The following is a 72,089-nucleotide window of genomic DNA, read 5'->3' as shown; positions in this document are numbered from 1 at the left end:
GTCCAGGTACATTTATTGGTGCGAATCATACAAGTTGATGGTTTTCTTATTATATATATTGTGGTGACCCACTCCTCTACGCAGTCCAGATACATTTATTGGTGCGAATCATAAAAGTTCAGGGTTTTTAATATATATTGTGGTGACCCACTCCTCTACGCAGTCCAGGTACATTTATTGGTGCGAATCATAAAAGTTCAGGGTTTTTAATATATATTGTGGTGACCCACTCCTCTACGCAGTCCAGAAAGATACCTCGTTGCAACGTTTTGGACTAATAACTATATTGTGAGGTGTTCAGAATACACTGTAAATTAGTGGAAATGCTTGTTATTGAATGTTATTGAGGTTACTAATAGCATAGGAGTGAAAATAAGCCCAAAAACTTGATTTTTAAACTTTTTATGTTTTTTCCAAAAAAAATCCGAATCCAAAACCTTAAATCCGAACCGAGACCTTTCGTCAAGTGTTTTGCGAGACAAATCCGAACCCCAAAAATAATGAAAATCCGGATCCAAAACACAAAACACGAGACCTCAAAAGTCGCCGGTGCACATCCCTAGTAAATAGCCCCAGTGATGTCCCCTATGGAATGACTCTTGTCCTTTTACAAATGTGGCTAGTTTTAATAAAGAACATAATTTGCTGTATTAAATGCCCCCCTTGCACTGCCACTAACACAGCCCGCTCCTGCTAGTCCTAGCGGGGGCCTGAGAGTGGGGATCCCAGCTCATGTGTCCACTCCCCACTTAATCCAGCCCTGACTACATCACAATATTTTGCCTGAGACACATGCTCTCATACCTTTTAAGACAGTTAATTGACTATTGAATTAATCTGGTCTGAGTTAAGTAAATGAGAGTAAAAAATCAATACAATTTAATAAATGTGTTTATTCACCAATGAAATTAATGTGAAAATCATTTTTACAGAGCAATTTATGTCTCAGGTGAAATATATGGTGGGGTTTGTACAGAATGATAGATAACTCTAACATATATACTATAACTATGATAACTCTATCATATATACTGTAAACCTAATGTTGGAGCCCAGGGGCCCACTCTGATTTACTGAACTATGTACATACTGTATACATACTGTACAGTGTATTGCTGGGCGACCAATCATAACAGGCCTTTGACATTCTAAATTCTATGATGTCATAGAGCAGGATTATTCCCTCACAGATACGTAATAATACAGCTGGCTATAAATAGCAGTGACCCCCAGGTCTGACAGTTATTGTGCTGATAGAAGCAGCTAATAAGAGGTCATTAATGGCTGGTAAAGAAGAAGAAAGTTCCATGGACAAGAGTGCATCATGCAGAGCCGGGCTCCTGTGTCCAGTAGAACATGTTCACCATGTGCCCAGGGAGGGCTGTTACACCAAGTGAATCACAGCAGACGCTTCGGTATATTTGGCAGCTGTCATGGAATATCTGACTGCAGAGATTTTGGAGAAAGCAGGTACCGCAGCGCGGAACAACAACGAAGCGCGGATCACCCCCAGGCACCTGCAGCTGGCGCTCCACAGTGACGAAAAGTTTAACCAGCTGCTCAGAGGTGGCCGTCGCCGGCCAGAGAGGTCTCCTGCTGCCCAAAATCCTGCTGCAGCTGAAAGACAAGCCCCAGTGGTAGGTAAATTATATTGTAATCTACACAGGGACTGATATGCATGAATAAAATGCTGGTGTTCCATACATATGTACAACATGTTCATAATATTTGAACCATATATTGTAATCTTGCAAGCAGGGCCTTCCATATATTGTAAGCTTGTGAGCAGGGCCTTCCATATATTGTAAACTTGCAAGCAGGGTCTTCTCACCTCTTTGTCTGTTTTACCCAGTTTGTTTTTTTACTGTCTTTGCCCCCAATTGTAAAGCGCTATGGAATATGTTGGCGCGATATAAATAAATAAATGATGATGATAAAGAGTTAAAATAATAAGTAAATGCTCTTCAGAAAGGAACTGTGAGTTTCCAAATTTGTAGGATAATCCATTCAATATCTAATGAATTTACTTACAGTATCTGCTTAAAATTGACCAGGTAGAGAAATAAAAGAAAGATTCCAGTGCTGGAATATTGCAAGGACAGCAGCACTGTCAGATGTGAGAGTACCACTGTTCTGCAGTAGAATCAGATCATAAACGTGTAACACATACTTGCCAACTTTCTTCAGCTCCCTTCCGGGAGCCAGCCAGTGGAGGGGGGCGAGAGGGGGGCGGGACGGCCAGTATTGCCACACTCGCCCGGGAGTCCGGGCGACTCTCGCAAAATGCGGGAGTCTCCCAGACATTCCGGTTGAGTTGGCAAGTATGGTGTAACATGGTCTCATAACAAGAATAAAATCCTTAAATACTACCAAATAATGAGGATGAAATACAATTTTGGATGTTATAAGACATAGAAAGATGACGCAGTAGGCTGGCAAACAGATTTACTCCACAAGGAAATTCTGTTGCCAATGATGATCTGATATTAGCTCAGTACTCTCTCAGAGTGTTCAGTTCAGGTAACTTACCTATAGGAGTGCGCAGAACACTTCATTAGGGTGTGCACCCCGGGACACCGAGCGAGGGATACTCTGTGCCGCAGCTCGCTGCCGGAAGGGCGTGTACAGCAACGTCTAGGAGGAGGGTGCCTAATAGTGCCCAGAGTTCACATAACGCCAAACAATAGTGCCTTCAGTTCATATAACACCAAACACCAAACAATACTGCCCCCAAATCAATCACATCACACCAAACAATTGCCCCCGGAACATATTATGCCAAACAATACTGCCCCCAGATGATAATATGCCACACAGTAATGTCCCCAGATAATATTATGCCAAGTAGTGCACCCCAGATAATAATATGCCACACAGTAGTGCCCCAGAGACTAATATGCCACACAGTAGTGCCCCAGATAATAATATGCCACACAGTAGTGTCCGCAGATAATATAATGCCAAGTAGTGCACCCCAGATGATAATATGCCACACAGTAGTGCCCACAGATAATATAATGGCAAGTAGTGCACCCCAGATGATAATATGCCACACAGTAGTGCCCACAGATAATATAATGGCAAGTAGTGCACCCCAGATGATAATATGCCACACAGTAGTGCCCACAGATAATATGCCACACAGTAGTGTCCCCAGATAATATTATGCCAAATAGTGCACCCCAGATGATAATATGCCACATAGTAGTGTCCCAGATAATAATATGCCACACAGTAGTGTCCCCAGATAATATTATGCCACCCAGTAGTGTCCACAGATAATATGCCACATAGTAGTGTCCCCAGATAATATTATGCCAAGTAGTGCACCCCAGATGATAATATGCCACATAGTAGTGCCCACAGATAATATTATGCCACACAGTAGTGCCCACAGATAATATGCCACACATTAGTATCCCCAGATAATATTATGCCAAGTAGTGCACCCCAGATGATAATATGCCACATAGTAGTTTCCCAGATAATAATATGCCACACAGTAGTGTCCCCAGATAATATTATGCCACACAGTAGTGCCCACAGATAATATGCCACATAGTAGTGTCCCCAGATAATATGCCAAGTAGTGCACCCCAGATGATAATATGCCACATAGTAGTGCCCACAGATAATATTATGCCACACAGTAGTGTCCCCAGATAATATTATACCAAACAGTAGTGTCCCCAGATAATATTATGCCACACAGTAGTGTCCCCAGATAATATTATGCCACACAGTAGTGTCCCCAGATAATATTATGCCACACAGTACTGCCCCAGATGATAATATGCCACACAGTACTGCCCCAATTCAAATTGTGACACACACTACAAATACTAAAAACTGCTCTGTAGTCCTATATGTGAGTCAACTCACCTCTCACACTGATGTTGTCCGTTCCTCATTGGTAATAGAAGAGCGGTGAGCAGCCTATCTGACGTCCAGGATGTTGAGCTACATGGGATCTCTCTCCCTCCTGCTTGTGCTGCAGCCAACCCTCAGTGAAAAGCAGCCTGGTGATTTACTTCCAGGACTGCTTCATTGTCGGCCATCGGGGCGCCCCCTTGTGGTCGGAGGAAAAACAACATGCATAAAAAAAAACAAAACAAATGAATGAAAATGAAAGTATAAGAGAGCCGCCGGTACCCCTGGTGACCCCGGGCCCGGTACAAGAGTATCCCCCGTATCCCCCTGATGGCGGCCCTGCACTCACCTGCCCTACAACGGAGGGTAACGCACCAAAGCTGGTTGTATACTCACACATGAGTATCTACCATTTATTAAAATTTTGTTGTGTGCTTTCCACTAGTCTCAGTTTACATCATCATCATCTATTTATATAGCGGCACTAAATTCCATTGCGCTGTACAGAGAACTGACTCACATCAGTCCCTGCCCCATTGGAGCTTACAATCTAAATCCCCTAACATACAAACCCAAGGTCAATTTTGTCAGAGCCAATTAACCTACCAGTATGTTTTTGGAGTGTGGGAGGAAACCGGAGCACCAGGAGGAAACCCACGCAAACACAGAAAGAACATACAAACTCCACACAGATAAGGCTATGGTCATGAGCTCATGACTCCAGTGCTGTGAAGCAGAAGTGCTAACTACTGAACCACCGTGCTGCCTATATGTTATGGCAGTAATACTGGCACATCACCTCCTTCTAATTGAGATGGGACAGATCAGGAAGCCATCTGGGCACCAGAGGCTTCCTGGTTCTTTTGTGCAGGATGCCCCCTTGACACCTCTGATTTGTTTGGTCGGAGTACCAGAGTCAGCACTGCTCCTGCCACACTTTAGAGGAGGGTGAGCGTCTTACCTGCCCAGCATCGCACTAGATGTAAGCACCCATCTGCATGTGGTGAACCTTGCACTTTGTATAGACATGGCATTGTTACTCCCCTACAGTCACCATCACCAACATCACAGAGGATACAGTCCAGAGAGGGGTGAGCAGCTACTGTACGAGTAAGAGGGAGGCAATTTTGCTTGCCCTGGACCAATGTGTGATGCCATGTACACACTCACACTGCTTATATCTAGAAAAAAATACCACCCACTCAACATCACACAGCCCTGTTATGTCCCAATGTTGGCTATTGTATCACTAGCAATTGGCTTTATCTGGGACCCCTGTAAAGGATTGATGGACTCTGCTGTGGAATCATGGACTTTTGCAGCTCCCAAGATAATCTAGTTAGATGGCTGCTGACAGACTGAAGAATGGTGGATACAGGCTTAGGTTAGAGAGGGCAGCTCAAGTGCAAAATTGGAATCTAATATAAGGTCAGCAGAAGGCAACACAAATACAAAAGAGAATAGAAAGGAATTATAAGCAAACAGACACAGCCAAACAAGGCAAGTCGCTTCACAGTCCCTGTTGCTCAGGCGCGGATCAAAGGGCAGAATGGCTTAAATACAGGACTTTATGGCACCATCAGCATGCGCTAGAACATGCGCATACACAATCCACTATGGGAGGGCACAGATGCCAGGTGAGTGAGGGCAGAACATGTCAAGTTCATGGACAGTTAAGTGGCACTACCAACCCTCCCTTTTATAACTGGCCACTGGAGGCTCATTGTTGTAATTTATCTGCTTTCACTGTGGTATTTAAATAGGACAGGTATACCTTTTTGAGCAAAAAATACTATGGGGTATATTCAATTGTGCTCAGAGTGCCTCCGAACAGGCGCGAAGGTACTCCGCGTCACCGCAGCATCCCTGTGAGGGATGCAGGGGGAAATCTGCGATGTTGCAGTACCGTATTACCGTAAAAAATGCACAGCCGCTAATTGAATATGCCTCTATATGTTGTCAGATTTTCTGGTGCTAAATTGGTTATTGTTCTTTATTCCACTTATGATCCACTTGCCTCAACCTCAGCCTTTTGCACTTTTGCTGCTTGTCCCTGACCTTTGCCTACCCCACCAATTTGGTCAGCTGCCTCTTAGAAAATCTACTCTGAGGTCTGTGGAAACCAGAGAGCCCATAGACATCCATGAGCGGAGCCTCTGTTAACCGCTAAAACCTATAGAATCCACTTTCCTTGGCCTGATACCAAGAAACGACGATAAAGAAAAAGCAGCTTGTGTACAAGTAAAGTTCAGTTTGAAGTGCTTTATTTAGTTATATGAGGATTGGATTGAATAAAAGGAATTGGGAAAAAAGTTCTGTCGGATTATTCTGTATGATTTATGCATGAAATAAAACAGACAGAGCTTCAAAAAAATTAAATGTTTGAAAAGTCATTTATGTATATTTTAATGAAATAGTAAGTAATTGTGGTATCAAATAGTTTTATTTTGCATAAATATACAGCAGGGAAAACAAATGGTATTTTGGTTTGACAATAACATTCACATTTTCCTTTCTGAAACTTGTAGTAACTATTCATTTTACTTACAGCATTTCTGAGCCTTGCTGGTTCTGTCAAAGAGCTGAGAGGGAGGTAGAGAGAGAGAGAGAGAACCCTCAAACAGTCAACAAAAGCATAAAAAACAAAGCCTTTCCCAAATTTAACAATGGATATGAGGGGTAAAGCTGAGGGCTGAGTCAAGGGTGACTCCAAAGCAGCAGGCTTGGGTGACAGGAGAAAGATTGATGTTGTCAACCAAGAGGGAGATATTGGGAGGAATAGCAACATTGGCAGGAGGAAAAATGAAAAGATGATTTGGTAATATTGAGTTTCAGGAAGCGCTGTGACATCCAGGTAGTTACAGCAGAGAGCAGCTAGATACCTGGGTTTGAACGGCAGGAGAGAGGTCAGGGCAGGAAAGACAGATTTGCGTGTGATCAGCATAGAGGTGGTTTTGGAGGCCAAATGATTGACTGAGTTCACCAAGAGAGGTGGTGTAGAGAGAGAAGAGCAGAGGTTCAAGGATAGAGCCTTGTGTTATTATGGCTTCTGATTGGCCTTCCCGCTCACAAACACCCCCACATTTTATACTGGGTAACAAATTGAATTGATTCTACCGTCTAGGGCGAGGGGGCACTTTAGGAAAATATTTTACTAGGTGGTAGTGCAGCTATAAAGTGGTCTTCTCACCTACACACAGTTGAGACCGCTATTTTGTGAGAATAAACCTTATGCATCGCATGCATTTCCTAGCAACAAGTGACACTAAGACACCCACTGGTATTGCAACAGCATTTTTGCAACTCGTGTTTGACGTGTTTATTATTAGCATTTGGAGCTCCCTCTAGACTTTTACAATGCTTTAGCCCTTTTTTTTTTGCTGTTTTGTTGTGTATTGTTTTTTTTAATTGGGAAAAAGGTGCACAAATCAATAAATTTCAAAAGGGTGTGGCAACTTCAGGCCCTCTATCCCTGACTCATGAGACAAAAAGGTCACTTAGGGAGTAAGGAACACCACCCTCCCCCCCTTCAGGGACACCATGCCTATAAATGTCAACCGCTCCCCTAGATCTTATGGGAAAAAAATTCACATAAAAGTGAAGGTGACAGTGACCAGTGATAGTACCACAACGGACATGGAGATAAAAATATTTCAAAATGTGATTCACCCAAAAAAATATTATCTGAAAGTAGTGGGAAATAGCACCAAAAATTACACCAATCACACGCTGGCATCATGAAGGCAAATTGCTGAAAAATAATCGTCTCTGGCCTAATGATCATTAACAACGGCAACGCATTTTTTTTTTTTTACTGCGTGCTATTTCTCCGTAAGCTTAACATCTAAAAGTTTTGGCAATTGATCCATAACTTGAAAAAAACGTAATTTTTATATATGTGTGTGTGTGTGTGTATAATATATATATATATATATATATATATATATATATACACACACGTGTGTGTGTGTGTGTGTGTGTGTGTATGTGTGCGTTTCTATATTTACATATTACCATTTTCATATTTACTAAACGATGTTCAAGAATCAATTCAAGTAACTTTGTTTTAAGGTTTAGCTAAGTACTGACACGTACCCATGTCCCTTTCTCTCAGGGAACCCACATGTAACATTCACTATATCAGGCGTCAGCACATTAAATGTGTTTCTGTGGGAGCCTAACATCTCCTAGCCATCTAGAAAGAATTTAGGTTATAATAATGTTCTCCATCAGCCTTAACTAATTACCTTATAACAGCAAGCCAGCGTGGTAGTGTATCTACCTCTTAACAGTTAAATATTTGGTTTACAATAAATTATATCACTTTTTAATATTTCGCTTTGATTATTTTAATATATACCAATAAAAATTGTTGATTTTATATTACAGATTTATACCAATATTTAATTATCTGGTTAAAAGAGTGCTCCGTTAGTACTATTTTCTCTTTCTCTCTTCTTTGACAATTACAATATTGATACATGAGTACAGGAGCACCTCCCCTTAAAGATCAAACTAAATATAAAAAAAATAAAAAATAAATTAATATATAAGGGGTTTATTAACTTGGTGCGGAGTAAAATTGAATTCTGTCTCCTTTCTAAATTCCTCAACCATTTGGAAATGTGAGGATGAGTAGTAATGATGGTGATTTAAACTTATAGGGGGGTATTCAATTGTTCAGATTGCCGACCGAAATACTAGCGCCCTAAAACTATTACCGTTAATACGGTAATTACTCGCTGAATTTCAGCTCGCAGCTCCCTGAGCTGGGATCTGAAATTCAGTGATGGTCATGATGGTCTTTACGTTTTCTTTGCCAAGCCCAGTGGTCTTCGGCTCTCATCACCTAATAAGAAACAAACCAAAGAAAACTGTGATTCATTTGGCCCACAGTCTGCTAGTCGGACATCCATGCTCTAGAATAGAGGTGCATATCTTATGGGGTTCAAAATCTGTTTCTGGAATACAATGCTTTTACTTCATATTGACAATAGAAAAATGTTGAAAAAAGCTTTCCATGCACAATGAGGAAAGTGTTCCTATTTTAATTTAATATGCCTGAAAAAATGTTTTACCTTTTTCCAAGTGACAATATGCACAGCCCTATGAGTCAATGCTTTACCCTTTAGATATTCAGAATATGATACTAGGAAATACTAATAGACACCCCAACCTAAAGAGGGACAATATCAGTTTAGTTGTAGTTTACTGTTTTCACTTGCAGAGAATCCCCTAGAAAGATGAGTATTCCACTTCTCTTCATGCTCATATGTAGCTGTTTTTACCTCAAATATTCATAATTTATTTTTTACCACACAAAGGCACATCAGTAATTATTTACCACTCAATGCCCATCGGTAGCTATTTAACTGTCAACTGTCGATGTTCATCAGTAAATATACAGTACAGTATCATCACATTACTGCTACCTCCTTCTTCGCTACTACAGCCGCCTCAATCTCTGCTGTGTCCCAGTCTTTTCTTAGAAACACTTCCTGCACAGCTTTCTGTGTCACATAATGTGTGCTCTTCATGGCATTCTAATTGAGCAAGGTCAATAACAATTTAGAAAGTAAGAGAACTCACACTCATGTTGGCTTTATATTAAGCACTACTAGGTAGGTATTACAATTAATCCCCCACTGTGCCAGCTTATCCTATATAATACAACTGTGTCAAGAGAACCCAAATACATTACACAGTACAGTGCATACAAGAGGTGTTTTTCCGCTGAATCCCATAGTGGTCCATGAATTTTTTCTACTTCTACTCATTCTACTATTTTACACACCTCTTCACATTGCTCCAGAGTTACAAGTGTTCGGAGCTGCAATCTGTTCCACAAGGCATCAGTATTCTTCAGGAACATCTTCAATGGTATAAATCGAGCAACATAGGAATAGATTGTGCGGTACCATATCTGTTCCTCCTCCATTTTATTTGCAAGCAACCTACAGAAACAGAAGACCATAAGGAGTAGATATATTTGTATCATAGAGTCACCAGGTTTACAAAACATGTTTTAATTGCCAAGCTTATATAAGAAAAGCCATATATTTCACAGCTCCTTTTCTATTAAGTGCAGGCTATGAATAGACTGTGGTGTGGAAGAGACAGAGGGTGTATTTATCATAGAGGTAGAGCCCTTTTCTGGTGAAAATGCTCTAAAGAGATCTTTTTACTCTGCTTAATTAGTTAATGAGATTTCCACCAACAATAACCACTCTAGCGATAGTCTAATTTATGATGTATCCAAGTATCCAACATGATCCCTGTTCTGTTAGAGCAACTCAGGATGGCATTAACAGAAAGAATAAATTGAAAAATATCATTACAAATAGATTTTTACTGAGAATTGTTATGGGCTATTGTTCTGGTGCCAAAAATATATAATACTTTATGGCGAGGGGGAGTATATATAATATAGCATATTTCATATATACAGTGTATATTTCTTCATCTCTTTATTTATAATGTTATTGTTATTTCTCTTTCATCCAGTCTGGGGGACACTGCTTTACCATGGGTTGTGGAGGGGAGCTGGGAGTTGGCACCTAACTAGTTAACTTTAGTGCTGCTGATAGACCCCTCCCCTCTACAATCCCCCTGCCTCTTCCTGTACAATCCAGTTTTTTTTAGGTGCCCTGGAGTTGGGCAGCCTTTTTGTTTAGTGCTTAGTTTAATGTTAAGAAATTTTATTTTTTTCTTTTACTTTTTACTTTTTTCTTTCAGCTGGCAGCGCTGGAGTGTGTTCTACTATAGAGAACACACTCACAGCTTGGCAGCGCAGGCATTCCCCTGTCAGCTGAGAGCCAGCGGTTCTCACTGACAGGGACCAAAGTACAAAGTGCCTGATTGAAGGGAGTGACAAGAGGTCTCATGGACCGCTGCACTCCTACAGCCTCCCCGATAACCGGTGCTGCCATTACAGGCATAGAGCGCCGGTTATCGGATAATGAAAATGGCGGCGGCCATCTTGGATTTCAGCAGCAGCGCCGAAAAGAGGAGAAGGGGGCTAAACCAAGATTCCCCCCTCAGACATAGGAGGGGGGCATCGGAAAGGTACCACTGCGGAGACCTCTGTCCTGGGAAGAGGAACTAATAGAGGTCTCCACAAATCTGCCACCAAAAGCCGTTTTTTCCTATGGATTTTCAAGCAGGAACATCGGCATCAGGGAAGAGGGGGGAGCTAAAACATAGAGTTCCCCCCCTTCCTACAGAGAAAGAGAGAGATGGACTGTCCCAGGGTTCTGGCGCCAAAGCAGAAGCCCGGGAACAGGAACAGAGCTGAGGGAGAGCACAGACTGCTGTTGAACTTCTCCCTGTCTTGGTGGCCCTTGGGCTAAGTACAAGCTTATTTAAACACATATTTGTTGTTTTATTACTGACTTAGCAGGTTTACATTATAGTCTCCTGCTAGCCTAAAATATTTATGGTGTTTAAAAATATTCAAGTACAACTTTTTCAAAGACATTAGTTGATTACTTGTAATTTACTCTGTTCTTTTAATATATTTTACTCTCTCTCTCTTTCTTTATCTCTATCTGTATATTCAGCTAGATTGATTTGTGTGATTGGTGTGCCTTCCTTTATATAAAATGACAGATAAGGGAAAGGGCCCTATGGCAAAATATTTCACATGTTCTAAATGTCATGTTAAATCCAGTATCTTGAATGTGGCGCTTTCCACTGCTTTATTCCTGACATTACAGCGGTTTCTAAAACTAAAAATCTGACCCACGTGCATTTACAACGATCAGTCACTACATTAAAACCACTGATTGAAGTGAATAACATTGTTTATCTCGTTACAAAGGCACCTATCAAGGGGTGGCCTATATTAGACAGCAAGTGAAAAGTCAATTTTTGAAGTTAAGGGTGTTGGAAGCAGGAAAAATGGGCTTGCTGTGCATGGGGCTGCGTAGCTGCAGACTGGTCAGAGTGCCCATGCTCTGAACCCTGTCAACCACCTATAATGGGCACGTGAGCGCCAGAACTGGACCACGCAGCAATGGAAGGATGAATCACGTTTTCTTTTAAATCATGTGCATGTGCGTCAGTTACCTGGGGAAGAGATGGCACCAGGATGCTCTACAGGAAGAAAGAAAGAAAGCCGGCAGAGACAGTGTGATACTATGGGAAATGTTCTGCTGGAAAACCTTGGATCCTGGCATTCATATGGAAGCTACATTGACACGTACCACCTACGTAAACATTTTTGCAGACCAAGTACACTCCATCATGGCAACAGTATCTCCTGATGGCAGTGGCCTCTGAATAGAATAATTTGCCCTGTCATGCAGAGAAAAATGTTCAAGAATGGTTTGAGGAACATGACAAAAAGCATTCAAGGTGTTGACTTGACTTCCTGTCACAAACTTACCATCCTTCGCTCCATCGCAGTCTCAGTTCACTGTTTCCCTTACGGCTCTTCAGGGAATTGAAGGTCACACGACCGCATTTCAGAGCGGGGGAATTTGAATCCTCGGGTATCTAAACACCACTCTGACACTCGTTCAGTGTCAGAGCAATTTGTAGGTGTCCTGCCTCCTGTTCCTGTGCGGTACCCTATGTGCTTCACTGGATCCTTGACTGATTACTGTGTACCAGATTCTGCTTGGCTGACCACTCCTGCTCTTCTGTGCCTGTGTACCGATTCTGGTTTGTTGACTTCCCGCTGCCTCAGTATTTGCCTGCCAACTTGTGTTACCAGATCCAGCCTGTCCTGACCCTGATTTCGCCTGCTGAATCTGTACCTCAACGCCAGCTTGTGTACCCGGACCTGGTTTGTCTGATTTCACTCATTACTTACCAGCATACATATGTCTACTCCATCTGCAGTGCTACATCTTGAGGCAGGCCAGAGGACGGAGACCTGCAAGTTCTCGGCAGCAAAGCCCATCCCGCCTTGCAGTAGTTCTTGGTGAATACTGGGGAGCTCGTTAGACTCCGGCACCTCCTGTTGGCCAAAGTCAATCTTAATTAGCACTAGGATCCTATTCAATTTGTTACACCTCCAAATTCCCCAGATCTGAATCCAATTGAATATCTGTAGGATGCAGTGGCCTGTTTCACACTGCAAAAATTGTTCAGGAATGGTTTGAGGAACATGACAAAGAGTTTAATGGTGTATTCCGTTGTCATGGGTTGGACACTTGCATTGAGGTTCTCTTATCAAATGAGGCTCTCTCTATCATATTATGAAGTAAATTTACATTATTATGGTAGCTTATATACAGTGTGTGTGGCATTATAAGATGTGTATGGTAACTTTATTTGCATCATTAGGTATGGCGTTATTGAATTTCAAACTTGTGTCACGGGTGGGACAGAAAGTAGACATACCTTCTCACATAGTGGACAATTTTATACAATCTCTGTGAATGTTTAGGTGGGATAAAATTTATAATTTTCCCATTATGAAGTAAGAACTTGGTGTAGATGTTACAAAAAAAACAAGGAGAAAGTTTTGGTTTTATGCAAATAATGTTTTTTTTATTTTGTCACGTGTAGGACAGAGTGCAAACTAATTCTCAGTAACACCCATTTTATGTATGTAAAACAACAACTGTACACTTCTATTGCTAAACAATCTTTTTTTTTTAATTTAAAATGTTAATCTTATTACAAATGTTATTGTTTTGGAGTACAGATTTTTTGTTTTTACATTCGACTTTCAAACCCATCTACCAGAAAACTCAAACAAAAATGCTGCCTCTCACTTTTTTAAGAACTGGTTTAGGTAACGCTGCAAGAATCTGATCAAAATTTACAAACTGAACATCATTTTCATTTATTTTGAACAGTTATCCATTTTCCCCCAACATCTTTCAAAAACATTATTTTCACTGAACCGCCCTCTTCACAGGAGCACTGTGTAATGCCACCATATCAGTAGTGAGCAAGATTGGGCGATTCAGTTTGAAAACTTTGAACATTGTGTGCTTAAACTGAAAAGTGCGCCCAACAATCAAAGTCTGTTTTTCATGGCCCTGCAGATAGTGTAGTGACTGTTACCAATCAATACCAATTACAGCTTTCCATCTTTGATCTAGCAATTCTTTGTTTTCTACAATTTCTTCAGAAGGGATACATATGATTTGAACATTTTTCACTGCCAAGTGTGCTGCTGAAACAAAGTCTTTAAAACAGCCCAAATTTCAGGTTGAAAATTTTAATCTGCTCCCCACAGCACAGGTTTTTTTTTTTTTTTACTACAGCTCCTATCCCATCAACCATCCCCTTTCCCCACTCTGAAGTATTCTTTCATAAAACAAAGGTTGACATTGTAAATCTATTCTTAAATTAGGCTCCAGCCCCAGCTGAAAATATTTTCATGTTTAGTAAATTAAATTCACTTTTCAATGAAGTTACAATTCTATTCAGGTAGGCAAATGCAGCATACTTGCTGTGTGTCACTGTTCCACAGGAGAAGTCAAGCTGAAGAAGCGAATCCTAGGGTTCATACAGTTTTGCACTACTTCTGGCAGGGCGCGGAGTCTAACGAGGAGACGGTGTTCACCAGGAACCGCCGCAAAGCAGTATGGTCTTAGCTGCGTCTTACTCGCAGGTCGCGGCCCCCACCAGGAGTACTGAACGGAAGCCCTTGGGAAGGCTTAAGGAGACAGAACCGAAGGCGAGTAGTCAGCGGCCCTAAAGATAGCTAGCCTCTCGGGAACAGGAGGTGGAGCGTCAGCTCTGCAGCCTAGCCGGTTACCACACCGACAAGGAATGGAGAGGATCAGCCTAGAACAACTGTAGAGGGTCAGCTCTTCAGACAACGGAGTAGTAGTAGTAGCTGCGGGTAGAGTGTTAGCTCTGCAGGCACAGGAGAAAAAGATGCAGTGGATGGAGCGTCAGCTCTTTAGGCAATAGATACCACGGATGAAGCGTCAGCTCTTTAGGCAATAGATACCACGGATGAAGCATCAGCTCTTTAGGCAAACAAATATCACGGATGAAGCATCAGCTCTTTAGGCAATAGAGTAACAGATACCACAGGACACACAGGGAAGCCACTTCTAATCATCAGGGAATGACTCAAAGAACAGGCACCTTAGGTAAGGAGGAAGTGCCTTTTAAACTGAGCGCCATTAGGATCCACCAATGACAGAGGAACAGGGGTTTTAAAGAAGCCGGTGGATCTGCGCATGCGCAGACCCGATTTCAAGATGGCGGCGCACAGGACGGAGCGGAGCGCCGGAGACAGGTAAGTCTGCCGGGTGTCCTACCCGATCACCCGGCGCGTGACACTGTGGGCAAGAAAATCACTTACCATTGCAAAGGATCGTTTTTCTTCCCGTGAAAGGCCTTCGATTTGGGGTCATTTTTAAAGATCTAACTTTAATCATTTACATTTATAATTATCTCTTATTTTAACATTAATAACATTTTGGTATAATATGTTATTATTTTAATCAATAAAATTCTTAAGAATGTTAAAAATAGTGCCCAACCAATTGGGACTTAGCAGGTTCTTTATAAGACCTTCTCCATCTACCCCACAACATCCTTGAAAAAGTGCCGTGCTGTATCCTCTGTCTGCTTCTCTGCATGGAGTACATAGTTCTGGAGAATGACAGGCTTTTGTCATACCCAGAAAAAGTGGATGGCACACCCCTGATTGAAGAATGGCTGGAGCTATCCACCAATCCAAATGCAGGAAGCTGTAAGTCTGCTGAGAGACGGCAGGAACTGCAGGACAGTTAAGTCTGCTCAGATATATGAACACTTGAAGAAAGAATAGTTACATAGCAAGCCTTATACATTCTCCTTTGGCCATTTGAGGTATTAGAAGGTATGAAAATGACCAACAGCTGATAATCAGGTTCTCACACATTAACTGCACAGTTTGTTTGTATCAATAAAAATCATATTCTGCTCTCTGTATTGTGTGGCAGTGACAAGGGTGCTATGTATTGTGTGGTGGTCACAAGGGTTCTATATATTTTGTGGCGGTCACAAGGGTGCTGTGTGGTCTTCTGCTTCTGTAGCACATCCACTTCAAGTGCTGTGTATTCACAGATACTCTTCTGCATACTACCCATGGTTAATTGAGTTATTATCGCCTTCCTGACGACTTGAACTAGGCTTACTATTCTCTTCTGACGTCTGTCATTAACAAGGCATTTCCACTCACAGAACTGCCACTCTGGTTTTGAGCACCGTCCCCTGTAAACTCCACAGACTTTTGAGTGTAAAAATCCAAAGAGATCAGCAGTTTCTGAAGTACTGAAGTAACTAGGGATGTGCACCGGCGACTTTTGAGGTCTCGTGTTTTGTGTTTTGGATCCGGATTTTCGTTATTTTTGGGGTTCGGATTTGTCTCGCAAAACACTTGACGAAAGGTCTCGGTTCGGATTTAAGGTTTTGGATTCGGATTTTTTTTGAAAAAAACATAAAAAGTTTAAAAATCAAGTTTTTGGGCTTATTTTCACTCCTAGGCTATTATTAACCTCAATAACATTCAATAACAAGCATTTCCACTAAGTTACAGTGTATTCTGAACACCTCACAATATAGTTATTAGTCCAAAACGTTGCAACGAGGTATCTTTCTGGACTGCGTAGAGGAGTGGGTCACCACAATATATATAATAAGAAAACCATCAACTTGTATGATTCGCACCAATAAATGTACCAGGACTGCGTAGAGGAGTGGGTCACCACAATATATATTAAAAACCCTGAACTTGTATGATTCGCACCAATAAATGTACCTGGACTGCGTAGAGGAGTGGGTCACCACAATATATATTAAAAACCCTGAACTTTTATGATTCGCACCAATAAATGTACCTGGACTGCGTAGAGGAGTGGGTCACCACAATATCTTAAAAACCCTGAACTTTTATGATTCGCACCAATAAATGTACCTGGACTGCGTAGAGGAGTGGGTCACCACAATATCTTAAAAACCCTGAACTTTTATGAATCGCACCAATAAATGTACCTGGACTGCGTAGAGGAGTGGGTCACCACAATATATATTAAAAACCCTGAACTTGTATGATTCGCAGCAATAAATGTACCTGGACTGCGTAGAGGAGTGGGTCACCACAATATATATTAAAAACCCTGAACTTGTATGATTCACAGCAATAAATGTACCTGGACTGCGTAGAGGAGTGGGTCACCACAATATATATTAAAAACCCTGAACTTTTATGATTCGCACCAATAAATGTACCTGGACTGCGTAGAGGAGTGGGTCACCACAATATCTTAAAAACCCTGAACTTTTATGATTCGCACCAATAAATGTACCTGGACTGCGTAGAGGAGTGGGTCACCACAATATCTTAAAAACCCTGAACTTTTATGAATCGCACCAATAAATGTACCTGGACTGCGTAGAGGAGTGGGTCACCACAATATATATTAAAAACCCTGAACTTGTATGATTCGCAGCAATAAATGTACCTGGACTGCGTAGAGGAGTGGGTCACCACAATATATATTAAAAACCCTGAACTTTTATGATTCGCACCAATAAATGTACCTGGACTGCGTAGAGGAGTGGGTCACCACAATATCTTAAAAACCCTGAACTTTTATGATTCGCACCAATAAATGTACCTGGACTGCGTAGAGGAGTGGGTCACCACAATATCTTAAAAACCCTGAACTTTTATGAATCGCACCAATAAATGTACCTGGACTGCGTAGAGGAGTGGGTCACCACAATATATATTAAAAACCCTGAACTTTTATGAATCGCACCAATAAATGTACCTGGACTGCGTAGAGGAGTGGCCCCGGTACCCAATTTGGTACCGGGGCCACAATACCTCCTCCAAACATGGTACAGACAATTCGTCATTGAGATCCCATAAAGTATCTTAAAGACAGACAGGGTCGAAGTGTTATTGTTTGACTTTGTAAACCCAAAAACAGTCCCTGTTGCACATAGTCGTGCAATGAAGACTGACTTTTTCATTTAAAGGCACCATCTTTCAAGAGTAGTGTTTGTAAGTCTAAGTCATATTATACTTTTGGTAAAATTGGTTTATTTTGTTCCTCTTTATGGTAACTACTAATAGAATTTAAGTATTAAATAGAAGCGGCAGTTCCTCTTTATGGTAATTAGTAATAGAATTAAAGTATGAAATAGAATTAAAGTATGAAATAGAATTAAAGTATGAAATAGAATTAAAGTATGAAATAGAGTGGTATAAAGTTGTAGTGTGGTATAGAATAGAGTGGTCCCCACAATATAATTAAAAAACCCTCCACGGGTCAGAATTCCACCAAACAAGTATCTGAACTGCGTAGTGGGGTGTTCTCTAGCCTCTTCTTGATTTGAACTCAGTTCTCCAGGATCTGCAGGTATGATACAATAATAAATACTAAGCAGCCAAATACAACGATCCAAGCAATAATAAAGAAATAGACTTTCAACATAGAATTGTCTATGCAGGAATTATTCAGTAATGGAATCCACAATATAATTTAAAAACCCTGAACTTGTATGATTCGCACCAATAAATGTATCTGGACTGCCTAGAGGAGTGGGTCACCACAATATAATAAGAAAACCATCAACTGGTCTTAATCGCACCAAAAAATGTACCTGGACTGCGTAGAGGAGTGGGTCACCACAATATAATTTAAAAACCCTGAACTTGTATGATTCGCACAAATAAATGTATCTGGACTGCGTAGAGGGCCATAATTGTTACTGATGCACAGTATTCTACAAAACAATACACACTGAGGTGTCAAACCAATCAGTTTATGATTGTTGGTCTCAGACCTGAGGTCTCCCATCACCTGTACTTCTGGAAGGTGATTGGTGCCTCATTGGTGAGGCCTGGGGACAGGTTACAGAATCATTTTATAACAAGACCACTGCAATGTATTAGGAATATAATGCCAATTGACTGCTATAAATGGAAATGGAGATCTGCTATTTTAGATACAGTTGCGTTGCCTATATAGGGCTGTAACAATCTCTAAGAGGAACAAGGGGGACCAATGGCTACTAGTGATATTTGGTACATGGAGTCTAATGTCCATAATAGATTTAATGGATGCTCGGACTTTTCATGGCCTCCATGGTATTGTCACTATATATCAGCCTGATATCAGACATAGTCAGGGCAATAAGAGTCCAAGAATGGTCAGATCATAGCTTAAATCCAAAATGATAGAACAGAAGGCAGCAATACCCCGTTCCTGGGGCAATGGGTACATGAAGGATGGTGATCACTGGGCGTACTTCCCGACAATCCCGATTTCAGCTGGGCAGTCCCTAATCGACAACCTTGAAAGGAGCGGGGCTTATACTGAAATGGCCGGAGCTTTGACAAACACTAGAGCATTTCAAGCTGACTGAGGGTCAGTGTTTAAGCAGATTAGGGACGGGTTATTTAAAATGTTCGCTCATATGGATGGGAACCTAGCATCCCAAATACTATGCCATATTGGGTTATAAAGGGCTCCTGCGTCTGGCTTTTGGGCTTGTGGAGGCAGCCGTTATGTAGGTTAAACCAGTCCTGAAAATGCAGCTTATCCGATCTCTAGGAAAAAGTCACCTGACTGTGTGCAGTGGAGGCAGCCATGTTGTGTAGGCTGAACCAGCCGTTTACTAGGAACTAGTGACATCACTGATGATGAACCATAACTGACGGTAGACTCAGAATATGGATTTTTTTCAACAAAACGGCAGCCCTCTCTACATATATTGGGAAGAGAGGTTTTTACTTCACTTAATTGGTGGATTGTTTCGCATTATCCAAATACTTCAATTACAATTTTGAATAACTAGTCTCATCTGTGCAGCACTCACAGTCTTATGGTCGGCCTCATATCATTTCAGGTCAAAATATATTCAGATTAATAATAAATTGTTGTGTTCATCACTAACGTTAACATTTCATAATGCTCCACAACACATCCATTGAGATATACAAAATGTCTGCCTCCTGTCTGCAGGGAGCCATGTTGTTCCTGTCAGGTATATTATTCTTACCATTATTTACTGATAAACTGCCAACATACCGTATATCACAGGGTGTTATATTGCTCGCGGTCAGGGAAAGTTTAGAAAATGGATTGAACACAATAAAATCTGTTATTTCACTTTCTTGTCATGTTCTGTAAACATTAAAACAAAAAGAATTGAGTGATCCGTGGTAAACACGTAGCGTAGATTCTCGTCATCCAGACGATAATCCTCCGTCATCTCCCCCGCGAGTCTCCGCCAGTCTTCCTACCATAACATGAGACAATCATTTATTATAAATAAATAAATATATATATATATATATATATATATATATATATATATATATATAAAGAACGCACACATACATAACATTATGAATCTTTCTATACATATTATGAACAGTATACCAGTAGTATTATATAATTTATAGTGTACTGGACATTATCTGTATCTTGCTATACATATAGCACAGCTTGACATGGGAGAGTAATGTAATAGACAAATACACACCCTGGGGATGCACACAGACAGACACAGGGAATGTGGTGCCCAGGGAGTTTCATAATCCGACAGATAAACAGCTGCTAGCTGTCTGCATCTTCAAGAGCCAATGTGAGACACTGCAAACAGTCTGTACATGGTATCAGAAGTTAGAGTACAACCAGATATTTGCAGCATCTCTGAAAAGGACTCTGTGACTTTAAGGAGAATATGCTATTTTTATGTAGGATATTTGCACAGATAGAAATTGTGTATCTGATAAATATGGAGCATTTTAAAGTTACAATCGTGTTCTCTAAGATGGGAAGGAGCTAGCATTGATCTCAATGTTTTCGGTTTCCTAAAAATGATCTAAGGCTTAGCGGGTAGTGTACTCGACAATAACGAATCAAGTTTCAAGATGGACCAATGTTTTTCTAAAATCTTCATAATCTGATGATTAGCTGTATTAAAGGTAGTAACAAACAAGCAATTAAATGCTAAACCAGACCGAGTGTTGGGTGTGCTCTCACGTGCCGCAAGGGCAGCATAATATAGAACTAGTGCCATTCCCTCTAAACATATCCGAAGTACTCGAATTGAGGGGTGGGAGGCCCATAGACGGGAGGTACAATAACACTAGGTCCCCTAGTCTGACGCTTCGACAATACTCAATAGGCAGATCTTTGCTGTGCCTAAATATCTCATTCAAAGCGTCTGGAGAATTGGGAGGCTGACCTATCAGATCAGACAATGGCTCGCCACACTCATTTTAGAGGGAGACTCACAAGGTCACTACTAGGCAGGAATGTTGATGGAAGTCACAAATTAGGGCGTATAAGCAAACATAAGAAGGTATCCATTGGAAAAGTCTCTACAGATAAATGTAAAAATGTCATTAATGCCGATACGTGTCTAGAGCAAATGGAGACACTAGGCATGGGTAGTTTTATCAAAACTCTGTGTGATATAATTCATGGGCATACTGTTCCTTATGTTCTCCCTGATGATGTGTATTTTGTTTGTGGAAGGAAAGCTTATTCCTGGGTGACTCCGAGTTCCAAGGGCTTGTGTTTCTTAGCTAAACTGGTTCCTGAAATCATGACTATTACTAATGAAGAAATGGTTGATATTCACAAGACTACATCACCACCATACATACACACACAGTATGAACACTGTGGCAAGAGAAATATGATTCCGGGTGAGGAACCCATAGCTACAAAATTGATTATTGAAACTGCTGGTTTCCAAGTTATGGTTGCTCTAGATCTCACCAGGACCGCTCGAGGAACATTAAACTTTAAATATATCCAATGCCTAGCTAAATTAATAGATAATATCACCGAGATGTATGATGACACTTTCAGGTATACTGGAAGGGAGCTACAAGCGTACAAGAAGGAGTTGGTGCAACACAGACTGGTCCTAAATTATCTCACCTCTATTACTGGTGGGTACTGTGTGACACTGGCCACCCAGTTCGGTGTCAAATGTTGCACGTACATCACTAATAATATGGATGACCCTAAAGAGGTTATAGACCGGAAGATGGATGAAATTTTACAGCTGAAATGGGAATTTCGAAAGAGCCATAATTCTTCGTTATATGAGGTCGGGGAAAAGGTGGCGGGTTGGTTCTCGTGGTTGAACCCTGTGAAATGGTTCTCAGGTCTGGGGAAGTAGGTACAGGAAATGGTTGCTAGTGTAGGTAAGCTCCTTCTCCTTATACTGGGTGTCATCTTAGCAATTGGTTTAGTTGTCAAATGTGTTCCTACTGTGTTGAAGTGTGGAAAAAGGTCTCATAGGAGTAACACTGAGAAAGAGACTGAAAGGGTGGTACCAGATACCGAGATCATGGTCTGTGAAGAAGTATTGTATAATCCTGAACTTGAAACGGTGATTGGGTGATAGTTTGTTACACTATCAAAGGGTGGGGCTGTCGAAGTCAGCAAATTGGATAAAGTCATTTCAATTAAAGTCGCGCAAACTTGGTTGTCTTTGTCTGAAAAGATGCGTACGGTACGCTACGGCATGAAAGGGCGTACGCATCCACTACACGTGGCAGCAACAGTAATTGGTCTTTTACCATACATTCGCACAAACACGCATACTTATGAAATAGTACACATTAATGGTAACAATGGCACTTCCGGGCAGGAGCTGATTGTCCCATCCGGGCCCCCGTTCTCTGGTCGCTGGGAGCTCTCGGTGCTGACAAGATGTCCCGTGGCTCTATAGAGATTCCCCTGCGGGACACGGACGAGGTGAGAGGGGGGAACCCCAATATATAACCTCACATGTGACTGCCCCCCGACATCCAGCTCCCCAGACTGTCTGTGAGATTCTTCCCCGCTGAGGCTGCCCCCTGTGCTGGGGACCCTGGTCCTAGGCAGCTCCCACAGGGGTTACACCAGGAATCACCATGTATTGGTTTATCGCCCCTTCCCCGCTGAGGCTGCCCCTGTTCTGGGGACCCTGGTCCTAGGCAGCTCCCTCAGGGGTTACAGCAGGGATCACCATGTATTGCTCTATAGCCCCTTCCCCGCTGAGGCTGCCCCCTGTGCTGGGGACCCTGGTCCTAGGCAGCTCCCACAGGGGTTACACCAGGGATCACCATGTATTGCTCTATAGCCCCTTCCCTGCTGAGGCTGCCCCCTGTGCTGGGGACCCTGGTCCTGGGCAGCTGCCTCAGGGGTTACACCAGGAATCACCATGTATTGGTTTATCGCCCCTTCCCCGCTGAGGCTGCCCCCTGTGCTGGGGACCCTGGTCCTAGGCAGCTGCCTCAGAGGTTACACCAGGAATCACCATGTATTGGTCTATAGCCCCTTCCCCGCTGAGGCTGCCCCCTGTGCTGGGGACCCTGGTCCTAGGCAGCTCCCACAGGGGTTACACCAGGAATCACCATGTATTGGTTTATCGCCCCTTCCCCGCTGAGGCTGCCCCTGTTCTGGGGACCCTGGTCCTAGGCAGCTCCCACAGGGGTTACACCAGGGATCACCATGTATTGCTCTATAGCCCCTTCCCCGCTGAGGCTGCCCCCTGTGCTGGGGACCCTGGTCCTAGGCAGCTCCCACAGGGGTTACACCAACAATCACCATGTATTGGTTTATCGCCCCTTCCCCGCTGAGGCTGCCCCTGTTCTGGGGACCCTGGTCCTAGGCAGCTCCCACAGGGGTTACACCAGGGATCACCATGTATTGCTCTATAGCCCCTTCCCCGCTGAGGCTGCCCCCTGTGCTGGGGACCCTGGTCCTAGGCAGCTCCCTCAGGGGTTACACCAGGAATCACCGTGTATTGGTCTATATCCCCTTCCCTGCTGAGGCTGCCCCCTGTGCTGGGGGACCCTGGTCCTAGGCAGCTCCCTCAGGGGTTACACCAGGAATCGCCATGTATTGGTTTATATTCCCTTCCCCGCTGAGGCTGCCCCCTGTGCTGGGGACCCTGGTCCTAGGCAGCTCCCTCAGGGGTTACACCAGGAATCACCATGTATTGGTTTATGGCCCCTTCCCCGCTGAGGCTGCCCCCTGTGCTGGGGACCTGGTTCTAGGCAACTCCCACAGGGGTTACACCAGGAATCGCCATGTATTGGTTTATATTCCCTTCCCCGCTGAGGCTGGCCCCTGTGCTGGGGACCCTGGTCCTAGGCAGCTCCCACAGGGGTTACACCAGGAATCGCCATGTATTGGTCTATAACCCCTTCCCCGCTGAGGCTGCCCCTGTGCTGGGGACCCTGGTCCTAGGCAGCTCCCACAGGGGTTACAGCAGGGATCACCGTGTATTGGTCTATAACCCCTGTCCCAGTAAAGACATTGTACCTAAAAATGGCCAAAAAACTGTATTGTTATTGAAATTTCAGTTGGCATCAATTCACCTATCCAAGACCTCAGAAATCTGCATTCTGTATATGGGGGTTTTATGAAGTCAGCACTGCAAAATGATAATTCAATTTGTTTTGTTTGTTGCTAGTTTGCGCTGTCTTTAATGAAATAAGTAAAATATTCAGGAATAATATGGGTAGTTGGACAAGGCATACCATTAATAAATAATGGAGCTATCGCATCAAATGAGATTTCCCCAACCTTCCAAGGGCAGGATTTAAATGGACAGTAGTTTCTGGAAAGAAAGGTACCATATTTGTAGGTATTTTTTTAGTGGAGGGGTTGCAAAAGAACAGATAAGCATATTGTGCTTTATTTACATAAATATAATGTGATGCGTGATCAATATAAATTAAATACAATGGAGGCTGCGTTGTTTGAAAGAGGGGAAACCCCTTTTTCAAATCTGGGTACAACCACTTATTACGCAAATGGGGGTTGAAAGGCAGAGATTTGATTTCTGTGACATCAACATACTAAATCCCCTACCTGTATCCGTCACCCCAATACTAACCCCCCACCTGTCTGTTACCGCAATACTGTAAACCACTTGTATCTGATACCCCGATACTATACACCACCTGTATCTGACAGCCCCAGTACTAACCCCCCCAACACACACCCTGATACTAATCCCCCAACTGTGCCTGACACCAGCACTGTACCCCAACAATATCTGACCCCTAAACCCAGTCATATTTAATTGGACGAGATCTGGGTGTTTTACGCCTCAGCCTGAGTGGTCTGATCATATTCCTCATTGGGGCTTGTTGGTTGGAAGATGTCTGAACACAGACTGATAGGGGTCTTCTGTAGTCCTCTGCCAGCGACATGTACAAACGTGTCCCATAGTCAGTGTCGGACTGGCCTGCCGGGGAGCCGGGGTATCCCCCGGGAGGCCCTGTTGCCTGATAACCCCGCCCTCTTTGTTGGTGAGGCAGAGCAGAGAATTACCGAGTTGCGGTCAGTCTACATATGAAACGGAGACTGTCAAACTAATCCCTGCCTACAGCCAGCACGTGAGAACACTTCCTGCTCCTGAGACAGAGAGAGGCAGAAATGCTTCACAGTGACACAGATCTCAGATTACTCCTTCTGCTGTAGTTGCAGGCGTCCTGTAGTCATAAAGTTGCCATCCTAACTGCAGTGTGAGTCCGTGTAATCAGTAAGTAATAAATCGTGCAAACTTCTCTAGAGCTCTCCACTGTGTGACCTCGGAGGGAGGGAGATAAATTAGAATGGCTTCATTGCAATATACGTCTTCAGTGCCTCTATAAAAGGATCCTATTGCAGCTGACCAATGAATGGATTCCTAATAAACTAGTAACCAAATTCACTGTTTATATCATGTTCCATGTTTATTTGTTTTCAATCAATTGTGGGACTCTATTCCCTATAGAAGCATATCTTAATCAGAATAAAACACATTCAGACAGTTAGGTCCTTATAGGATTGCATCTGCTATATGCTTTAATATTAATGTTTTGCTTTTGTCCTTTGTAGTGGCATTGGATTATTATTGAGTGTACATTTTGTGGGTAGATCATTTTTTAGAGTCCTGTTTTTATTTGCCAGTGTCTAGAGTGTAATTAGATTTATGTAATATTTTAAATGTGCATATATTTTTATGCTAATAATTTTGTGGTCTCCATAGTGCTTCATGGATATATTAATTTTTAGTCTATACCCTTATATTGTGGTTTTCATATGATGAATGGTTGATCTCTAGTACTGTAGTATAGCATTTGTTTTCTGTGTACACTATGAGGGGAGAGAACACTAACCACAAAGAATGGACAGCACACAAATAGCTGATGATGATTGATTGTATTCAATTCATCCCTCCCCTTTCCCTGTCTCCCCTGTTTCACACAGTGCCCTCCATGCTGCATTTGCTCCCCTTCACTTACTTTCCTATTGACTTCTTTCTTCTCTTCTGTCTTTTCCTTCGCGGCTCCTCACTGCAAATGTCCTCTTTTTCTTTATGGACCATACTAAGGTGCTATACGTTGTCCTCCATGGCCTGACCCCATCCCCTTTAATGACTGACCACAACCCCTCTTACAGTTGGCCACATCCCATTGTAGTGGGCCCCTACCGCTGCATTTCCCCCGGTGGGCCCTTCATGTCCCAGTCCGACACTGCCCATAGTGATCTTATTATAAATACAAGACATGTTTTTCATCTGCTGAGACTGTGCATCTTGTAGTGAGGTAACATGTTCTGTATTTACCTGATTGATAACGCTGGTTCCTATCTCTCCGGCAGGTCATCGAGCTTGACTTTGATCAGTTACCAGAGGGGGATGAAGTTATCAGTATCTTGAAGCAGGAACACACTCAGCTGCACATATGGATCGCCCTGGCTGTGAGTATCATTCCTTCATCCACCATGTACATGGTTATATGGTCAGCAATTGTGTAAGGCTAAGTGATACATAAGGGAACTGGATGTAAATAACTAGAACTAATTGTTGGAATCATTTGGGGACAGTTTTAAACAATGAATACAGTTAAAAAAACTGCAGCTGTTACCAATATTATCTAATGATACACAGTGATGATATTTGTATAAACAGTTCGTTTTGGGGGTATCGTTTCTAAACTGCGGGTTTGAAAAGTGGAGATGTTGCCTATAGCAGCCAATCAGATTCTAGCTGTCATTTTGTAGAATGTATTAAATAAATGCTAACTAGAATCTGGATGCTGTAGGTAAATATACCCCTTAGGGGAGTATTCAATTGACCGCAAGTTATTTTTTAACACTGTGTTAAATCATAATAATAATATTGTAATTATTTCCTGCATTAATATACAGTGCACAGAGCACTGTTAGCGGCATCACAGTATAAAATTATATAAGACATAATAAATACAACTGATGATTAATATAGCACAGACAACATATAATATGGGTGTTCTACAGATGCAGTGATCCATAGAAATTATGGGGCTTAAGGCATAACTGAGGAAAATGTAATGGAAAATAAGTAATTGCAACTCTGCATTCAAATGTCCAAAGCATGAATAATATATATATATATATACAGGTATAGCCGGGTTTATGATCGTGGTGGATCATATGCCTCTCTGCTCCGTCTCCTCCCCTCCACTTACTAGTGTCAGACACTCAAAACAATATCGGATGTATGCCCATACACAGGGCCATTATTACCAGTGACCATACATATGTAGGTACCATTAGGTACATGGCATCACGCATGGACGTGTATGACTATGTACCCCACAGTGGTATACATGTGTCAATTATAGCATGCCAAGGTAATATGCCTACAATTGAGTGTCATACACCCATATAATCCTATAAACCTGCACAGAGGAAAGGGTGCCTGGCAATATCGAATATGGCTTATGTCATGCTGCCCAGTCCCCCCCCCCCCCAGTGTTTTTTTTCTGGAGTAATTTAATTACCTTATACGCTTCTTTTCTTCTTTTCTATGTCTTATTCTTTCTTCTTGCCCACTTTTCTGCTTATTATTGCTTCTTGCCTGCTTATCTGCTTGTTATTGCCTTCTTTGTCTTCCTCCTGTCTCCTCATGGATCACATCCACTGATAGCATCATGACATAAGCCATATTCGATATTGCCAGGCACCCTTTCCTCTGTGCAGGTTCTGCTCTGCGGTGCTCCCCTATGGCATGCACTACATTCATATGTACCTGACATATATAGATTTTTCCTTCTCATCTTCACTACATAATTAGTATTTTTACTCTAGACAAATGTTTAGACCCAGGAAAGGACACACTCACACATTTTCTAATTTCACTGGTAGAAGAGCCTGAGCTACTTCTTGTGTTTCACCCCAGGCCAAAAGTTGTAAACCTTCCACTGCACCTATATGTAAAAGTCCTACGGGTACATTTACTAAAATGTTGTAAAGGAAAATTGGAGGTGTTGCGCATAGTAACCAATCAGATTGTATATCTTATTTTTCTAGTACATTCTAGAAAATGATAGCTAGAATGTGAAGGGTTGCTATGGGCATCACCTCCAATTTTCCTTTTTGAAAGTTTTAGTAAATCTACACCATAGTGTTTTACAGAGGAAAAGAGCCTCTTTATCACCCACAGCTTTATGAACAAAAACTAAATTTAAATATCTTGTTATCAATATAAAATTGTGTTTCTGCAATTGGAGGCAATAAACATACATGTCTACATCATGTTAGTACATGTTTTAAAAAACTTCCAGCCTGCCCAACTTCTGACATCAGAAGACACAACAATTTTCATCCCCAACATTCTCAGTTATGATGCAATAGCCCAAGATTTCATAAGCTGGTTCAATAGCACAATAAATAAACATAGTACACTAATTGGCATTTGCAATGTTGGGCAGCAGTTGTGTAGCATAATGTATGACTTTTATTGTGTTTTAAGTACATTTTTAGGGTCAAATGCTTGCAGAAATTATTACAAGATGCATTTGTTTTCATATTAAGCACATTTCTGTCTGGTTTGCTATGACATTAATAATATTACTACACTATAATTGGTTCAAAGGCTGGCAAGCTATTAAAAACGTTGTTATCATTTCCATATCAATCACAAGTTCTATCCCTCTAACATATAAATAATATATAGAATAATTGCTTGTTAACAAAACACCTTGGAATATTTTTATTTCTGCCTATTGAGGTGAAGGATTCCAAAGGTTCGGTCCGATGATGACTTTGAAACTGCAGGATGTGAGTCATGAAGCATTATGGCTCAGCAGTCACTGGCCATAGGGACCTTGGCCATCAAATGTAGAGTTTATAGGAAAACAAGGAATTATCCTTTAGTCCTGATTAATTAGCCTAGGAAGAAAATAGTATAACAGCATACAATGCAGCGCAGAGATTCAGTAGCTACAAATTCTCCACACAGCAATGACATTAGAAATGTGTTGTGTTTTACGCTCTGAGGTGAATGAGTAAAACAATAATGAATAAAGTAGAACTCACCTCCAAATTAAATTCTGGTTAGCTCTACATATTGAATAGAACACCTTGAAAATTCATTGCTTTCCTTTTAAATCTAACTGGGTCATTCTTTCACAGTAATATGTTTAAGAGCAGCTTGAAAATGCTTTAAAATAGTACAGCTGCCTGGCTGATGTGCCAAACATGTTAAATAGGTTATCTAAAATGACACAAGGTCAGATTGTGTCAGCATAACTCCCCTCCATATTTTGAGGCTCAGCCAGGAGCATTGTTAATGTTATTATCACTTAATAGAATGTTCTTTCATGTTTCATTTACATCACTTACTTTGTCTACAATAGTTTGTCACTTTCACCACTTTCTTTTCATTTTCATGATTTTGTACAAAACACCTGAGCACACTATGCATTTAATGCTCACTCGCCTGGCAGGCTTTAGCAGTATATTAAAAGGTAATATTGTTAGATATAAAAAGTCTCTTCATTTTAGGTCATAGAACATGAAATTACATCAGGGCATTTACGTTGATGCTCTAATAAGTAAAATAATACACAGAGTAAGTACGGATTCAAAGCTTGGAAATGGAAGCAATTATCCGACCGAATCCTACCTCTCTAGAGGTGTACGTTTTGCTTTAATAATGATGTTAATTTTTGTATCATACTTTGATCTTTCCTAGCTGAAACTGAGCAAATAGGATGTAAAAACAGATTGTTCCTCCATCATATAATAATCTAATAATGCATATAATATAATATCTGTCAGAATGGTAAAAAAAAACATGAAAACAGCTTGATGTTCGTGAAAAAAAGAAGGAAGTGGTATACATACAATTAGAAATGTATGAATTCTAATACAAAATTTTTTGTCCTTTAAATATTTTTTTACTTTGAACCAGTAAAGATTTGTGAATCAATTTTCTGAAATAGATTTATGTATAATGTCATATAGTCCTGCAAAGTCTGAAAATGAATAATAGATGTATCAAAACAAAGTTTTAGTTTAGATAAACCTGCACTACCACCTAAAAAAAATCGTGCAGGGCCTCTATCCTACACTAGCTGCAAATGAATGTGGTTATTTTGGGGGCAGTTATTGCGATCTCACCGAACACCAGCCTGACCTCATAACAATAAGCAGATATCTATTCCTCAGCAGCTGAGTAACAGCAAATTTCTCCTTTTTGTCCTCATAAATGCTGTTCTCCTTCCACTTACTAGTATTAGTGTTATTTTAATTGTTAAATACATGTGTTTCTGACCCACAGTACTTGTTTGAGAGCTCCTTCTTTGTTGACTGTATGGTGGATTAGGGTGTCGGTTACAACCTCAGGAAGGTCTATTTCCTGCATACCAGTCAGTTTGTACAGATTAACAACCACCTCCATAGAGTGCATGTGAAACATTGTGCCACCATTAATCATTACTGCCAGACCCATGGTTATTGTCCAGACCCATAATCTTTGTGGGACTGGTTCATTTAAGTAGTTGGGGAGACAACTATTATTACTCTTTGCCTACCTCCTAAAGGTAACAGACCCCAACACTGACACCCTGGAGTTGATGGTCAGTAGCACAATAAACTGAAAACCACATAAGTACTAAATTGTGTACAGGATTGTTTTGAGAAATGGAAAGTGTCAACTAGCATATACTTCTAATGAATAAATAAGCACATTAATTATCTAAAATGATAATTTAATAATTAGTCAAAACCACCATTAAGGTTGCTCATGATGGATTCCTATCCACAAGCCCTAAGAGGTGACATTCTCTCCTCCATTTAGAGCTGTATTATGTGTTTTATGATATACTGTACTGGCCAATAAGCACTATTATTTCAGTGCTGACCTGTCCATCCATTACTACCCTGAAATCCCTTACTGTTTCTTTCACGTAGCTGTTTCCATGTGTAGTTTATACAATTTTCTCAACAATACATAATACAGTTTATTAATTATGGTTATACAGATTTTCAACTTCTACAGCATTTACTGAACACCATATCTGCATAGATAAAGAACTACACTCAGATATATGTACTTTAAACTTTTATTTAATATCATAATGCATTCCTACCAACCATCCCGATTTAGGTGTTGCAATACTGATTTGAAGGCTCTGGGATAGTCTAGATTTAAGAGCATCTGCCATCCCGATAGCATTACTTCAAACTGTAAAGAGAATGCTATATGAAGAACTCTTTATAAAGTATACTCATCCTGGATAATGAATGTGGAACATTGGATTGATATACAGCATGCTCTAGCTGATATTTTTCAGAACCTTGCATCTCTGGGTTCTGATGCTGGAGTCACCCGAGCACATTAGATAAAAGTCACCCTTGCACATGTACAGATACTGCTTTGGCTGATGTCCCTTCCCCAGTGTTTTGTCCTTGACTGTCAGTAATGGAATGTTTACTTGGTTTAAGGAGCAAACCCTAATAGTCTGGCAAATGTATAGATGACCATTTAATAACGTTATTTATGACTATTACCGCCAGCCAACTCCTCGCAATGGTAATTCTGATTTAACTTAAGAAATATAATTCTTATTTTCCCTTAAATCCAAAGGACCAATATTCATATTATAACTTATGCTTATCTCTTCAAGAATAATCAGAGACTCCCGAGTTCGCAATAACCCAATAATAGTAAGGATCCAGACAGGTGTAAATGACTACAAAATCTCCATGTACGCAAACGATATTTTACCGACAATCACCAATCCTCTCACTTCTCTTCCCTCTTTACAGGAGGAATTAAACAAATACGGAGAAGTCTCTAACTTTAAAATTAATATGGATAAATCTGAAATCCTCCCCCTTAATATATCTCTTCATCTATTAGACTCCCTCAAACGTCAATCAACCTTTAGATGGCAATCGGATAAGATTAAATACCTGGGAATCTATTTAATGAGCCAATATAGTCAGCTATATGTGGCTAACTTCCCCCGGCTTTTGAATGCACTTAAAAGAGATCTCGAGAAATGGGACAGCTTGTACATCTCGTGGCTAGGCCATATAGCGGCGGTAAAAATGAATTTACTACCACAAATTCTTTCTTTTATTTCAGGCGCTGCCTATACGGGTTCCTTAACTTGCACTAAAGACCTTACAGAAGCAAGTTTCTCGATTTATTTGGGTGGGGAATATCCCACGTGCAAGCCCGTATGCTACATCGCCGAACCTCGGAGGGGGGAGTGGGCCTTCCAAATATCTCTAAATATTATATTGCTGCACACCTAACCCAACTAGTCCTGTTCCATTCTCCTCTTGGTACGAGGTTATGGGTTGACATAGAAGCTAAGCTTATGCACGTTCTTTCGACCCTCTTATGGATATTGATCAAACACAGACTCTCTCCTCACTTCCACCTACTATCCGTTTTTCCCTCCAGATATGGGACTACTGTACCTGAGCATTTCACCTGTTAGCACATCGCAAAATTATGCTCCCATTATGGAATAATCCAGCTTTCCCCCCTGAACAACAACAATCCTTTTATCAGCTCTGGTCCTCATGTGGATTCAGGTTCTTGACAGGCATAGCCACATAACCGCTTTTACCAATACCTACAGCTAAGACACTTATATCATTCAATTCCAGCACTTAAAACCATTTATCATCTTACACCTTTAGAATCCTTCTGCAGAAGCAAATTCCTCCCTACTGGTTTAATCTCGACATTTTACAGCCTCCTGGTGGCATTTCGTCAACCCGACAAATATCGGTATGAACTTAAATGGGAGAAAGACCTTGGAGAAGTATTAGAGATGGAGGAATGGGCTAGGATTAGAGCGCGTGTCGCCAAGAGCTCTCTATGTGTCAAGACTAAGGAGAATGCTTATAAATTACTTTATAGATGGTATTTGGTCCCCACTCGCCTAAAAGCCATTTATCCTGATTCCTCTAACTTATGTTGGAGGAACTGCAGGCAAGAGGGCTCTTTCCATCACATATGGTGGTCATGCCCTAAGATGGTGGGATTCTGGCAAAAAGTCCATAATCTAATACACAGAGCTCACATAGGCTAAATATATATATGATTGTGAATTGGCAAGTGGCTAAATGAAGGGATTTAATCTGCTAAATATGTTTTTTTCTATTCAGAGTTGAGATGATTGAAGAAGGTTCTAAGCTGCCACAAACTAGTAATTCTGCAAAAAAAAAAAGTTGATCACATTTTATAGTTGGAGACCATTTTTTCTATGAAAGCATTTCCTGTATTTATGAAGATGATGAGGGGAGAGCTGCCATGGAGAACTTTACTTATGAAATATGAATGTTCTATGATGGAGGGATTAGAATTTTGAATCTCAAAGCCTCAGCGTGGTGCTTAACGTGTAAATGAGAAGTCAGCAGGTTGCCCCACCAGGAGAACTGTCCCCCTGGCCTTCTAATTACCCGTCTGCTTTGTCCTCTAAACATTGGCAAATTAGTTGGTGAAAAAGAAGCTGGGGTGCCCCCAGGGTAGGCGCTCTTGAAGCTACTTTGCATGTTTGAACATAATTGGTTGTAAAAAGGAAATGCATAATAGAATGGAAGTGGAGTATGGATTTAAAGTATCTGAAATATTGATCACTCTCTCACAATGAAGCCAGCTCGCTCTGCATAATGTATTTACAGTGCATATGCTGTTAGAACCTTATACTAACGTTTTGCAACACAAATAAATTATAAGTGATATGTCTGTTCTGTCCAAATTCTTAAGTATGGAGGGTCACAATTTGTGGAACCTACGTGGAGAAGGGCCGGATAACACAAGAGTACTAAGAGTAGGATTGTGAAAGTGTAAAATGAGTGTCGAGTATGGTGAAAATAACATTAGAAAGAGTAAATACTTAGTGTGTAGTATGCAAGAAAGTAAAGGCAGTGCAAAGCATGCACACCACACACAGTCCCATGCTCTGTATACCAGCCTAATGCCCACCACCAGGGGCAGAGCATGCACAGCACATACAGTCCCATGCTCTGTATATGAGCTTAATGCCCACCAGCAGGAGCAGAGCATGCACAACACATACAGTTCCATGCTCTGTATACCAAGCTAATGCCCACCAGCAGGAGCAGAGCATGCACACCACATACAGTCCCATGCTCAGTATACCAAGCTAATGCCCACCAGAAGGGGCAGAGCATGCACACCACATACAGTTCCATGCTCAGTATACCAGCCTAATGCCCACCACCAGGGGCAGAGCATGCACACCACACACAGTCCCATGCTCTGTATACCAGCCTAATGCCCACCAGCAGGGGCAGAGCATGCACAGCACATACAGTCCCATGCTCTGAATACCAGCCTAATGCCCACCAGCAGGGGCAGAGCATGCACACCACATACAGTCCCATGCTCTGAATACCAAGCTAATGCCCACCAGCAGGGGCAGAGCATGCACACCACATACAGTCCCATGCTCAGTATACCAGGCTAATGCCCACCAGCAGGGGCAGAGCATGCACAGCACATACAGTCCCATGCTCTGAATACCAGCCTAATGCCCACCAGCAGGGGCAGAGCATGCACACCACATACAGTCCCATGCTCTGAATACCAAGCTAATGCCCACCAGCAGGGGCAGAGCATGCACACCACATACAGTCCCATGCTCAGTATACCAGGCTAATGCCCACCAGCAGGAGCAGAGCATACACACCACATACAGTTCCATGCTCAGTATACCAGCCTAATGCCCACCACCAGGGGCAGAGCATGCACAGCACATACAGTCCCATGCTCTGTATATGAGCTTAATGCCCACCAGCAGGAGCAGAGCATGCACAACACATACAGTTCCATGCTCTGTATACCAAGCTAATGCCCACCAGCAGGAGCAGAGCATGCACACCACATACAGTCCCATGGTCAGTATACCAAGCTAATGCCCACCAGAAGGGGCAGAGCATGCACACCACATACAGTCCCATGCTCTGTATATGAGCTTAATGCCCACCAGCAGGGGCAGAGCATGCATACCACATACAGTCCCATGCTCATTATACCAGCCTACTGCCCACCAGCAGGGGCAGAGCATGCATACCACATACAGTCCCATGCTCCGTATACCAGGCTAATGCCCACCAGCAGGGACAGAGCATGCATACCACATACAGTCCCATGCTCAGTATACCAGCCTAGTGCCCACCAGTACGGGCAGAGCATGCACACCACATACAGTCCCATGCTCAGTTTACCAGCCTAATGCCCACCAGCACGGGCAGAGCATACACACCACATACAGTTCCATGCTCAGTATACCAGGCTAATGCCCACCAGCAGGGGCAGAGCATGCATGCCACATACAGTCCCATGCTCCGTATACCAGCCTAATGCCCACCACCAGGGGCAGAGCATGCACAGCACATACAGTCCCATGCTCTGTATATGAGCTTAATGCCCACCAGCAGGAGCAGAGCATGCACACCACATACAGTCCCATGCTCAGTATACCAGCCTAATGCCCACCAGCAGGGGCAGAGCATGCATACCACATACAGTCCCATGGTCAGTATACCAGCCTAATGCCCACCAGCAGGGGCAGAGCATGCATACCACATACAGTTCCATGCTCAGTATACCAGGCGAATGCCCACCAGCAGGGGCAGAGCATGCATGCCACATACAGTCCCATGCTCCGTATACCAGCCTAATGCCCACCACCAGAGGCAGAGCATGCACACCACATACAGTACCATGCTCTGTATACCAGCCTAATGCCCACCAGCAGGGGCAGAGCATGCATACCACATACAGTCCCATGCTCAGTATACCAGCCTAATGCCCACCAGCAGGGGCAGAGCATGCATACCACATACAGTCCCATGCTTCATATATACCAGGCTAATGCCCACCAGCAGGGACAGAGCATGCATACCACATACAGTCCCATGCTCCTTATACCAGCCTAATGCCCACCAGCAGGGGCAGAGCATGCATACCACATACAGTCCCATGCTCAGTATACCAGCCTAATGCACACCACATACAGTCCCATGCTCCGTATACCAAGCTAATGCCCACCAGCAGGGTCAGAGCATAGAGTCCCCAGGCACCTGCACTGCTCTTCTGAACATGCACAGGATTTAGCGTATGCCCAGTTGAAGCCCTTTTATATTAAGGACTGAATTGCTGAAATATTTAACATTCTGGAAAGAAAAGAAGTGGTTATACATGGTTAAATATATCCAAACATTTCTAGCTTACAGTCATTTTTTTTTTTATCATCAATCGTTTTTATTGAAAATTTTTTTAAGTAAATGGGGGGTACAGAAGAAAAAAAAAAGGGGGGGGGGGAAAGGGGGGGGGAGTTCGAACACACCAATATAGCATTTGCAAATTACAGACAGTATACAATTTATAGTATTCAGTTTACTGTGGAACTTTAAACTAACTCACCAGACCTGGCCTAGGACTTGGAAAACCCGACATAAACACTCAATCAGGGCGCAACTATTGACAAAGAACCACCAATAGCAGGGGGAGAAGAAGAAATATTTACAGGAGCCCCACCCCCGTCGGTCACGTAGACATGCCATTCAAACCATTTCATCAATGGGGAAGATGGTCTCATTGAATAAGGGACATCTAGTGTTTCCATTTCAAACGCATACTGGACTTTGGTAATTACCTTTGACAGAGAGGGGGGGAGCGGTGCTCTCCATGCCTGGGCTATGGCGGCTCTGGCGGCAATAAGTATATGATTAAACACATAACAGGCCTGTCTCGGGACATGAGGCGGATATACCTGGAGAAGGGCAATCTCGGGGGTCTGAGGAAGATCCAATCTGGTCACTCTTTTAGCAAGGTCAAATACCTGAGCCCAGAAAGAGCGCAAAACCGGGCATGTCCAAAAGATGTGAAGCAAATCCCCAACCAACGAGCATTGTCTCCAGCACAGCTTAGACTGGGAGGGCCACATTTTATGGATTCTAGAGGGGGTCAGGTAAAGTCTATTAACTAGCTTGATGAACATTTCAGTGTGGTTTAAACATTTGGACATGCGAAAAGCATTTACATAGACTGCCTGCCACTGGTCCTCTGTGAGGGCTATCTGGAGATCTGATTCCCACTGGAGTTGGCTAGAGCACTTGGCTATTGGCTCCGGGGAGGTGAAACCGTACCAAAAGGTGATCCCAGCTCTATTATTTCCTTTCGTAAGTTTCGAGAGGAGCGTGGCTGGGAGGGCCTGTAGGGACAGATTATATCTCGAGAGGGAGGATATCCAGTGTCTGATTTGTAGGTATTTGTAAAAATCTCTCGCAGGTATATGGAATTGGTGTTGGATTTGCATGAAAGACATCAACCCCTGGTCATCAAATAATGATCCTAGGACTACCATGCCATTCGCTATCCACAGCGACAAATTTACATCCGGGATCAATTTAGCCAAAGCACTCAATGACAGGTTCTTAGTGGGAAGAGATATGGCAGATGAGTTCACAATCAGCTTATCCCAGGCCCTTAACGAGTCAACAGCTAGCCGGGACAGGGACCCACATGGTGGGCGCCACCGTCTAGGCAGCCAGAGTAGATCCTGCAAGGGGAAATGAGGATTGCGAGCTCTTTCCAAATCTACCCATGGTTTTGTATTGGGGGGAGAGACCAGTCTCTAAGTTGGGCCAGAAGGCAAGCCATATGATATCTAGCCAGGTCTGGGAGAGCTAGACCACCTTTTTGTCTAGTTAAAGACATACGAACACTAGCTATTCGTGGAGGTTTGTTCTTCCAAATGTATGAGCACATGATAGAGTGTAACTTGTCCAGTATAGGTTTTGGTAAGTGCAATGGTAACGTACGGAACAGATACATTAGCTTCGGTAAAATCATCATCTTAAAGGCAGCCAGCCTACCTAACCAGGAGACCTCGCAGCACATCCATGACTTAGTCAAGGTGATAATTAGGGGAATCAGAGCCACAAAGTTAAAGTCTACAATGTTGTTTATCGAGGGAGTAATCTGAATACCCAAATAAGGAAGCGCTTCCGACTTCCAGGAGTACGGAAAGAGAGCCCTAAGACTCGACACTTTAGGTGGTGGAAGATTGATAGGTGCAGTCCAGAAATCTTAGTATCAGATATTAAACTACGTTCACTGTTCCTGCAGTGCAGAAATATTAGTATCAGATATTAAATTACGTTCACTGTTCCTTCTACATAAAAAAAGCATGAAAACGCCCTGCCATTAACAAAAACAAGAGGTAGTGACGCACTTGAACTCCACCCTCTATATGCTGCAGAGGATTGAGGAGCAGAAAAAGGCCATTCAAGCCTACACAGCCACCTACGATGGGCCACGTGTTTGTGCCGCCCACTTGTGTCGCTTAGCTTAGACATCCAGCTACCTCGGTGCAACCTTTTGGCCTAAAAACAATATTGTGAGGTGTGAGGTGTTCAGAATAGACTGGAAATTAGTGGAAATGATTGTTATTGAATGTTATTGAGGTTAATAATAGTGTAGGAGTGAAAAAAAAAACCAAAAAACTGGATTTTAGCACTTTTTATGCTTTTTTAAAAATAAATCAGAACCCAAAACCCTAAATCAGAACCAAAACCTTTCGTCGGGTGTTTTGGCAAAACAAATCAGAACCCAAAACCTCAAGCTAATCAGAACCCAAAACACTAAAAGTGGCCGGTGCACACCCCTAATAAATATGAGCATAGGGGTTGAAAGTTCAAGCCTGATGTCATCTGGGCTTCATCATTAGCTTATCTGCATTCTTTGTGTTTTTTAATGTTTATTATTTCTATTATAAGAAATCATTTTCATTAGAATTTGTTTCTATATGTATTTTTATTGTATATATGTTAATTATGGATGTAAGCCTATAATACATTTTTTGCACATTTTAAATACAGGACTCCAAGTTTCCAGAAGCCAGCCCACTGACAACGCTCCAAGAACAAGCAAATGAGAACATCGGGTAGTCTATGCTTCAAGATCAGGTAAGAGATGAAGTGCAGAATGAAGTGTGTTTTATGTATTAATATTTTACAAGTGAGTGTGTGTAATATATATATATATATACACACACACACACACACATATATATAATCAGAAAGTAAAAACTTGGTCTGACCACTGCTGGCAAGGGTAAGTAATGGCTGCCTACCAGAAAGAAGACAATCAGAGCTCTCAGAAAAGTTCTTTCATTCCAGGCGCCTGTGGGCACAATATTTATTTGATGATTGTAACAGTTTTATCATGTATGGGTTAATATATTCATATGATCCTGTATGACGTTATAAATATGAGACAGAGGGTATGACACATTATGTCTTGATAAAGACCTGATTGGTTTAAATGCGTCAATAGCAGAGTATTTGATAGGAGACCACTACCTGGGTTTACAGTATTGAACAGAGACCACAGGCGCCTGAATTAAAAGAAATTTTCTGAGAGCTCTTCTTTCCACTTACTTACTGTTGTCAGCAGTAGTCATACCAAGTTTTTATTTTCTGATTCCATATGGGACTGGCAATAAATGTATTTTTAAAAAGTACTACACTATGAGAATACTTTTACATGTTTTCACATGTATTCTCCTTAGGAGTATCTATACATCACTGTGATGCATCTTCGTGAATAGAAGGGCATTGGTTTATGAAATCATTATACCAATTGTGAATCATTAATCTTGAACTGGACTGCTTCTCCGCTTTGGTGTATAGTAATATATCTCTTTCATCTACTTGAACAGTAGTAATGATATTTGTTTAGCGCCTAAGGATTTGTGTTTTATTATCTTGTTATTTGATTAAGGTGAATATCCTGTCACATTGCCGAGGCAGCTGAAATAAGAGCGCTCCTAAGTTATATAAACCTGTTCATTCATGGACATGTACCACCTACCTAAATATTGTTGCAGACCAAGTATACCGCTTCATGGCAACGGACACTTTCAGCAGGATAATCCGCACTGCCACACTGCAAAAAATGTTCTTGAATGGTTTCAGGAACATCAAGATGTTGACTCGGCCTCGAGATTCCCCAAATCTCAATCCGATTGAGCATCTGTGGGATGTGCTGAAAAAACAAGTCCGAGCCATGGAGGCCCCACCTCGCAACTTACAGAAGTTAATGGATCCGCTGCTAACGTCTTGGTGCCAGATACCACACCAGACCTTCAGAGGTCTTGTGGAGTCCGTGCCTTGACAGGTCAGAGTTGCTTTGGCGACACAAGTGGGATATACACAAGATTAGGCAGGTGGTTTTAATGTTATAGCTGATCAGTGCATATCTCTGCATGCCAATTTCAATTAAAATTGATATAATTTACTACATTAATACCTCATATTTATAATCCAAATACAGCTTGAACCACATATATAGGAACATTTGCACATGTGAATCATATACTGGGTTTAAAAAGAAAAAAATATTTCCTTTTTTCAAAGTAAGCAGTAGCTAATTGCTGGGAACATTAACAGGGACAGAGTATTTTTCTGTTTCTGCAAGGGCCTGCTTTGCCATGCCAAATGGAGCAGGAAGACTCCTCACTCTGTGCCATATTAACATAAGGTTTGAAAGTTCCAGTGTAAGTAGCAACCATCCCCTTCACGTACACACTATCCGTAATCAAACCGCACAGGTTTTGTAGGTATCACACTGTACTATGTAATACCACATAAAGTCGATCAATCTTCATTTGTGGTTTGTTTCTCCAGTAAATGCACACATCCTCCTCATTTCACACATAATTCCTCTCTTCATGCTATAACTCAATGTATTTGCCAAATCAACTACTACACCATATTTCCATTAGACAGGTTTTTACTCAATCATATTAGTTGACATAAACAGTAATAAAATGGAAAGTGTCAGATTTATGACACATCACTATGAAACAACTTAAAATCCATTATTTTGTAAATTGTGAATATAAAAACTGAAAATTTTCATTTCTTTAAGCTTCCTGAATCAATTTTCTCCATATAGCTGTGATGTTGTATAACTTAAGGGTATAATGTAACATTAATAATATATATATATATATATATATATTAGCCTAATGACAGCTATTAACTCGCATACAATCCTTGAGAAAATCATATATAAGACGGCGTCCATATGTCTAGCTTTTACTTCTTACTACGATGCCTTAGGTCAGGCGCTCCCGACTGCAGCCCTCAGGTTTCCCTAACAGGTCATGTTTCGGGGATTTCTTTAATTATGTATCAGTGAATCCATGTATTTGGCTAGATAAGTGATTATAACAGCTGCACTTATAGTCAGAAATTCACACAGTGTGAGCTGTTGGGGATACGTGAGGACAGGAGAAACCCTGCTTCAGCTATTATGAATTTTAGTTGATGGTGTTGGCTGTCTTGTGGGCTGAAGATCGTATGATCAGGGGCTGGTAAATTTTATCATATGTAATGAGACTTCGCTCAGCAGCCTATTAGAGACATTTTATAGGGAAAAAAAATGCAGGTGGCCCAGTGACTCAGCCCAATGTAACCAACTATGGAGCCAGCCTGGGGAGCAGATGCCCATCCATTCCCTACCTATTACTCTGATTATTTAGAATCAGTAAGGGGCCTGTCAATCCCTTGACTCTGGGTGATAAACATTTTGGTCTAATCATGCGAGAGGGTGAAGGCTAGAGGGACTGCCTTACTTTAGTGATAGACTGACAATGGTGTTTTTCCACAAGTACTCCAGTACTTAGCACAGCCCATAATTGAAATATACAAACATGCGCGCCCCCCCCCCCCCCCAAGCAGCAAAATAACATTATATACAAATTAATTTATCTCCATGACTTTAATAGGAGTTACAATGGAGAACTAAGTAAGTTGATCTACTATGCAAAGTAATTGGTTCATGTGATGGTGACAGCTCCCTTTTTTTTTTTTTTTTTAATATAGAAACCTATCTGAATATCCTGTAACACAATTTCTGTATTTATTCCTTTGTTTCAGATGTACATTAAAAAAAAAAATAATGATGTTTTATGACAATTCAAAATCTATATACATAGGTTATGATGTCCTACCGACCATTAAAATCTAATCCACTCTGCCAACATTAAAAAAAAAAATTCTGTTTGTTCAGCAGCTTAGAAATAGTGAAACATTTTTTATTTTAAGTTATTTAAATCTAATTTTTTTTGCAAAGCAATTGGGATAAATGTTATCTCCGCTGTGATCAGTAGTAGTTCTCATTTGCATGTAATGTTGGTCAATGATCTTTACCTTCCCCATGTATGGAATGCATACAAGAAAATGTAATGTCTTTAACCTCAGCAAACTTACCAAGTATGCTGATTGCTAGCTTCAATGGTTAGGTCAAATCCTGAAGCAGAAATTGCTGCTAGGGTACAAACAGGCATTTGCATTTTTAAAAAAGTTATCAGCTATAAAGTACAGGTTAGGTGTTATTGTCTAAGTGGTACCTTATGATTATTATTATTATTTTTTTAATGAAAAAGAGCACATTCAAAAATTAGTGTTTTGCTTTACTAAACGTCCACTTAAGAGGCATCTATCTACTCATGATTTTCAAAGTGATAGCTACATGGTATGTTCTCAACCTTCCAATTTTTGCAATCTCCCCCATTGTGTTTTATGCTGAATTTTCTTTTAATAAATGTAAATGCCTGTTTGTACCCTAGCAGCAATTTCTGCTTCAGTCAATATGGGTCCCTGCAACAATACAGATCATAAATGTAATCCTCGGTTTAAAGCGTATGTTGTGTGTCTGTATCCGGCGGACACAAGTCTACAGCGGTGCAAAGACCTGCTGGTCAGGAGATTGTCCTCTGAAGAGGACCGTGACATGCCAACAGCTCCACCCTCATTTTCTTCCACATCTATGGCTGCGAGGAAAAAGCTCAGTTTTCCCAAAAGAGGCACTGGCGGGGATGCTGATAACATCTGGTCCGGACTGAAGGACCTGCCAACCATTGCAGACATGTCTACTCTCGCTGCATTGGATGCTGTCACAATAGAAAAAATTGTGGATGATTACTTTGCTGACACCATCCAAGTAGACATGTCAGACAGTCCATATTGTTACTGGCAGGAAATAAAAGCAGTCTGGAAGCCCCTGTACAAACTGGCTCTATTTTACCTGAGTTGTCCCCCCTCCAGTGTGTACTCGGAAAGAATTTTTAGTGCAGCGGGGAACCTGGTCAGTGAGCGGCGAAGGAGGTTGCTTCCTCACAACGTTGAAAAAATGATGTTTATAAAAATGAATAATCAATTCCTCAATGAAGTACAGCACTGCCCTCCAGATACTACAGAGGGACCTGTGGTTGTGGAGTCCAGCGGGGACGAATTGATAATGTGTGATGAGGAGGAAGTACACACTGTAGGGGGAGAGGAATCAGAGGTTGAGGATGAGGATGACCTCTTGCCTCAGTAGAGCCTGTTTAGTCTTTACAGGGAGAGATGAATAGCTTTTTTGGTGTGGGGGCCCAAACAAACCAATCATTTCAGCCAAAGTTGTTTGGTAGGCCCTGTCGCTGAAATGATTGGTTTGTTAAAGTGTGCATGTCCTATTTCAACAACATAAGGGTGGGTGTGAGGGCCCAAGGACAATTCCATCTTGGAACTTTTTTTTTTTGCATTATATGACCAATCAACAGTCGTTTGCCATGTTCAAAAAGTAAAACCAAATTTAAACAAATTCAAGAAATTAAACCAAAAGTAAAATGCCCTGTCATAATTTAAAACAAGAGGTATTGACGTGCTCTAAAACTACTGTATTGTTGTTTATATTTTATAAACACTACACTTGAAAGCTTGAGTCTTTCAATAAAAAAGTAACTGTCCATTGCACGAATATTTGCAACAGGGACAATTTTAGGGTTAAGAAAGTCAACTAATAACACTTCGACGCTGTCTGTCTTTATAAACACTACACTTGGAAGTTGGAGGAGGTATTGTGGCCCCGGCACCAAATTTACTACCGGGGCCACTCCACTGTGCAGTCCATATTTAGGTGTATCAGATATTAAACAACGGTGACAGTTGATGCCCAATTTTTTAATTATATTGTGGCCTCGGTACCAAATTGTGTACCGGGGCCACCACACTACGCAGTCCATACCCTTTTTTGGTGGAATTCTGACCCGTGGAGGGTTTTTTAATTATATTGTGGCCTCGGTACCAAATTGTGTACCGGGGCCACCACACTACGCAGTCAAGATAGATAGATGCGTATCATAGATAAAGTACATTCAGTGGTGTGGGGCAAATTGAAAAATATTCAAAATGTACTGACATTATCAAAAACAAGAGGTTGTCACACGCTGAAACTCCAACATGTATATGATGGAGAGGATGGAGGAGCAGCCGTATGTGCAGTGTAATGCAGACCTGTTGAAGGTTTTTTATATATTTTATTGCGGTGCCCAGTGCCCACTCCTCTACGCAGTCCAGGTACATTTATTGGTGCGAATCATACAAGTTGATGGTTTTCTTATTATATATATTGTGGTGACCCACTCCTCTACGCAGTCCAGGTACATTTATTGGTGCGAATCATACAAGTTCAGGGTTTTTAATATATATTGTGGTCTTCCTAACTGAGACTAATGCTTCTCAAACATTCACAACATACACACAGGTACAAGATCTTTATCCAGAAACCGGCTTCAGGATGGATTGTCCACCCACGCCTGCTGTCACCAATGGTTAGGACAAACGCAACGCTAATCTCCAATGTTACAGGGCTACCTTTTAATTTCACTTTCCAATTTCCTACTGTGTGTGCCCATAGCTCACAAACACATAGTCAGACTTACCAAGCATATGCTGCAGAACTAAACTTCATATAACCCTCACAATAGGGAGTACTTAATCGCATGTGGCTCATATCTAACATGGAATATATAACACTAGTCAACGAAACAACACAATTAAAAAAAATCTCCAAATATGAGGCTCATAGACTTTGTCCTACCTCTTCCATCTTTCCATTTTTATGTCTACCCTTTTTTTCTGTCTGGCGCCCTACAAATCATATAAATAATAACATATACACACTCAAACATGTGCACATACAACCAGAAACACACACACACACACACACACACACACACATACACATACAAACTCTCTCTTCTCCTAATGAATACTTTTGTGATAGCAATATTGTAGACAACAAGAAATGTGTTATTTGTATTAAGAGGTCGTATTACTTTTTGTCTATTTCTTTCCTTTCTTGAAAAACTAAGATAAGCGGTATGTGAAGTTTGATGTGTGTGAGATGTGTGAGGATTTGTCGTTTTCATATCGTAGCAATTACAGGTATGGGAAATATTCATCTGCGGTGCTGGGGTTTGTGCTTCTCTGGATAAGAGGTCTTTTTGCCTATACCTAAAATATATTAAATTACATTTACAAACTAACTCTTAATGACATTATTAATGGAAGTTAACAATGGTTTACTTTGTTTTTTTTCTAATAATTGATGGTCATTCCCTTCCCATAGGCAAACCGAGGGGGGTTTCCAAGTGCCTGGAAACCCCCTCCAAGCCTGGGGCACTATAAAATTGAGGGTCTACAAAGCACAAAAGAGTCTATATGCTGTAAGACATTTATGCTTCAAAAGCAGCAACATAGGTACTGAGATAATACCAATGTATGCCTTATACTATATGTACACATGCATTTGTTTTTGGGCATATGGTGGAATTAGTAGTATTTTTCGATACAAAATGAACTTCTGAATACAGAAAATTTTAGAGAAGTAGGAGAAATGCTGTTTCTCCTTTTGAGGGCCCATAGCAGAAAAATTTATGTCATCAGGGTCAAATGGAAAAAATACATTTTATACTGTGGCTCATAATATTGTAATGAAGATGTGGAGACTGCACATTTAGAGGGTGTTCTCCCTGTTAAGTGGGTTCCCAGATAGCATAAAAACTACTTGATTTTTACATGAGATTCCGTTGTTCGGGATCAGTCATTACTTTCAATGTGAAACATTTAGTATCATCCAAGTGCACGTTAAATGCTCCGCTAAATTAGAGGAATTAATTCCTTTAGCCGTTAATGGATAGACCGCAAATATCTTAATGTGCCTTATAGCTGGGGTAGTTGATATATTAAGAGCCCAGTCGGTAGATCTTCTTACCACTACAGCGGCTAAATGATAAAAAAGGACCATCAAAACCTCCGGTAATTATTCATTTAGTCTTGCCACCAGCATTTCACATTATCCTGGACATGGAATGAATAAAGGATTTACCTTCTCATCGCCAAAGCGGCTCAGGGAAAATGTGTGTATGGTTGGTCTCTGCGGTGCGCACCTCCAAAGGAGTCTGGATAAGTAACAAAATTCACAAAGAAAAGTTCCACTTGTAAACATCTCTGTAATTGTTACGCTCAAAAATAGTAATGCAGCATAAACCCAGCAACGCTGGGTTTATGCTGCATTACTATTTATGCTGCACCTGATACCGATGTTTTTTTAATTAACTACTAGCTGTACACGTTTGATATTAGCGCCAGAGATTAAAGTTGTTTACTCACTTATCTAAGCTTGAAATTCTACAAAACTCATATCAGATACTGTTTTTATTTATTCGTAGATAAGTAAATAAATGTAGTATTCTTTTATATTCTTATTTTTACACTACATAGCATACTTTTCCTAGTTTGGTATTGATGTTTTTGTTTTGTGATATTACATATTGCACTGATGTTCCAATATATTACTGTCTTTTAATGAAATTAATTTTTTGGTCTTTCAACGCACTATGGACCCTCAAGGTTTACACATTTTACTACCCTATCTGGCAGATTCCAGAGCCACATCACCGCTTTATGGTTTTTAGGACCAATTTCGGACACCTTCACCTACTAAGTCATCCATTTCCATAGGTCCCACCTCTCAGACTATTCATATATATAACCCTAGCCCCTATTTTCCTGCCCAAATATATTCCCCATTCTTCCCATCTTACCCTTTCCATTGAGACCGTTCTTCTGGACTCCCGGTAGCCCAATCCCTTTTTATTTTCTTAATCCTGCTCTTTCTGCTTCACCTATTCACCATGATCATTAAAAGTATAATAATGTAAAATAGCCCTTGAAAAAGGTCCACTTTGTTCCATGCCATCAAAGAGTTGAGGGGCGACATAGTATTCTAACAGGAGACTCACTTTTCTGGTCCAAAAATTACCTGTGCTCAAGTCATGCATGTGATCCTGTTCATAAGAAAAAAAGGGTTGCCATTCTTATAGCCAAAAAATGTTACATTTGTGGTATACGTTCATAGAGGCCAGGGACCCAGAGGGGCGTTATCGTCTTCTAAGAGGTGAACTAAACAACATTCCCTATACATTTCTTAATGTTTATGCTCCCAACACGAACCAAGCTCAATTCTTCCGTTCCATACATAAGTTTTTATCCCAACATTGAGTGAGCAAAGTGGTCCTAGTCCATATGATTGCCTAACAAGTGACTTTAATACTATTCTAGACAATCATATGGACAGATCCACACTTCCCCCCCAGTCGACCCTTCATACTATTGATACCAATTCTAAGTCCTTAGGGTCTCTCCTCTCCCAACACCTCCTGTTTGATGCATGGCAAGTTATGGAACCTACTGCACAAAGCTTCACGCTTGGACATGGTCTTCCTGAGCATTGACCTAGCTTAACATATTCTTAAAGTTGATATCCTTCCTAGCACATGGTCTGACCATGGCCCAAAATTTGAGCAAAAGCAGTTTACCTGGTGCCTAAACGATAGAACCCTCCTTAATCCATATCTTAAATCACAAATAGAAACAGAAATACATCACTATTACGAGACCAACGTTGATTGCTCTATCTCCCCTATGCTCCTCTGGAATGCCCATAAAACTGTAATCCAAAGCAAATACCGTATTTCCCAAAGAATATGACGCACTCATGAATAAGACGCACCTTAATTTTGGGGCCCAAAATGAAAAAAAAAAAGCTTCCTGAGACAACTGGGGTCTCCCAATGCCGGCTGGTTTTCCTGCGCCGTCTCATGCTCTGAGCATGCTGCCCTCCTGGCGGTTTCAAGATTCCCGGGTGCCCCCGCCTTCTGAGAGTCCCCCCTGGCCCTGGTGGCTTCTAGCTGAGTGCCTTACCTCTACCTCTCGGAGCGCCTATCACTGCAATTGTGGCCTGTTTCCGGTGGAGAGCAGGGGCTGGAGTTGGAACAGCCCGGCGGACCCGCTACTTCCGGTTACGCGGCGGGACTTCCGGCGGGGACACGCAGTTCATACAGCCAGCGGGGACTCCTCTCTCCTCTCACATCCAGGTGCCAACTTCTTCATTCAGGTAAGTAAGACTTGCAGTGTATAAGACGCACCCTTTTTTTAGACCCAAAATTTGGGGGAAAAAGGTGCGTCTTATACATGGGGAAATACGGTATCTACCTTGTAATCCAAGGTAGATATTTAAACCTGAAATAGCCAATCAGACATTCTCAGACCGTATCTATACTGTTATTTATTTGAGAGTTAACAGGACGAATAAATACCAGTATAGATACAGGTTAATCCTGTGGGGTGTATTACCCAATCAAATGGCTCATTAATGAGAATGTCTGATTGGTTACTTCAGGTTTAAATATCCCGCTTGTAGTAACAAACGGCTTGCCTGGATAAAGCTATTACAGTGAAACGCGCATCTGCGTTATTGCTGGATATGACTATTAATTCTCATATTTAATATACTTTAGATTAATGCCTATTGATGATATCTGTATAGTTTGAAATTGTCCAAACCCAAAGTTAGACCTCCGATAGGTAGCGAGCAATTCACTCCCTGTCAACGGAATTTATATACCTGACCGGACCATTTAACCCGGCGTGTTAAAGGCAGAAAAAGGAGCACAAATAGCTGCGGATATAATGACAAACAAAGGTGAAAAAAAACATAGATCAAAAGTGGCAATGTTTACACTCCTTTGTAATTGTGAGCAGTCCAGCAAGTGTGTCCAGTAAATCTCTCCCTCAACCTCACTACCGCTTACCCTACCTCTCGATGTCTCCGTGAGGCCAGGAGGTGATGTGTCCAGGTTGTTCCTCCGGAGCTTAACAGCGTACACGTCTCCTGTATGTTTCTGACGATGTTTGTGCAGCTTCTCTCGGCGGTGGTTCCTGTTACTATGATGTGCTGGATAAAATGATGCAGTCAGTTCAACGCGTTTCATCCACTGGGGACTTTGTCAAGAGTACTGCTGCATTGTTAGAAGGGCTTTTTATTCATTCTTCTTAATTGTTTAATTGCTTGATTAAAATAACTATTAAACTTGTGGAAATAAAACTCAAATGGTAATGTTGTCATATATCTGACACAAACCACTGAAAAGTGAAATATATATAGTTATAAAAAGGGGAAAAAAACATAAAAAAGAGAAATATAAAAAAGAGAAATGTAAAAAAAAAGAGAAATATATTTATAAAAAACAAAACAAAAAAAAACCCCACCACTTCGTTGAATGAAATGTAAACTTATTCATTATCGTTGAATGAAATGTAAACTTACTCCGTTGAATGAAATGTAAACTTATTCTAAACGGCGTGTTAGTTTATATAACAATTGTGGGAGCAGTAGATGGCTACCTAGGATAGTTTACAATAGTACTACTGTAGGAGGCACGGGGATACCTTCAATCTCCGTAGTAATCTACATATATACTATAGGATTCTGTCACAAAATTATTGCTGTTAATTCATGATCAGATATGGTGACGTCCTATAATAGATTATTAGACTATTGAGAGATACAATAATCAACTATTTTGATGTAATACTATATCTTTAATCAAATCATTAATAAGGCATTCTAGCATAGGAAACGGGAATTATTATGCAACTTTTCTAACTCTGTTATTTTATACCAAATTCATAGAGTAATACACAGCAATTTTTTAAAAATCACTTTATTTCACTTTTTCACATTATATTTCGCTGCAATTTTTGTATGATTTTATTATATCAATAAAAGTTATGTTTTAATAATACAAATGGCCTGGTTTACAAGATAGTGAAATTTGGTTTTGATGGCACTCTTCTTTAAGGATCTATGTCTTTATATATATATATATATATATATATATATATACACACACACACATATATATATATTTATTTATTTAAAATCACAAACTGCATTTAACTATTTACCATCTGCAATCTATATAACCCTGCATTCTGGGCCTGATTTATCTTCGGAATGCCACCTGCATGTAACTTACGTGTAAAAAAGGAACAGGGGACTTAAGCATAGTTCTGCCCATTTTCAAATACAAGAGGATCTCAATGGGCCTGATTTATTAAGGAAAGTAAGGCAAAAAAAATGAGTAACTTGGCAAAACCATGTTGTATTGGAGGAGGAGTTGTCCTAGATCAACTAAAAATTTCAGTGTACAAATAATATGTCAAGTTTTTTTCTTTGTTTCGTCTACTACATGAAAACTATTTAACTTACGTGCACCCCTTGCATTGTAACATGGTTTTGTCCAGGAGAAAACTCTCCTTAATGAATCAGGCCAAATATACCTTTCCATATGAATCTAGGAAAATAAATAAGCAATAATAAAAATATTTTTAATTTTTTTTTTACGTTTCTTAATATATTTGTTTAATAGTATATATATATAAATGGATGTTCTTAATGCGTACTGTATATTCAATGCATTTATATAATCTATCTTCCTTGCATATACATGTTCTGTGCTAGGTAGTGGCATGTATACGTGTAGTTTTTTTTTAAAAAAAAAATTCTATGCCGCCTTATTCATCATTATCAGTCGATACTTATATCTGCCCAGTAACTGATGCAAATGATACAGCTATACATTGCTTATGTTCATTTGCCCCTTATCTCCCCGGTGTCATTTGCATTTGGACATGAATTTCATACAATTGCGTTCATTGGCATAAGGTCTAGTTCTGAGCTAATACGGCACACAAATGGACTTATGTTCAAAGATGAATATCTTTACTTTAATCTAACTGCAATCTGTATAATGGTAAAACTTTATATAAAACTGCAATTGCTACATTATTTAGCAATTTTTATCTATTATACTTATAACACTATTCTATGCCTTTTATACAGCACTTATATTGGTCCTTCTTCTACATCTCTTTCTCACTTGTGGTCCTTTTTAAATTAAGACTAAGAGACAAAAACAAAAAAAAAAAAATCAAGAAAGTGTTGCAAGGGTGGAAAATAAAGCATTTTCCATTTACTTAGTAAAACATATTGAGAAAACAGGTAAAAAGTATATAGATATGCCCAAGGCACACAAATGATTGTGCTATAGGGTAGTTTCCTATATTTACCCCGTAACCCCATCACCGATTAGCAAAGACTCTCTTTCCCTAACAGCACTTTAGATTCTTACGGGCGATAGACATTTGGTACACTGTGCATCCAGCCGGACGCTAAGTCTGCCCACTCTGCTGTTTGTTTACCATTGACTTTGACTCTGTACAGATTGGATTCAACTCCATTGGAGAACTTTACTTGATTTAGTAACATATACTACAACTGACTATTTATGAGTATATACCTATTTTGCTACATTTTCATTTGTTTTGAGTACTCGGAAAAAAAAATTCTTGTGATTGCATTTTTTATTTAAACTCAGTACACTTTTCTATTTCTCATCAATACAAATTATTTTAGCCATTAATTGTGTTTACATTTATGTCACAACTACTGGTCATTCTCTCCTTACATTTTGAGACAATCATTGTTTACTTCTCACCCCATGCCGGGACGCCTGCATCCGATAACACAATAATTTATGCGCTTTGGGAATATCTATACATTTTTACCTGTTTTAAAGAGGGTGGGATACCCGATACCCTCCCCATCAACCAAGCTATTCCCTATTGGCAGCCATTACTCAACTTATAATAGGAAGCACAGACACACCTACTGTTTTATTATTATGTTGGGGAAACAGGTGAAAATTAGGCAATGTCCTACCTTTCTGGAGGTCTCCCAATAAGAATGGTGACATGCAGAGGCGGGCTGGGCCGGGGGGCATCGCCCCCCTGGGCCGCTTAGATTTTGCACTTTTAGGGCCGGGGGGTAGGCCGGCCGGCCGCCCCCCCGATGCAATTTCTTCTGATGTTATCAGATGCGGCCGCGTCAGCGCACAGGCGGCCGCATCACATGACAGGGGATGTGGCACACACGACCACCAGAATACAACCCACATAACAGGAAACCCAGAATAGTGAGATGTTACAATTGCAGAGAAGAAGGACACATTAGGAAAGATTGTAAAAAGGAAGAGAAACAACACGAGTTGAGGAAGTGTTTTCAAGGCAATAAAATAGGACACCTAGCAAAACATTGTAAAGACATGACAGGGACGTGCTTCTACTGCCATAAGAAGGGACACATGAGTAGGAACTGTGTAGAGAGAAGAATGAATACCTGGGTTGGAAATCACATAGACATCCACAAAGGAGGCGTACACTTCCCTCAGAGGTTCCCCTTTAATTGATTGCACACTCTGTAACAACTAATATTCTGGGGGAGAAATATAGCCGACTCTAGAGTTAATCTGTGGTGAGCATTAAGGTGCAAAATGTAGAAAGAAACTTATTTTTTTAAAAAGTAATCTTTGTTGATTTTGTTTGTTCGTTTTATGTTGTCACATGTTTGTTTTCCTAAATCGCTAGCCGACGGCAAAGAATAGAAATGTTTGTTTTGTTTGCTGTTTTAAGATAACTATCTTGTTTTTCTTTTCACAGATAAAAGGGACACAAAAGAAGTATAGACAAGTGTTTAAAAGGGGTGAGATAGAGAAATAGAAGAATTACTCTTGAAAGACTAATTAACAATAGACAATTGGAACACTCTTTTGTTTTAGGCTGCAGTGACTCATGATAATTTGTTTGGCTGAGAATCATTATCCAACAATGAAGTATGTACATACTTTGCTCCAAAATATCGTTTTATGTATTTCAGAGAAAATATGAGTCACTAAGAGTACATTTTCACATTTCTCTATTATAAGTTAGAAAAGTCCGTTGAAAAGGTAGGTAGTCAATGAGATACCGAGTTCTTAATGAACAAATGACGGACGACACTGGATTGCACTGTTAAGAACCCCTAGTCAAGTATGGGGAGGGGTCATAGTTAGCAAATAGCTAAGGGGAACAGTGGAATGAATACAGCCATTTCCCCATAGAGTCAGAGTCCAATCCAGCTGTCATTTTGTTGTAAAAATCTTCCTTTCTACATGTATGTTTGTATTCAAACCTTTGTATTCCCATCATTCATTGCTTTCCTATTTCTCATTCTTTACACAAACGCTAGTCTCTCTCTCTCTCTCTCTCTCTCTCTACTTCTCTCTCTCCCGCTCCCTCTCTCTCTCTCTCTCCACCTCTCCCGCTCTCTCTCTCTCTCTCTCTCTCTCTCTCTCTCTCTCTCTGCTCTGGTAGAGATAAAATCAGACAGTCTCAACAATGGGGCTAAAACATATTTTATGTTTTTACATAAGACAAATTCAGAGATACACACACTAGATTGACATGAGTTACAGAAACAGTCAGGGGTTTTGTTTTCATGTGTATAGAAACTGCTGATTTTAAGCAGAAAGGTTCTGTTGTGGAAATACGATTCATGTGTTATAGATTGCATATCTGTTTTGTTTTTTGTTTTGGCTCGTGCCTCCTGTAAAAAAATGTGCCTTTATATGGATGCACAAAGGGTGGGCAGGACAGGAGGACAGAAGAATGCTAGAGGTGAGGCATACAGATATGCATCTCTGAATAGAACATTGGAGTAGGATTTTTACCACAAGATACGACATAATGTGAAACCCTAGAAAATGTAGAATTTTCATGTTTTCTAATTTTCACTGTTAGACAGGCATGTACTGGATACTGTTATATTCGAAGAAAGTGTTATAGAAAGAGACCTCTTTGCCTTTCCCACTTAGTCAAGTAGCTGAATATGAGGTACTGAGAATGACATGTGAGTTGGCAGAGGGAAAATCGATTGATATACATTGGTCTTTAGCATTTTTCTAGTCTAGAGGGCGATGTTGAGGTGACTGAGAAATCGTTTTATAGCAATACCAGCACATGATTAGGACACTACATAGAGGACTTTATACAGGGACACAGTTACCAATGGAAGTAGCTGCTAGTAAGGTCCACACTTACACGCACAACCATACATGGCTGTCACACCAGGGAGAACATAGCTGTCAAATAGACAGCAGGGTTTTATGTGACAGCTAACAAATCTATGTTTTGTTTTGTTCTTTGTTGTATTGTTTTAGTTTTAAAAAGGTGAACACACACACACATGCACGCATACACATGTTGGTTAATATAGGAAGATTTGTGTTACCCGAGGGATAAACTGTTTGGAAGGTGAAGAGATGTGGAGAGGAGTCTGGTGGACTCTGGAGAGATGGACAAGGTAGACCAATAGAGCCATCCCATATCCCTCCTGCTGATGGGTTTTCCTCCAGGTAAAACAAATACACGTCATCCAATTACCACCATGCAGGATCCTCAAGTATACACAGGTGTACCAATGAAAAATGTCTGGGTAGAGGTGTATTGAAATGTGTCTAATGTATTACTGTATCATACTCAAAGCTTTTGTTATTTAATGTGATAGTCCTAGAGTTATAATAGATGATAGGTGTATTCATGTTATTGATAATAGATGTATAATGTATGAGTAGTGGTAACAAATCACATACTTTCAGCTAGCCATAAACCAGTGTGAACATAAAGTAATGGTACTCGGTAGAATGAATTGAATAGAATAAGAGTTGGAACTTGATTGAAGTGCCACTAGTCCTTTCCCGCTACCAAGAGATCACCCCTGGGCAGACTCCTAACCTGTCAGTTTTTGAAATGTTCTTGACCCCTCGTGAGATGAGATTGTAACTGGGAGGCTAGGTTAGACCTTGAGAGAAGGTAAATAGCGAGACAGTAACCAAGAACGTCCAAAACACTGTTTCCTGAAAGGTCACACTAACTGTCAGGATGTTGGATCGGGAGAGTAAGTTGTGGAGCAGAAATTTCTTAAGCTTAGGTTATTTGCCAGACAGGTACCAGGTGTAGGCTACCAGTCTCACGGCTTTAAGGGTAGCAGAGACACACTGGTGCCCATACCACCCACTGCAGAGGGGCCAACACTCAGAGAAGGGTCCAAGGGCACTCATGAGTCTGTACTGGAAGGCCTCGAATGCAGTTAGTAGCACCTGAGCCAAAGGCTAAGACTGTTGTCCAGCATGAAGTTGTAGTTTTTCCTCTTTTGTGTTCTCTCATTTCACTCTCTTCTCAGGACGGTTAATTCTTTTGATTATTAGCAGGTGACAAAGACTGGTTCAGGTAATGATAAGGAGGTATTGGGGAGGAAGAAGTTAGTGGCATAATCAGTCCAGTCAATTACTCTATTTAATTCAGGGGTAAAGGAAAATTTAGAAACCTTGGAGCTTGGAGAAAGTGCGAGGGGCTATTGTCTGAGTAGCATTACGTCCGTATCAATGCCATCAAGTAACCTGTATGTACACCCCTTATGTTGATGCCGCTGTTCAACGATGACCAATCGTCTGCTTAGCCTAAATGTCAACACTCCTCTTAAATAAAAAAAACCTGGAACGCTCAGTTAGAAGTGAGCACAAAGCATGCTCTTAAGGCCCCCCTGCAGGATAGTGCACGGTGTATTTAACGAGTGTTCCAATAGAACTCTGCTACATTGTACCAGTTATTAATGCGAAAGGAATGTTGACATTTAGGCTAAGCAGACAATTGGTCATCGTTGAACAGCGGCATCAACATAAGGGGCACCGATGGGGGGGGGGGCGCAGGAACAAATTAGCCAGCGGGGACTGATAGGGCAGCCATCTGACGCACACTACCCCTATACTGTGCAAACTGTACAGAACATAAATAGCACAGTAATGAAACACAAGCCAAAGAAAATGATCACTTTGTCCAAATCACATTTGACATCAATCCCTCACTTTCAAGATGAAGTATTTCTACACAATGCAGTCGTACGGGAGAAAACAATGATTATTTGGAAAAAAGGCTTCTCTTCCCGAGTTGTGCAGGAGCCCTCCAGACCAAAATTTAATGGGGGCTTGAGATCTCAAAATTAACTGCAAGGAAGCACTCATCACCTACACCAGCTTCTCGAATAAACGTGCGACGAGCAGGGGACATCACGCGCTATAGATATGTGTTTAGAAATGGAATGGAGATATAAATGTATATTAATCACAACTAAATTATATTTTATAAGAACAAGGATTACCGCTATGCTGGTGGGCTGCATGAGTGATATGTACTGAGTGAGTCATTATGATATATATTTTACTGGATACAAACCTAAACTCTGCAGCTCAGTAAATTATACCCCTATCTTTCTTGCATCACAATCTTCAGGACATGTATAGTTATAAATACAGTATATGCTTGAGGAATGCCAACATATTAGTTGGTATTACACAGCGTGTTCCAAAAGAGAGGATCCTATGAACTCACCCCAAAAGACTTGACGACTAAATTTTGGACCTCAACCGATCATCCAGATGTTGTCAGGGACGCTGAAGAGGTCTTGGCGGTCACAGGCTATGGGTCAGCAGTCCTATATTAAACCACTGCTAATCCTATACACATAAAGCAGGAGCAGACTCCGAAACAAATGATTGTTGGTCCATTCTTGTGCTTACTGAGCTGCAAAGTTTAATTGCAGTCTTTAATCATATCTGGGAGGCTGGAGGCCTCTTCATCAACATAAAACCTTTTCTATATACACTCTCATCGTTCTTCTTACTCATCTGTTCTGGTGTTTCTCCCGCAGGAATTTCCGCAAACACTTACGGATGGTTGGAAGTCGAAGGATGAAAGCTCAAAGTAAGGAGCACGTCTGAATGTGGATTACTATTGCCGTCTGATGTGTCTTTTATGTGCATTTATATCGTTTCATATAGGAATTCCCAAATGTTTGTCTGCAGCGGTTCTGTTTATTAATTTGTGTTCCCACATTCCGCTGAGTGCAGACTGTTCTCTGGATATATTAATATTCTATACAAACTAACATCTGTGTGAAGGTCACCGCGTGTGACAATGGGGTTCACCGGCCCCTCAACTTACCGCTTGACATAGAATTTACATTACTACTGGCTCAGATTGTCTCCTGTCAGGATGTCAAATCTAATACGCAGAGCCACACGCTTTTAAACTCCTTCGGCTTTATGGCCTTTCGCACACTAAAATGCATAGTGTTGATTCCCCTCTTATGCGAATCCCCTTTCTGGTTAACCTTGCACAACACTTACAAACCATAAAATAAAGACACGGACACCGACTTAAGTTTGGAATAAAAAAGGTCTTTTTATTTCTATTATTATCATTTTTATTTATTTTTATTTTTTATTAAATTATTTTATTTATTTTTTAATTTTTATTTTATTTTATTTTATTTATTTCTATCAAAACTATCAAAAGTTTCTATCAACAATTTGGACCTTTTCTTTATATAGGTAGCGATGAGCAGGGCAGCCAGCTAAAACCAACATAAACCAATAAGGTGGAAGATCGTCTCCTTTCCACCAACCCAGGTTAAAACCTTATCTATTAGCCGGTACTATAGACTATAAATTACTTAAGTACCGTATGTTTAACAACCATTTGACTGCCATGCTCTCCCACCACAGCCGTGTGTTCTAAGTATACATTTGAGGTTTGTAAGAAAATTACAGGTTTCCAATGTATATCCTCTAAATGCAATGCAGGGTGTGAGGGCAGCAGCTGCTAAGGCTTGAATGCATCTAAACAACAGCAATGTGAAAATAGAATACTGTGGAATTCTGGGCCTACCTCCCAGTGGCGCACGCAGGGGGGGGTTTCTGGGTCCCCAGAAACTCCTCCCCTCCGCTAAGGACTTACAAAAGTTAATGTTCATTTAGAAATGCTGAAATGAACACATACACATCATACCCGTTCACTGAGCTGAAAAATAACTGTCAAATTCTCAAGTCAAGTGTAAGATTCTCTGGTCACCAACAACCAAATAACTGAAAAACAATCAGATTTATTCTTTTGAATATAATATTATTTCATATTTTATCATCCCCCTGAAAGGCATCAGAAATCAGAGCTAACTAGGCTTCGTGCTTCCAATGTACATGTAACTGCTAGCAACTTGTTTCCTAGCCCGATTGTTGCAGTCTAAATAAAATATTATCTCTGAAGATACTTTCCTCCTCTTTATAAAATAGAGGCAGTGGACTGTGAGCACTGTAATACAGATATGCTGCCAGCTGAATGACTGTGTGAGGTGGAGATGGAAGGAGTCATATACTGTTGTGTTTTACTAATGAGCCGGCACCACAGAGCCAGGTAATGAGTGGACTGCCCTGGGCCATAATGTAATAAAGTCCCCAATTAGCATAGAAGATTGTAATCATGAAATAACCAAAGCTATGTTGTTTAAAGCCTGTTCCCATCCACCATATTATCAAAGGGGGAGTAGTATGACCGGATCATTGTACAAGGTCATAACTACCATAGTAGTAGGGGTGAAGCAGCTGTGGGACCCACAGCTTTAGGGAAAGGGTGCATCAGGCCCAATTCCCATGTCAATGTGCCTATGTGTTTATTCACCCTTAGGAGGTACATGGAAGTCTTTTCAAAATGTTGCTATGGGGTCCACAAATGTCCAGTTGCACCCTAAATGCATATAAACTGAAACACTGGAGGTGTGAGGCTGCGCAGTGCACAAGCAGCATTGGACCATGAGCCTCAATGTGCACAAGTGTAATTAGATTTCTGCCAAAGGTAAAGTTTGCACAAGTTGGAACGTGGAGTAGGTGCACTGGTATAGCTACTTTAGCAGAAATAATATTTATATATATAATATTTCCTTTTGCAGAGTGAGAATATAGATTGTGACAAAAAACAAAGAGGGCATATTGCCTGCTGTGCTCAGGAGAGCACAGCCACTGCCACTTTGTGCCAGCTCCATGTTGGCGGTCTTTGAATCCAATCCCATGTTTCTAATAGGAACCATTGTGCCCCACTGTGGTTCACTTTGGCAGAGAAGTGAACTCCGAGCTATGTAATAAGAAGCTTCACACGCACAACAGTGCAACAAGAGACGTTCCCTCACTTTCATGACTAACTTCAGCCACTAATGAGGCTAAACCAAGCAGTATGTAAAATAACATTTTATTTTAATGAAACCAGTGGGTGTAAAGTCTAATAGGAGGCTGGACTTTGATTTGACATTTTATTTGCACAGTGTGTCTCTGGTGATATTTGCCCCTACCTTACCTAAGAGCGATTCTACTACCTTGAGGTGCACTCAGTGGTCTATCTTGGTGCACTGGTGAAAATCCAAGGTGTATTTTAGGCTGGCCATCAAGTGTGCCAATGTTAGACTCTGAAAGGCTCATATTTGTAATTTACACTCCATACCTATTTGTTTCTTTGAAACACCATCTAGTAGAGAGTATCTAATAGAACCTGGAAAGTGCTGTTTCTCTCACTCTTTGCGCTGTAATTAAGCCCACCTCAACCACTGCATCATCTGCCAACATCAGTGCACTTGATTTCTACAGTGTGAACAACCCACCCTTCCAAGAGAGTATTTTTACATTACACTCCGGTTTAATTGGCTAGTAGGTTAATTGGCTGCTATCAAAAGTGACCCTAGTCTTCCTCTCTCTCTGTCTATGTGTGTGTGTGTTAGGGAATTTAGACTGTAAGCTCCAAAGGACCAGGGACTGATGTGAATGAGTTCTCTGTACAGCGCTGCTGAATCAGTGGCGCTATATAAATAAATGGTGATGATGATGATACATAATTACATTAAAACCTGCAAACGTACATAAGGAAACCACCAGGAGAGAGGGACCTGCTCATGAGAGCCTACATTCTAAAGAGGATAGGCAGGCATAGAGAGGGTGAAACTGAGTGGGGGAGCAGAAGTGGAAGGCAGGGGAGTTAGGAGGAGGGCTGGTTAACTTGAGGAAGAGATGTCATTTCCCTGTAAACTTACATCCAGCAATTCACTAAACACTGGACTACATCCTGGTCATTCTGATAGCACACAATCACACATTTGCTATCATTTGTCTTATTTGCACTATACTGATCTCCACGTGTGCACTTCTAGTGAGTGGAAGGATTAGAGAGCAGTCTCCGTGCTGTCCAAGTGACAATGTGGCACATTGTCCGATGAAGTAAGATATCATCATCACCATTTATTTATATAGCGCCACTAATTCCGCAGCGCTGTACAGAGAACTCACTCAGTCCCTGCCCCATTGGAGCTTACAGTCTAAATTTCCTAACACAGAGAGAGAGAGAGAGAGACTAGGGTCAATTTGATAGCAGCCAATTAACCTACCAGTATGTTTTTGCAGTGTGGGAGGAAACCGGAGCACCCGGAGGAAACCCACGCAAACACGGGGATATTCTGAAACGAGTGGCAGGAACACAGATCGTGGTTAACCTAATGTTTGTACAACATCGATATACTAATTGATAAACTAATTACTGGCGTTTTAAACTTTTTTATGTTTTTTTTTTTTAATAAAATGTTCACTAGTCCTATTTTTTCTGTAGCGTTCTCTAATCATTCCACTATCGATCTCACCACTTCTAGTGAGTCACAATCCCCTATTTTATTTCAAATAACTGAAATAATAGCTCTACCTAAAACTTAAAATGTAGTTGTGGTGACATGACTTACATACAGGGCTTAGCTTGCTTGGAAATGTTGACAAGTATGATAATGATCTTTATAAAGACGACAACCTGTTTAACACAATATTGGCTGCGTATGGTTAATATTGTATCAATGAAGTGGTACAATATACTTGTACCATAGAGATAAAAGTGTGCTTAAATTTGTCCCTCTAAGAAATCAACTTAACAAAACAGAGACTAAAAGTTAAATGCTGAATATGTCATTTACCAGGATGCCACACTCCATTAGCACATGCTGTATGTTCTATTTCTTATCTTAAGTTAATCAGTGAGATTTAGAAGCAAAGACATGTATAACTGGTATTACTATGTAGGGAAAACTGTAAATGTAGAGTAAAGGTTACCACGTCTATGTAGTAGGGTTTGTTAAAGGTATATAACGCTGTACTTCTTGTTAAAGGGCGCCGTTCTGTGATTGAAGTTGAAGTGTCCACATTGATGTGTATAAAATAAAGGGACTTTATAACTACTTTAACTACCAAGAAACCCATCATTCTCTTGCTATGTTCCTTATTTGCAGTTGAACTCATCATTATCATTTATTTATATAGCGCCAGCAAATTCCGTAGCGCTTTACAATTGGGAACAAACACAGTCATAAAACAATATTGGGTAATATATACAGACAGAGAAGCAAGAAGGCACTGCTCACAAGCTTACAATCTTTAGTTATCTTATCAATATGTCCCTGAATGCTATCATAATTATCAGAGATCCTCACCGCTCAGATTATTTTTTCTTCATATTTGGCCTCCATTACACAGTCCAGATACTTTTTTGGTAAAATTCAGACCAGTTGAGGGTTTTTTTATTATATTGTGGCCCCGGTATCAAATTGGGTACCGGGGCCACTCCACTACGCAGTGGTGGAATTCAGACAAGTTCAGGGTTTTTAATATATATTGTGGTGACCCACTCCTCTACGCAGTCCAGGTACATTTATTGGTGCGAATCATACAAGTTGATGGTTTTCTTATTATATATATTGTGGTGACCCACTCCTCTACGCAGTCCAGAAAGATACCTCGTTGCAACGTTTTGGACTAATAACTATATTGTGAGGTCCCGTGACGTAATGACGCAAACGCGTCATTTGACAGCGGGGGGGTTGGGCCAAACGCCGCGATTCACCAGAATCGCAGCGTTTGGGACCCAATTCTGCCCACTTCACTAGGAAGTGGACAGATCCGGGAGATTGCCACACTCTCCCGGGAGTCCGTGAGACTCTCGCAAAATGTGTGAGTCTTCCATACTTTCCGGGAGAGTTGGCAAGTATGCTGTTACTTTTACTACTACTTTTGAACCATTTTCCTACCTTGATTGCATTTCCCAGTGTCAGCCCTTCCTCTTATTGCTGAGCTACTTGCCCAGCCCATGATATTCTCAGATTTTTTCAACAAAATATAACCAGAGCTTTTTCCAGACAAATATAATGTATCATTTATCTACAGTACTGTATGGCAGTAAATCAAATGCAAACACACAGTTGCCACATTTGCAAACATTTTTTTTATCTTAAAAGCCTTAGAATGCAGACTATAAATGCCATTATTAGATATAAAACATGTAGCAAAAACAAATGCCGATGTCTATTATACTCTGTACGTTATTGTCAAATCTTAATAACAACCTCTGTGCCAGGAAAAACCTGATCTAGCTGCGTGATAACAGTGTTAATTCATTTCACCATTGGCTCCAACCCTTTATTGAGTACACAATATTTATATTTTCAAAGCTTACCTTAGTGGGTGGGAGAGGTGAACATGGGGATCTATTGCTCATACAACAACCTGAAACTCGTATTCTCTTTCCCTGAATAATTACCCTTTGTACTCTGGCCAAGGGAAAATGTTATGCAGCAGTTGTTATTAATTAAAAAATAAAGGGCACGCAAAGTGAACTGAAATAATATCAGCGTAGATTAGGAAACATAAACTACAATTGCTTGGGGAATGAACATGACATCAGTTTATCAGTTTATTCTCTTGTCAAATGATAGCACCCAAAAGACTAATCACTTCTGTATTCCACTAGGAAGCCAAATAACCTGAAGCTAGTGGAGGTGCATGGGAATCCTGGTCTTGGTTTGAAAATTGCACAAATTGTTTTAGATGTCAAACAATTAAAAAAACTCAAGCAAAAATGAAATAAACAAAATAAGGGTTATTTATATGCTGCATCAAATGAAGCATGTGGAGCACAAATGCTGTTTTGGGACATCCAATTTTGGCATGACTGCATTCATATGGGAACAAACATGGACTAGCGAATGAGAATGGAGGCAACTGCAGTTATGAATTTTTGCTTTTTCCATTGGAGAAGCTATGTGTTTCCCTCCTAATGTGGGTTAGGCCTGATAATTCACCCAAATGCAATAATTACACAAGATATTTAAATAAGATTTAAGGTTGCAGTTTGTGTATTTAATAGGGATGAGCGCACTCGGATTTATGAAATCCGAGCCCACCCGAACGTTGCCGATCCGAGTCGGATCCGAGACAGATCCGGGTATTGGCGCCAAATTCAAATCTGAAACTGAGGCTCTGACTCATAATCCCGTTGTCGGATCTCGCGATACTCGGATCCTATAAATTCCCCGCTAGTCGCCGCCATCTTCACTCGGGCATTGATCAGGGTAGAGGGAGGGTGTGTTAGGTGGTCCTCTGTCCTGGTAGATCTCGTGCTGTGCTGTTTAGTTCTGTGCTGTGCTGTTTAGTTCTGTGCTGTGCTGTGCTGTGCTGTGCTGTGCTGTGCTGTGTTCTGCAGTATCAGTCCAGTGGTGCTGTGTGCTGTGCTCTGTCCTTCTGAGGTCAGTGGTGCTGCTGGGTCCTGTGCTGTGTCCTGTTCAGTCCAGTGGTGCTGTGTCCTGTGCTCTGTGCTTCTAAGGGCATAGTTATTTCCCCAATATTCCCCTGTGTTTAAAAAAGTAAAAAAAAGTTATTTTAAAAAATACCAAAAACTAATTTAATTTTTTTCAATTACCACAAAATTTGCACAACCAATCCTGCAGTATAAGCCCATTGGTACTGCAATATTACCAAGTTCACACATTCAGCAGTAAAAGTCCAGTGGTACTGCAATATATATTACAAAGTTCACACATTCTGCAGTATCAGTCCAGTGGTGCTGTGTCCTGTGCTCTGTCCTGCTGAGTTCCGTAGTGCTGCTGGGTCCTGTGCCGTGTCCTGTTCAGTCCAGTGGTGCTGTGTCCTGTGCTCTGTGCTTCTAAGGGCATAGTTATTTCCCCATTATTCCCAAGTTTTTAAAAAATAAAAAAAAAGTAAAAAAAAATAAAAAATTAAAAATTAAAAAAAAAATATATAATTATAACCAAATTTGCAAAACCAATCCAGCAGTATAAGTCCATTGGTACTGCAATATTACAAAGTTCACACATTCTGCAGTATCAGTCCAGTGGTGCTGTGTCCTGTGCTCTGTCCTGCTGAGTTCCGTAGTGCTGCTGGGTCCTGTGCCGTGTCCTGTTCAGTCCAGTGGTGCTGTGTCCTGTGCTCTGTGCTTTTAAGGGCATAGTTATTTCCCCATTATTCCCAAGTGTTTAAAAAATGTAAAAAAAGTTATAAAAAAAAATACAAAAAAATGATTTAAAAAAAAATTAATTACAACAAAATTTGCAAAACCAATCCTGCAGTATAAGCCCATTGGTACTGCAATATTACCAAGTTCACACATTCTGCAGTATCTTGTGCTACATATAATGGAGACCAAAAATTTGGAGGATAAAGTAGGGAAAGATCAAGACCCACTTCCTCCTAATGCTGAAGCTGCTGCCACTAGTCATGACATAGACGATGAAATGCCATCAACGTCGTCTTCCAAGCCCGATGCCCAATCTCGTAGTACCAGGCATGTAAAATCCAAAAAGCCCAAGTTAAGAAAAAGTAGCAAAAAGAGAAACTTAAAATCATCTGAGGAGAAACGTAAAGTTGCCAATATGCCATTTACGACACGGAGTGGCAAGGAACGGCTTAGGCCCTGGCCCATGTTCATGACTAGTGGTTCAGCTTCACCCACGGATCTTAGCCCTCCTCCTCCTCCCCCCCCCCTACAAAAAATTGAAGAGAGTTATGCTGTCAGCAACAAAACAGCAAACAACTCTGCCTTCTAAAGAGAAATTATCACAAATCCACAAGGCGAGTCCAAGGATGTTGGTGGTTGTCAAGCCTGACGTTCCCATCACTGTACGGGAAGAGGTGGCTCGGGAGGAGGCTATTGATGATGTAGCTGGCGCTGTGGAGGAACTTGATGATGAGGATGGTGATGTGGTTATTGTAAATGAGGCACCAGGAGGGGAAACAGCTGATGTCCATGGGATGAAAAAGCCCATCGTCATGCCTGGTCAGAAGACCAAAAAATGCACCTCTTCGGTCTGGAGTTATTTTTATCCAAATCCAGACAACCAATGTATGGCCATATGTAGCTTATGTAAAGCTCAAATAAGCAGGGGTAAGGATCTTGCCCACCTAGGAACATCCTCCCTTATACGTCACCTGAATAACCTTCATAGTTCAGTGGTTAGTTCAGGAACTGGGGCTAGGACCCTCATCGGTACAGGGACACCTAAATCCCGTGGTCCAGTTGGATACACACCAGCAACACCCTCCTCGTCAACTTCTCCACAATCTCCATCAGATTCAGTCCTGCAGCCCAAGTCAGCAGCCCAAGTCAGCAGCCAGACTGAGTCCTCCTCAATACGGGATTCATCCGAGGAATCCTGCAGCGGTACGCCTACTACTGCCACTGCTGCTGTTGCTGCTGTTAGTCGGTCATCTTCCCAGAGGGGAAGTCGTAAGACCGCTAAGTCTTTCACAAAACAATTGACCGTCCAACAGTCGTTTGCCATGACCACAAAATACGATAGTAGTCACCCTATTGCAAAGCGTATAACTGCGGCTGTAACTGCAATGTTGGTGTTAGACGTGCGCCCGGTGTCCGCCATCAGTGGAGTGGGATTTAGAGGGTTGATGGAGGCATTGTGTCCCCGGTACCAAATCCCGTCGAGATTCCACTTCACTAGGCAGGCGATACCAAAGATGTACAGAGAAGTACGATCAAGTGTCCTCAGTGCTCTAAAAAATGCGGTTGTACCCACTGTCCACTTAACCACGGACATGTGGACAAGTGGTTCTGGGCAAACGAAGGACTATATGACTGTGACAGCCCACTGGGTAGATGCATCCCCTTCCGCAGCAACAGCAACAGCTGCATCAGTAGCAGCAACTACAAAATGGCTGCTCGTGCAAAGGCAGGCAACATTGTGTATTACAGGCTTTAATAAGAGGCACAACGCTGACAACATATTAGAGAAAATGAGGGAAATTATCTCCCAGTGGCTTACCCCACTTAGACTCTCATGGGGATTTGTGGTGTCAGACAATGCCAGTAACATTGTGCGGGCATTAAATATGGGCAATTTCCAGCACGTCCCATGTTTTGCCCACACCATTAATTTGGTGGTGCAGCATTACCTCAAGAGTGACAGGGGTGTGCAGGAGATGCTTGCGGTGGCGCGCAAAATTGCTGGACACTTTCGGCATTCAGCCAGTGCCTACCGCAGACTAGAGGCACATCAAAAAAGCATGAACCTGCCCTGCCATCACCTCAAACAAGAGGTTGTGACGCGCTGGAACTCCACCCTCTATATGCTGCAGAGGATGGAGGAGCAGCAAAAGGCCATTCAGGCCTACACAGCCACCTACGACATAGGCAAAGGAGTGGGGATGCGCCTCAGTCAAGCGCAGTGGAGACTGATTTCCGTGTTGTGCAAGGTTCTGCAGCCATTTGAACTTGCCACACGAGAAGTCAGTTCCGACACTGCCAGCTTGAGTCAGGTCATTCCCCTGATCAGGCTGTTGCAGAAGCAGCTGGAGAAAGTGAGGGAGGAGCTGGTAAGCCATTGCGATTACACCAAGCATGTAGCTCTTGTGGATGTAGCCCTTCGTACGCTTTGCCAGGATCCGAGGGTGGTCACTCTTTTAAAGTCAGAGGAATACATTCTGGCCACCGTGCTCGATCCTCGGTTTAAAGCATATGTTGTGTCTCTGTTTCCGGCGGACACAAGTCTACAGCGGTGCAAAGACCTGCTGGTCAGGAGATTGTCCTCTGAAGAGGACCGTGACATGCCAACAGCTCCACCCTCATTTTCTTCCACATCTATGGCTGCGAGGAAAAAGCTCAGTTTTCCCAAAAGAGGCACTGGCGGGGATGCTGATAACATCTGGTCCGGACTGAAGGACCTGCCAACCATTGCAGACATGTCTACTCTCGCTGCATTGGATGCTGTCACAATAGAAAAAATTGTGGATGATTACTTTGCTGACACCATCCAAGTAGACATGTCAGACAGTCCATATTGTTACTGGCAGGAAAAAAAGGCAGTTTGGAAGCCCCTGTACAAACTGGCTCTATTTTACCTGAGTTGTCCACCCTCCAGTGTGTACTCGGAAAGAGTTTTTAGTGCAGCGGGAAACCTGGTCAGTGAGCGGCAAAGGAGGTTGCTTCCTCACAACGTTGAAAAAATGATGTTTATAAAAATGAATAATCAATTCCTCAATGAAGTACAGCCCTGCTCACAAGCTTACAATCTATGGGACAATAGGAGTTTCATACATGAGGTTAAGTCTACATTTTGCATTTCGGTCTAGCCAGACTGCAAAGGTAAAAGTGACTCATAAGCTAAATGATCCTGTCACACAACAATGTTGGTCAGTGGGTAGTTGTCTTGTGTGAAATTGTGTAACGGATGGTAATAGGGTAACGTAGTGAGGTTAAGAGGGTGGTTAAGGAATATTATTAGCTTGTCTGAAGAGGTGGGTTTTCAGAAAACGCTTGAAAGTTTGTAGACCAGAATTACCATGGCAAAATTGGGATAAAATTATCACCAACCCCAATCCATACAAGGCATGCAGCAATTTCACACAAGACACTCACTAATTTGCATAACCATGCCCAATTTAATCCGAAGCCTCTGGCTTTCAGGGTCTGCGGATCGGAACTGTTTTTCCTATATCAGGACAGTTAGGAGATGTGCACAAATACACAACAGGGTCAATTTTAAAGAAAGTCAATTAACCAGCCAGTATATTTTAAACCGTGGGGGGAAAATGTCACCAGATTGTGCACTGGTCGGAATTGATCCCCAAGGTCACAGTGCTACAGTACCACCCGTTTCTGACCAAAAGTCTGTCATACTTTCAGCATAACCACCACCAGCCCTACTTTCAGTGTCTGCACATTCACAACATTCCCATGGTATGGACATTACTGAAACATGAAGCTTTTTCCTACCTCATTGATGTCAATAGTTCCTAGTTAATTGATAAACTGAATATTAGAGCAGCCCATAAATGGGTTGCCTCCAGTGTGTGTCCGACAGGTACACTTTCAGTCAACCAATATGACTTCAAATATACAATATACAACTGCTCACGAAACCTGAGGCAGAGAGTGCAGCTGGCACTGAGAGCACACTTATTACATACCTTAAGCTAAATTAGTGATGTTGAAGTATTTATACATGTTATACAAAAAAACATTTTTGTTGACAAGACTCCAAAAAAAAATGGATGTTCGAAAGTCAATATGTTAGACAATTGGGCACAAACCACCTGAACCCCCCCCCCCCCCCAATAAAACAGCCCTACTGAATTGCCTTTCAAAATGTTAATATTCTAAATAAAAAATACAATGTTTTGCTATAGTGGCAAAACATATTGCGGACATTTATGAAAACTGTTCCACTGGTAACAATGCAGAAAATGTGGTGTTGCCCATAGCAACCAGAAGTTTGCTTCGATTTTCTAAAATGTACTAGAACATTTACTAGTTGCTATGGGCAACACCAGGTATCTGGGCAACAAGATTCACAAATATCCCCCACCCCAAAGAACTGAAGCAAAGGGTACACAGCAGTGATACATGTAGTTACTGGTATTAACAGCAAGAGGACTGTGCTGTTGAAGCTTAAATCCATACTAGTTGCTCCCCAATTAAAGTACACATCTTAGAGAAAAAATGTATTGAATGAAACATTTTTTTGCTTCAACTCCAATATCGTCAGCGACCCAATTAAAGCATATATTTCCTCTCTGCAGTAGCATCCGCTTCAAGCAACCAATTGGATGTCTAGCTCTGGGAAATGTGAGGTTGCTTAGAAACTAAATAATTATATTTCTCCGAGCAGTTTGCATGCACAAGTCTTTGCAATCATACCTATTAATTTCCAGATTATAAGTCATGATCCTCCCACAAAATATCAAATGAACACAGAGACATCTGCTATTTATTGATTTCAGCAGGCATTTGTGGTAGCCACATGGAACCATTTTTATATTGGATTTTTTTACCTTTCACTGTACAAAATAACTTTTAAAAGGCAAACATTATTATGTTTTTAAATGTAACAATATATTGAAGACAAGAAGTAAGTATTTTATATAAAAATAATATTTATTTTGAAGAAGTTGCCTTTAATATTGTAAAGGGGCAATTCAAATAGGGGTGAGGTGCTGCCGTACATCGCGTTGATGACCGGCCGCGCACATTGCGGACCAATACAATACAGAATCTCTGCTCCTTTTCTCCTCACATCGCTGCGGAATCAGTGGCGCTATATAAGTAAATGGTGATGATGATGATGATGTGAGGAAAAATGTGTGGCGATATGAGACAAAACATTAAGGCCTTAGCACTGTGCTGGAATGACACAGGGACAATCAGGACATTATGCTTGGAGTACGCGGAAGCCAAGGAAGAGTAACACAGCGTACAGAGTGTGTGGTGAAAAGCAATGGCAAAGGGGAGGAGGTGGGGGAAGGGGGTTGGAAGAATACACAGAGCTCCCATTAATTTGTTTACTTCTGAGCTGAGGGTCGCAATTCTCTGTATCCAGTTCTGATTGTTTCTTTAGCGGTCATCCAAACATATAATGCACAGCTGAATACACATATTCAGCATCTGATTGGTTCTCCAAATGCCTAATCTGCACAACTTGGATACTAGGTTTAGTTGACTGGTTCCTAGGGCACTTTATAGATTGTAAATGCACAGCTGGGAACAAAGGGCTCGAACGCAATCTTGAACACACATGACCTTAAAATCAGAAAATGAATGAGAACCACCACCCCTACCCCCCCAAACAAAATTAAACTATGTACGAATTACGTATTGGACGTATTTGTAAGCATCTACAAACAGTAATTGTTAAGTAGCCAACCGAAGAGAGGACCTCTGCGCCCCCCTAGCTCCTAACCTGGCCACACAACCGCTCTGTTTTTTGCGCTGGTAACAATAAAAGCTGTTCTGTCAAGCTAATAAACTTGACTGGATTACTAAGGAAGTCTTTCTGGAATGTAATGGGTTAAGTGACAAGAACCGGAAAACAAAGCTTTCTGCAATACAATAAAGAATTTGCAGGATGTTCTAGTGCAATGCTCAATGTATCTAGAGTTTGGACGTGTGAGCCTGTTTGTGTCTTGAGTAGGAAAGTAGAACAGAATGGGAGCTTTAAACCACTGCCCTGGTTATGCACTCTCTGCTCCACCCCCTGATTACATTAGAGCAGGGAGGAAAATAGAAAAAGCATGTATCTGTAATCTTGCATGATGATACACTTGGCTCTAAGCACTGTACATACTGTACCAGAGTTCTGGCAGAATCCCAGGGCGGGCAGAGTGCCAGCTGCACAAAAACAAACCTAACCAACGTAACAAAAAAAAAAAAAATAAGGAAGAAAAAACATACCAGTGAGACTGCAAGAGACAGAACTCACAGGCAGAGACAGACTGCTAGACAAATAAAATGGACAGAACAAAAGAAAAGTAACAATAAAAAGGCACTTATGATAAATCACTAAAATTACACTAATTGAGCACTTTTTATTTATTTTTCTATTATTATTTTTTTTATCATCAGGTCAAAGTAAACATTCTCAACAACATACAAAAACAGACAAAACTGCAGAATCTACCTACTTTTACAGTCACTTTAGTGGGTGTCCAAAAGGGAAGTCCGAGGGGTGTGATGGTGCATCAAGCAGCGGGAGCAGACCATGATATCGCATCATCAAGGCCTGACCCACTTCTCACGAAAGAGAAGCGGGATCCAGGAGGGTGGTCATCTCTCCCAGGGGAAGTCCCCGAGATTACTGGGGGCATCTCCTGGATGTTCCGGGAGATTAGATAAGTATAACCAAGTCAGTAACAGAACTCTCAGAGTTCCGTTGGATCGATACAGTAAGTTTTGGTATTTGACAGATCTTTTTAGATTTAAAAAAAAAACAAAAAACTAAAAAGGGTCCTACACAAAACATGGATACGAACTGGGAAGGATCAGAGGGGGGAAATGTGGGTCAACCAGGCGTACAGATAGAGATTAAGTTGATCCTTTCTCTTCAGAGGCTCAAAGTATAGGTGTAGGAGGCACATAAAGTTGTCAGTTGGGATGGCGTTGAGAGATACCATTAAAGCAAGGGATAGAAGTATGATATGGGGATTTGCATTATGGGAGGCGTGAGTGAATGTCACTTTATCAAAAAACAGCCATGGGGTCCAGAGCTGGCCAGATACATGACCGCTATCATGCAGATATGTTACTTTCTCCATGGTTGCCACTTGCCAGATGTAGTTTTTGAGTTCCTGTGTGGAGTGAGAAAGCAGATTCTTCCGGTTTCTAGTTAGGCCGCCAAGATGTGCAAGAGAAGATTTTTTTAGGAGCCGATACAATGTACGGAACAGCAGATATCTTGTGCGCCTTATAAACAAACAATAATAAATTTTAAATATCTATATGTAAATATAAAGTAAAATTAAAATTCTGTGCTGCATCCAATACTCTAAATACTTATATTGTCCCTGCATTGGATTAAATGATAGCATTGGAGTTTGAGTTTCCTGTTCCAAAATTTAAACAAAAACAAAAAAATGTATTTATTTATTTTACACAAAAGGAAACCCATATTTTCTAGATAAAAAAATAAAACTAAAGATAGATCTAAACATTACATTTACCTTTCTGTATCTGTTGACACCATCCTCAATACTTAATAAATAGGTTTCCCTATTCAGAGGCATGGCAAAGTCTCTTGGTTATAAATAAAGACCTTTTTCGCCCTTTGATAAACTGAGCCATATACGATGAGTAGCAACCTGTTTTTTAATTTTATTTTACGTGACTTCTTGTGATTTACAGGTCAATCCAGCAAAGCTTTGGATCAAATAGAATCTC

Source organism: Mixophyes fleayi, unplaced genomic scaffold (genome assembly GCF_038048845.1).
Source record: "Mixophyes fleayi isolate aMixFle1 unplaced genomic scaffold, aMixFle1.hap1 Scaffold_29, whole genome shotgun sequence".
In the NCBI taxonomy this organism is placed as follows: domain Eukaryota; kingdom Metazoa; phylum Chordata; class Amphibia; order Anura; family Limnodynastidae; genus Mixophyes; species Mixophyes fleayi.
This window is presented reverse-complemented; position numbering follows the sequence as displayed.